The sequence below is a fragment of the Lissotriton helveticus genome, chromosome 11 (assembly GCF_964261635.1).
Source record: "Lissotriton helveticus chromosome 11, aLisHel1.1, whole genome shotgun sequence".
Taxonomy (NCBI): domain Eukaryota; kingdom Metazoa; phylum Chordata; class Amphibia; order Caudata; family Salamandridae; genus Lissotriton; species Lissotriton helveticus.
In genome coordinates, this window is record NC_136072.1 from 457,179,358 (window position 1) to 457,251,446 (window position 72,089).

A 72,089-nucleotide genomic window follows, 5' to 3' on the forward strand; every position below is an offset into this window, starting at 1 on the left:
ACTCTCTACACAACCCTAGCACCTATATTAGAATGTAGATAAAAAGATCTCATTGCTATCCAAGTGACAGCATACCCTGCTCACTGCAATTCTTTTAGGTGATGGTACACCAATGACCATTAAGTGATCTGATAAGTTTAAGGAGGAAGGTTTATGCTACAGTTAGTGGGAATGAGAAAAGCTATAAACAACAGATTCTGACATCTTCATTCTTGCAAATCCCTATCAGTTCACCTATAGAGAACCTGAGAATATCATGATCACCGACACCATAAAACGAATGAATAAGTCTCAAATAATGCCCTTGTTTATTTCATCTCACAATCTTTTCATCATCTGGGAGTCCTGTCTATCCAGCTACCTATTTCAATACCATGTTAAATGTATCCTATTGCTTGCCCTCATGTCAGATGACATCCTGCAGTAGCATTATGATGTCAGGGCACCATTTGACCAATCGCCATGGGTGACAATTACACATAACAATGAGGCATTAGGAATTCCGCACTAGGTAACGATCTGTAATTATGACTGCAAGCCAAGTGGGAGGTGTAATGGGAAAGGACTCTGCAATATTGAAATCATTGGGCTCCCCTTTTGAAAGGGGGGCAGGAGGTACAAGAACACAGAGTATCCTAAAGAGTAAACCTTCTTGAGTATAAGAGTCCCACATGCAGTGTGAAGGGAAGAAGGTTACATTAGCTTTCCTCCATGCGAGAGTAAGCCAATTGCTCCAATACAAGACACCTCCTTTCAGCCTCAAAGACACTAATTTACTCTGTTGACATATTGTTAGCACAAGTATTTAAAGTAGGATTGTCAGCCTTGTAGACAGTCAACGTCATTGAAAGGCTATCTTGATAGCCATAGCGCCATCCATATCGCTTCAGACTTGACAAATACTATTCATGCGTAATACCCGACTAAAAGGAGCTGAGAGCCATCAGATGCGTTGAACTTCTTTTAAGGACAAGGAAAATGATAAATTGAAAGTTTGACTCACCATGTAAGTTGGTAAATATAGCCGAAAGCTGGTGAACTTTTTTTTTGTGTTCAGCAACTCCGAGAAATCATCTTCTGCAACACTGCCTCTGCTGGTCATTCAATATATTCTGCAAATAGAAAAGTCCACTGTTAGTCTATTAACAGAACCTGAATATTCCCAAACTAATGCAACACAACAACAAACAGATTTTGATAAAGGGTTATTAATCAGTACTATGACTTCTATAATATTTGAAAATCCACAGCTCAAAAAGATTTAAATCGCAATATTGTTTTCAACCTAGCATACCTGTCAATCTTAATCCTCATTTCCTACCACTCTCTACACAACCCTAGCACCTATATTAGAATGTAGATAAAAAGATCTCATTGCTATCCAAGTGACAGCATACCCTGCTCACTGCAATTCTTTTAGGTGATGGTACACCAATGACCATTAAGTGATCTGATAAGTTTAAGGAGGAAGGTTTATGCTACAGTTAGTGGGAATGAGAAAAGCTATAAACAACAGATTCTGACATCTTCATTCTTGCAAATCCCTATCAGTTCACCTATAGAGAACCTGAGAATAATCATGATCACCGACACCATAAAACTAATGAATAAGTCTCAAATAATGCCCTTGTTTATTTCATCTCACAATCTTTTCATCATCTGGGAGTCCTGTCTATCCTGCTACCTATTTCAATACCATGATAAATGTATCCTATTGCTTGCCCTCATGTCAGATGACATCCTGCAGTAGCATTATGATGTCAGGGCACCATTTGACCAATCGCCATGGGTGACAATTACACATAACAATGAGGCATTAGGAATTCCGCACTAGGTAACGATCTGTAATTATGACTGCAAGCCAAGTGGGAGGTGTAATGGGAAAGGACTCTGCAATATTGAAATCATTGGGCTCCCCTTTTGAAAGGGGGGCAGGAGGTACAAGAACACAGAGTATCCGAAAGAGTAAACCTTCTTGAGTATAAGAGTCCCACTTGCAGTGTGAAGGGAAGAAGGTTACATTAGCTTTCCTCCATGCGAGAGTAAGCCAATTGCTCCAATATAAGACACCTCCTTTCAGCCTCAAAGACACTAATTTCCTCTGTTGACATATTGTTAGCACAAGTATTTAAAGTAGGATTGTCAGCCTTGTAGACAGTCAACGTCATTGAAAGGCTATCCTGATAGCCGTAGCGCCATCCATATCGCTTTAGACTTGACAAAAACTATTCATGCGTAATACCCGACTAAAAGGAGCTGAGAGCCATCAGATGCGTTGAACTTCTTTTAAGGACAAGGAAAATGATAAATTGAAAGATTGACTCACCATGTAAGTTGGTAAATATAGCAGAAAGCTGGTGAACTTTTTTTTTGTGTTCAGCAACTCCGAGAAATCATCTTCTGCAACACTGCCTCTGCTGGTCATTCAATATATTCTGCAAATGGAAAGGTCCACTGTTAGTCTATTAACAGAACCTGAAAATTCCCAAACTAATGCAACACAACAACAAACAGATTTTGATAAAGGGTTATTAATCAGTACTATGACGTCTATAATATTTGAAAATCCACAGCTCAAAAAGAATTCAAATCTCAATATTGTTTTCAACCTAGCATACCTGTCAATCTTAATCCTCCTTTCCTACCACTCTCTACACAACCATAGCACCTATATTAGAATGTAGATAAAAAGATCTCATTGCTATCCAAGTGACAGCGTACCCTGCTCACTGCAATTCTTTTAGGTTATGGTACACCAATGACCATTAAGTGATCTGATAAGTTTACGGAGGAAGGTTTATGCTACAGTTAGTGGGAATGAGAAAAGCTATAAACAACAGATTCTGACATCTTCATTCTTGCAAATCCCTATCAGTACACCTATAGAGAACCTGAGAATATCATGATCACCGACAACATAAAACTAATTAATAAGTCTCAAATATTGTCCTTGTTTGTTTCATCTCACGATCTTTGCCTTCATCTGGGAGTCCGGTCTATCCTGCTACCCATTTCAATACCATGATAAATGTATCCTATTCCTTGCCTTTATGTCAGATGACATACTGCAGTAACATTATGATGTCAGGGCACCATTTGACCAATCGCCATGGGTGACAATTACACAGAACAATGAGGCATTAGGAATTCCGCACTAGGTAACGATCTGTAATTATGACTGCAAGCCAAGTGGGGGGTGTAATGGGAAAGGACTCTGCAATATTGAAAGTATTGGGCTCCCCTTTTGAAAGGGGTTTGGAGGTACAAAAACACAGAGTATCCTAAAGAGCAAACCTTCTTGAGTATAAGAGTCCCACATGCAGTGTCAAGGGAGGAAGGTTAAATTAGCTTCCCTCCATGCGAGAGTAAGACAATTGCTCCGATATAAGACACCTCATTTCAGCCTCAAAGACACTAATTTCCTCTGTTGACATATTGTTAGCACAAGTGTTCAAAGTAGAATTGTCAGCCTTGTAGACAGTCAACGTCTTTGAAAAGCTATCCTGATGCCCATAGCGCCATCCATAGCGCTTCAGTCTTGACAAATAATATTCAAGCGTAATACCCCACTAAAAGGAGCTGAGAGCCATCAGATGCGTTGAACTTCTTTTAAGGACAAGCAAAATGATAAATTGAGAGTTTGACTCACCATGTAAATTGGTAAATCGAGCCGAAAGCTGCTGAACTTTTTTTTGGGGGGTTCAGCAACTCCGAGAAATCATCTTCTGCAACACTGCCTCTGCTGGTCATTCAATATATTCTGCAAATAGAAAAGTCCACTGTTAGTCTATTAACAGAACCTGAATATTCCCAAACTAATGCAACACAACAACAAACAGATTTTGATAAAGGGTTATTAATCAGTACTATGACGTCTATAATATTTGAAAATCCACAGCTCAAAAAGAATTCAAATCTCAATATTGTTTTCAACCTAGCATACCTGTCAATCTTAATCCTCCTTTCCTACCACTCTCTACACAACCATAGCACCTATATTAGAATGTAGATAAAAAGATCTCATTGCTATCCAAGTGACAGCGTACCCTGCTCACTGCAATTCTTTTAGGTTATGGTACACCAATGACCATTAAGTGATCTGATAAGTTTACGGAGGAAGGTTTATGCTACAGTTAGTGGGAATGAGAAAAGCTATAAACAACAGATTCTCACATCTTCATTCTTGCAAATCCCTTTCAGTTCACCTATAGAGAACCTGAGAATATCATGATCACCGACACCATAAAACTAATTAAAAAGTCTCAAATAATGCCCTTGTTTATTTCATCTCACAATCTTTTCTTCATCTGGGAGTCCTGTCTATCCTGCTACCTATTTCAATACCATGATAAATGTATCCTATTGCTTGCCCTCATGTCAGATGACATCCTGCAGTAGCATTATGATGTCAGGGCACCATTTGACCAATCGCCATGGGTGACAATTACACATAACAATGAGGCATTAGGAATTCCGCACTAGGTAACGATCTGTAATTATGACTGCAAGCCAAGTGCGAGGTGTAATGGGAAAGGACTCTGCAATATTGAAATCATTGGGCTCCCCTTTTGAAAGGGGGGCAGGAGGTACAAGAACACAGAGTATCCTAAAGAGTAAACCTTCTTGAGTATAAGAGTCCCACATGCAGTGTGAAGGGAAGAAGGTTACATTAGCTTTCCTCCATGCGAGAGTAAGCCAATTGCTCCAATATAAGACACCTCCTTTCAGCCTCAAAGACACTAATTTACTCTGTTGACATATTGTTAGCACAAGTATTTAAAGTAGGATTGTCAGCCTTGTAGACAGTCAACGTCATTGAAAGGCTATCCTGATAGCCATAGCGCCATCCATATCGCTTCAGACTTGACAAATACTATTCATGCGTAATACCCGACTAAAAGGAGCTGAGAGCCATCAGATGCGTTGAACTTCTTTTAAGGACAAGGAAAATGATAAATTGAAAGTTTGACTCACCATGTAAGTTGGTAAATATAGCCGAAAGCTGGTGAACTTTTTTTTTGTGTTCAGCAACTCCGAGAAATCATCTTCTGCAACACTGCCTCTGCTGGTCATTCAATATATTCTGCAAATAGAAAAGTCCACTGTTAGTCTATTAACAGAACCTGAATATTCCCAAACTAATGCAACACAACAACAAACAGATTTTGATAAAGGGTTATTAATCAGTACTATGACTTCTATAATATTTGAAAATCCACAGCTCAAAAAGATTTAAATCGCAATATTGTTTTCAACCTAGCATACCTGTCAATCTTAATCCTCATTTCCTACCACTCTCTACACAACCCTAGCACCTATATTAGAATGTAGATAAAAAGATCTCATTGCTATCCAAGTGACAGCATACCCTGCTCACTGCAATTCTTTTAGGTGATGGTACACCAATGCCCATTAAGTGATCTGATAAGTTTACGGAGGAAGGTTTATGCTACAGTTAGTGGGAATGAGAAAAGCTATAAACAACAGATTCTGACATCTTCATTCTTGCAAATCCCTATCAGTACACCTATAGAGAACCTGAGAATATCATGATCACCGACAACATAAAACTAATTAATAAGTCTCAAATATTGTCCTTGTTTATTTCATCTCACAATCTTTGCCTTCATCTGGGAGTCCGGTCTATCCTGCTACCCATTTTAATACCATGATAAATGTATCCTATTGCTTGCCTTTATGTCAGATGACATCCTGCAGTAACATTATGATGTCAGGGCACCATTTGACCAATCGCCATGGGTGACAATTACACAGAACAATGAGGCATTAGGAATTCCGCACTAGGGAACGATCTGTAATTATGACTGCAAGCCAAGTGGGGGGTGTAATGGGAAAGGACTCTGCAATATTGAAAGTATTGGGCTCCCATTTTGAAAGGGGTTTGGAGGTACAAAAACACAGAGTATCCTAAAGAGCAAACCCTTTTGAGTATAAGAGTCCCACATGCAGTGTGAAGGGAGGAAGGTTAAATTAGCTTCCCTCCATGCGAGAGTAAGACAATTGCTCCGATATAAGACACCTCATTTCAGCCTCAAAGACACTAATTTCCTCTGTTGACATATTGTTAGTACAAGTGTTCAAAGTAGAATTGTCAGCCTTGTAGACAGTCAACGTCTTTGAAAAGCTATCCTGATGCCCATAGCGCCATCCATAGCGCTTCAGTCTTGACAAATAATATTCAAGCGTAATACCCCACTCAAAGGAGCTGAGAGCCATCAGATGCGTTGAACTTCTTTTAAGGACAAGCAAAATGATAAATTGAGAGTTTGACTCACCATGTAAATTGGTAAATCGAGCCGAAAGCTGCTGAACTTTTTTTTTTGGGTTCAGCAACTCCGAGAAATCATCTTCTGCAACACTGCCTCTGCTGGTCATTCAATATATTCTGCAAATGGAAAAGTCCACTGTTAGTCTATTAACAGAACCTGAATATTCCCAAACTAATGCAACACAACAACAAACAGATTTTGATAAAGGGTTATTAATCAGTACTATGACTTCTATAATATTTGAAAATCCACAGCTCAAAAAGATTTAAATCTCAATATTGTATTCAACCTAGCATACCTGTCAATCTTAATCCTCATTTCCTACCACTCTCTACACAACCCTAGCACCTATATTAGAATGTAGATAAAAAGATCTCATTGCTATCCAAGTGACAGCATACCCTGCTCACTGCAATTCTTTTATGTGATGGTACACCAATGACCATTAAGTGATCTGATAAGTTTAAGGAGGAAGGTTTATGCTACAGTTAGTGGGAATGAGAAAAGCTATAAACAACAGATTCTGACATCTTCATTCTTGCAAATCCCTATCAGTTCACCTATAGAGAACCTGAGAATATCATGATCACCGACACCATAAAACTAATGAATAAGTCTCAAATAATGCCCTTGTTTATTTCATCTCACAATCTTTTCATCATCTGGGAGTCCTGTCTATCCTGCTACCTATTTCAATACCATGTTAAATGTATCCTATTGCTTGCCCTCAAGTCAGATGACATCCTGCAGTAGCATTATGATGTCAGGGCACCATTTGACCAATCGCCATGGGTGACAATTACACATAACAATGAGGCATTAGGAATTCCGCACTAGGTAACGATCTGTAATTATGACTGCAAGCCAAGTGGGAGGTGTAATGGGAAAGGACTCTGCAATATTGAAATCATTGGGCTCCCCTTTTGAAAGGGGGGCAGGAGGTACAAGAACACAGAGTATCCGAAAGAGTAAACCTTCTTGAGTATAAGAGTCCCACTTGCAGTGTGAAGGGAAGAAGGTTACATTAGCTTTCCTCCATGCGAGAGTAAGCCAATTGCTCCAATATAAGACACCTCCTTTCAGCCTCAAAGACACTAATTTACTCTGTTGACATATTGTTAGCACAAGTATTTAAAGTAGGATTGTCAGCCTTGTAGACAGTCCACGTCATTGAAAGGCTATCCTGATAGCCATAGCGCCATCCATATCGCTTTAGACTTGACAAATACTATTCATGCGTAATTCCCAACTAAAAGGAGCTGAGAGCCATCAGATGCATTGAACTTCTTTTAAGGACAAGGAAAATGATAAATTGAAAGATTGACTCACCATGTAAGTTGGTAAATATAGCCGAAAGCTGGTGAACTTTTCTTTTTGTGTTCTGCAACTCCGAGAAATCATCTTCTGCAACACTGCCTCTGCTGGTCATTCAATATATTCTGCAAATGGAAAAGTCCACTGTTAGTCTATTAACAGAACCTGAAAATTCCCAAACTAATGCAACACAACAACAAACAGATTTTGATAAAGGGTTATTAATCAGTACTATGACGTCTATAATATTTGAAAATCCACAGCTCAAAAAGAATTCAAATCTCAATATTGTTTTCAACCTAGCATACCTGTCAATCTTAATCCTCATTTCCTACCACTCTCTACACAACCATAGCACCTATATTAGAATGTAGATAAAAAGATCTCATTGCTATCCAAGTGACAGCGTACCCTGCTCACTGCAATTCTTTTAGGTTATGGTACACCAATGACCATTAAGTGATTTGATAAGTTTACGGAGGAAGGTTTATGCTACAGTTAATGGGAATGAGAAAAGCTATAAACAACAGATTCTGACATCTTCATTCTTGCAAATCCCTATCAGTTCACCTATAGAGAACCTGAGAATATCATGATCACCGACACCATAAAACTAATGAATAAGTCTCAAATAATGCCCTTGTTTATTTCATCTCACAATCTTTTCATCATCTGGGAGTCCTGTCTATCCTGCTACCTATTTCAATACCATGTTAAATGTATCCTATTGCTTGCCCTCATGTCAGATGACATCCTGCAGTAGCATTATGATGTCAGGGCACCATTTGACCAATCGCCATGGGTGACAATTACACATAACAATGAGGCATTAGGAATTCCGCACTAGGTAACGATCTGTAATTATGACTGCAAGCCAAGTGGGAGGTGTAATGGGAAAGGACTCTGCAATATTGAAATCATTGGGCTCCCCTTTTGAAAGGGGGGCAGGAGGTACAAGAACACAGAGTATCCTAAAGAGTAAACCTTCTTGAGTATAAGAGTCCCACATGCAGTGTGAAGGGAAGAAGGTTACATTAGCTTTCCTCCATGCGAGAGTAAGCCAATTGCTCCAATATAAGACACCTCCTTTCAGCCTCAAAGACACTAATTTACTCTGTTGACATATTGTTAGCACAAGTATTTAAAGTAGGATTGTCAGCCTTGTAGACAGTCAACGTCATTGAAAGGCTATCCTGATAGCCATAGCGCCATCCATATCGCTTCAGACTTGACAAATACTATTCATGCGTAATACCCGACTAAAAGGAGCTGAGAGCCATCAGATGCGTTGATTTTCTTTTAAGGACAAGGAAAATGATAAATTGAAAGTTTGACTCACCATGTAAGTTGGTAAATATAGCCGAAAGCTGGTGAACTTTTTTTTGTGTTCAGCAACTCCGAGAAATCATCTTCTGCAACACTGCCTTTGCTGGTCATTCAATATATTCTGCAAATGGAAAAGTCCACTGTTAGTCTATTAACAGAACCTGAATATTCCCAAACTAATGCAACACAACAACAAACAGATTTTGATAAAGGGTTATTAATCAGTACTATGACTTCTATAATATTTGAAAATCCACAGCTCAAAAAGATTTAAATCGCAATATTGTTTTCAACCTAGCATACCTGTCAATCTTAATCCTCATTTCCTACCACTCTCTACACAACCCTAGCACCTATATTAGAATGTAGATAAAAAGATCTCATTGCTATCCAAGTGACAGCATACCCTGCTCACTGCAATTCTTTTAGGTGATGGTACACCAATGACCATTAAGTGATCTGATAAGTTTAAGGAGGAAGGTTTATGCTACAGTTAGTGGGAATGAGAAAAGCTATAAACAACAGATTCTGACATCTTCATTCTTGCAAATCCCTATCAGTTCACCTATAGAGAACCTGAGAATATCATGATCACCGACACCATAAAACTAATGAATAAGTCTCAAATAATGCCCTTGTTTATTTCATCTCACAATCTTTTCATCATCTGGGAGTCCTGTCTATCCTGCTACCTATTTGAATACCATGATAAATGTATCCTATTGCTTGCCCTCATGTCAGATGACATCCTGCAGTAGCATTATGATGTCAGGGCACCATTTGACCAATCGCCATGGGTGACAATTACACATAACAATGAGGTTTTAGGAATTCCGCACTAGGTAACGATCTGTAATTATGACTGCAAGCCAAGTGGGAGGGGTAATGGGAAAGGACTCTGCAATATTGAAATCATTGGGCTCCCCTTTTGAAAGGGGGGCAGGAGGTACAAGAACACAGAGTATCCGAAAGAGTAAACCTTCTTGAGTATAAGAGTCCCACTTGCAGTGTGAAGGGAAGAAGGTTACATTAGCTTTCCTCCATGCGAGAGTAAGCCAATTGCTCCAATATAAGACACCTCCTTTCAGCCTCAAAGACACTAATTTCCTCTGTTGACATATTGTTAGCACAAGTATTTAAAGTAGGATTGTCAACCTTGTAGACAGTCAACGTCATTGAAAGGCTATCCTGATAGCCGTAGCGCCATCCATATCGCTTTAGACTTGACAAATACTATTCATGCGTAATACCCGACTAAAAGGAGCTGAGAGCCATCAGATGCGTTGAACTTCTTTTAAGGACAAGGAAAATGATAAATTGAAAGATTGACTCACCATGTAAGTTGGTAAATATAGCCGAAAGCTGGTGAACTTTTTTTTTTGTGTTCAGCAACTCCGAGAAATCATCTTCTGCAACACTGCCTCTGCTGGTCATTCAATATATTCTGCAAATGGAAAGGTCCACTGTTAGTCTATTAACAGAACCTGAAAATTCCCAAACTAATGCAACACAACAACAAACAGATTTTGATAAAGGGTTATTAATCAGTACTATGACGTCTATAATATTTGAAAATCCACAGCTCAAAAAGAATTCAAATCTCAATATTGTTTTCAACCTAGCATACCTGTCAATCTTAATCCTCCTTTCCTACCACTCTCTACACAACCATAGCACCTATATTAGAATGTAGATAAAAAGATCTTATTGCTATCCAAGTGACAGCGTACCCTGCTCACTGCAATTCTTTTAGGTTATGGTACACCAATGACCATTAAGTGATCTGATAAGTTTACGGAGGAAGGTTTATGCTACAGTTAGTGGGAATGAGAAAAGCTATAAACAACAGATTCTGACATCTTCATTCTGGCAAATCCCTATCAGTACACCTATAGAGAACCTGAGAATATCATGATCACCGACAACATAAAACTAATTAATAAGTCTCAAATATTGTCCTTGTTTGTTTCATCTCACGATCTTTGCCTTCATCTGGGAGTCCGGTCTATCCTGCTACCCATTTCAATACCATGATAAATGTATCCTATTGCTTGCCTTTATGTCAGATGACATCCTGCAGTAACATTATGATGTCAGGGCACCATTTGACCAATCGCCATGGGTGACAATTACACAGAACAATGAGGCATTAGGAATTCCGCACTAGGTAACGATCTGTAATTATGACTGCAAGCCAAGTGGGGGTTGTAATGGGAAAGGACTCTGCAATATTGAAAGTATTGGGCTCCCCTTTTGAAAGGGGTTTGGAGGTACAAAAACACAGAGTATCCTAAAGAGCAAACCTTCTTGAGTATAAGAGTCCCACATGCAGTGTGAAGGGAAGAAGGTTACATTAGCTTTCCTCCATGCGAGAGTAAGCCAATTGCTCCAATATAAGACACCTCCTTTCAGCCTCAAAGACACTAATTTACTCTGTTGACATATTGTTAGCACAAGTATTTAAAGTAGGATTGTCAGCCTTGTAGACAGTCAACGTCATTGAAAGGCTATCCTGATAGCCATAGCGCCATCCATATCGCTTCAGACTTGACAAATACTATTCATGCGTAATACCCGACTAAAAGGAGCTGAGAGCCATCAGATGCGTTGATTTTCTTTTAATGACAAGGAAAATGATAAATTGAAAGTTTGACTCACCATGTAAGTTGGTAAATATAGCAGAAAGCTGGTGAACTTTTTTTTTGTGTTCAGCAACTCCGAGAAATCATCTTCTGCAACACTGCCTCTGCTGGTCATTCAATATATTCTGCAAATGGAAAAGTCCACTGTTAGTCTATTAACAGAACCTGAATATTCCCAAACTAATGCAACACAACAACAAACAGATTTTGATAAAGGGTTATTAATCAGTACTATGACTTCTATAATATTTGAAAATCCACAGCTCAAAAAGATTTAAATCGCAATATTGTTTTCAACCTAGCATACCTGTCAATCTTAATCCTCATTTCCTACCACTCTCTACACAACCCTAGCACCTATATTAGAATGTAGATAAAAAGATCTCATTGCTATCCAAGTGACAGCATACCCTGCTCACTGCAATTCTTTTAGGTGATGGTACACCAATGACCATTAAGTGATCTGATAAGTTTAAGGAGGAAGGTTTATGCTACAGTTAGTGGGAATGAGAAAAGCTATAAACAACAGATTCTGACATCTTCATGCTTGCAAATCCCTATCAGTTCACCTATAGAGAACCTGAGAATAATCATGATCACCGACACCATAAAACTAATGAATAAGTCTCAAATAATGCCCTTGTTTATTTCATCTCACAATCTTTTCATCATCTGGGAGTCCTGTCTATCCTGCTACCTATTTCAATACCATGATAAATGTATCCTATTGCTTGCCCTCATGTCAGATGACATCCTGCAGTAGCATTATGATGTCAGGGCACCATTTGACCAATCGCCATGGGTGACAATTACACATAACAATGAGGCATTAGGAATTCCGCACTAGGTAACGATCTGTAATTATGACTGCAAGCCAAGTGGGAGGTGTAATGGGAAAGGACTCTGCAATATTGAAATCATTGGGCTCCCCTTTTGAAAGGGGGGCAGGAGGTACAAGAACACAGAGTATCCGAAAGAGTAAACCTTCTTGAGTATAAGAGTCCCACTTGCAGTGTGAAGGGAAGAAGGTTACATTAGCTTTCCTCCATGCGAGAGTAAGCCAATTGCTCCAATATAAGACACCTCCTTTCAGCCTCAAAGACACTAATTTCCTCTGTTGACATATTGTTAGCACAAGTATTTAAAGTAGGATTGTCAGCCTTGTAGACAGTCAACGTCATTGAAAGGCTATCCTGATAGCCGTAGCGCCATCCATATCGCTTTAGACTTGACAAATACTATTCATGCGTAATACCCGACTAAAAGGAGCTGAGAGCCATCAGATGCGTTGAACTTCTTTTAAGGACAAGGAAAATGATAAATTGAAAGATTGACTCACCATGTAAGTTGGTAAATATAGCAGAAAGCTGGTGAACTTTTTTTTTGTGTTCAGCAACTCCGAGAAATCATCTTCTGCAACACTGCCTCTGCTGGTCATTCAATATATTCTGCAAATGGAAAGGTCCACTGTTAGTCTATTAACAGAACCTGAAAATTCCCAAACTAATGCAACACAACAACAAACAGATTTTGATAAAGGGTTATTAATCAGTACTATGACGTCTATAATATTTGAAAATCCACAGCTCAAAAAGAATTCAAATCTCAATATTGTTTTCAACCTAGCATACCTGTCAATCTTAATCCTCCTTTCCTACCACTCTCTACACAACCATAGCACCTATATTAGAATGTAGATAAAAAGATCTCATTGCTATCCAAGTGACAGCGTACCCTGCTCACTGCAATTCTTTTAGGTTATGGTACACCAATGACCATTAAGTGATCTGATAAGTTTACGGAGGAAGGTTTATGCTACAGTTAGTGGGAATGAGAAAAGCTATAAACAACAGATTCTGACATCTTCATTCTTGCAAATCCCTATCAGTACACCTATAGAGAACCTGAGAATATCATGATCACCGACAACATAAAACTAATTAATAAGTCTCAAATATTGTCCTTGTTTGTTTCATCTCACGATCTTTGCCTTCATCTGGGAGTCCGGTCTATCCTGCTACCCATTTCAATACCATGATAAATGTATCCTATTGCTTGCCTTTATGTCAGATGACATCCTGCAGTAACATTATGATGTCAGGGCACCATTTGACCAATCGCCATGGGTGACAATTACACAGAACAATGAGGCATTAGGAATTCCGCACTAGGTAACCATCTGTAATTATGACTGCAAGCCAAGTGGGGGGTGTAATGGGAAAGGACTCTGCAATATTGAAAGTATTGGGCTCCCCTTTTGAAAGGGGTTTGGAGGTACAAAAACACAGAGTATCCTAAAGAGCAAACCTTCTTGAGTATAAGAGTCCCACATGCAGTGTCAAGGGAGGAAGGTTAAATTAGCTTCCCTCCATGCGAGAGTAAGACAATTGCTCCGATATAAGACACCTCATTTCAGCCTCAAAGACACTAATTTCCTCTGTTGACATATTGTTAGCACAAGTGTTCAAAGTAGAATTGTTAGCGTTGTAGACAGTCAACGTCTTTGAAAAGCTATCCTGATGCCCATAGCGCCATCCATAGCGCTTCAGTCTTGACAAATACTATTCATGCGTAATACCCGACTAAAAGGAGCTGAGAGCCATCAGATGCGTTGAACTTCTTTTAAGGACAAGGAAAATGATAAATTGAAAGATTGACTCACCATGTAAGTTGGTAAATATAGCCGAAAGCTGGTGAACTTTTTTTTTTGTGTTCAGCAACTCCGAGAAATCATCTTCTGCAACACTGCCTCTGCTGGTCATTCAATATATTCTGCAAATGGAAAGGTCCACTGTTAGTCTATTAACAGAACCTGAAAATTCCCAAACTAATGCAACACAACAACAAACAGATTTTGATAAAGGGTTATTAATCAGTACTATGACGTCTATAATATTTGAAAATCCACAGCTCAAAAAGAATTCAAATCTCAATATTGTTTTCAACCTAGCATACCTGTCAATCTTAATCCTCCTTTCCTACCACTCTCTACACAACCATAGCACCTATATTAGAATGTAGATAAAAAGATCTTATTGCTATCCAAGTGACAGCGTACCCTGCTCACTGCAATTCTTTTAGGTTATGGTACACCAATGACCATTAAGTGATCTGATAAGTTTACGGAGGAAGGTTTATGCTACAGTTAGTGGGAATGAGAAAAGCTATAAACAACAGATTCTGACATCTTCATTCTTGCAAATCCCTATCAGTACACCTATAGAGAACCTGAGAATATCATGATCACCGACAACATAAAACTAATTAATAAGTCTCAAATATTGTCCTTGTTTGTTTCATCTCACGATCTTTGCCTTCATCTGGGAGTCCGGTCTATCCTGCTACCCATTTCAATACCATGATAAATGTATCCTATTGCTTGCCTTTATGTCAGATGACATCCTGCAGTAACATTATGATGTCAGGGCACCATTTGACCAATCGCCATGGGTGACAATTACACAGAACAATGAGGCATTAGGAATTCCGCACTAGGTAACGATCTGTAATTATGACTGCAAGCCAAGTGGGGGTTGTAATGGGAAAGGACTCTGCAATATTGAAAGTATTGGGCTCCCCTTTTGAAAGGGGTTTGGAGGTACAAAAACACAGAGTATCCTAAAGAGCAAACCTTCTTGAGTATAAGAGTCCCACATGCAGTGTCAAGGGAGGAAGGTTAAATTAGCTTCCCTCCATGCGAGAGTAAGACAATTGCTCCGATATAAGACACCTCATTTCAGCCTCAAAGACACTAATTTCCTCTGTTGACATATTGTTAGCACAAGTGTTCAAAGTAGAATTGTCAGCCTTGTAGACAGTCAACGTCTTTGAAAAGCTATCCTGATGCCCATAGCGCCATCCATAGCGCTTCAGTCTTGACAAATAATATTCAAGCGTAATACCCCACTAAAAGGAGCTGAGAGCCATCAGATGCGTTGAACTTCTTTTAAGGACAAGCAAAATGATAAATTGAGAGTTTGACTCACCATGTAAATTGGTAAATCGAGCCGAAAGCTGCTGAACTTTTTTTTTGGGGGTTCAGCAACTCCGAGAAATCATCTTCTGCAACACTGCCTCTGCTGGTCATTCAATATATTCTGCAAATGGAAAAGTCCACTGTTAGTCTATTAACAGAACCTGAATATTCCCAAACTAATGCAACACAACAACAAACAGATTTTGATAAAGGGTTATTAATCAGTACTATGACTTCTATAATATTTGAAAATCCACAGCTCAAAAAGATTTAAATCGCAATATTGTTTTCAACCTAGCATACCTGTCAATCTTAATCCTCATTTCCTACCACTCTCTACACAACCCTAGCACCTATATTAGAATGTAGAGAAAAAGATCTCATTGCTATACAAGTGACAGCATACCCTGCTCACTGCAATTCTTTTAGGTGATGGTACACCAATGACCATTAAGTGATCTGATAAGTTTAAGGAGGAAGGTTTATGCTACAGTTAGTGGGAATGAGAAAAGCTATAAACAACAGATTCTGACATCTTCATTCTTGCAAATCCCTATCAGTTCACCTATAGAGAACCTGAGAATATCATGATCACCGACACCATAAAACGAATGAATAAGTCTCAAATAATGCCCTTGTTTATTTCATCTCACAATCTTTTCATCATCTGGGAGTCCTGTCTATCCAGCTACCTATTTCAATACCATGTTAAATGTATCCTATTGCTTGCCCTCATGTCAGATGACATCCTGCAGTAGCATTATGATGTCAGGGCACCATTTGACCAATCGCCATGGGTGACAATTACACATAACAATGAGGCATTAGGAATTCCGCACTAGGTAACGATCTGTAATTATGACTGCAAGCCAAGTGGGAGGTGTAATGGGAAAGGACTCTGCAATATTGAAATCATTGGACTCCCCTTTTGAAAGGGGGGCAGGAGGTACAAGAACACAGAGTATCCGAAAGAGTAAACCTTCTTGAGTATAAGAGTCCCACTTGCAGTGTGAAGGGAAGAAGGTTACATTAGCTTTCCTCCATGCGAGAGTAAGCCAATTGCTCCAATATAAGACACCTCCTTTCAGCCTCAAAGACACTAATTTCCTCTGTTGACATATTGTTAGCACAAGTATTTAAAGTAGGATTGTCAGCCTTGTAGACAGTCCACGTCATTGAAAGGCTATCCTGATAGCCATAGCGCCATCCATATCGCTTTAGACTTGACAAATACTATTCATGCGTAATTCCCAACTAAAAGGAGCTGAGAGCCATCAGATGCATTGAACTTCTTTTAAGGACAAGGAAAATGATAAATTGAAAGATTGACTCACCATGTAAGTTGGTAAATATAGCCGAAAGCTGGTGAACTTTTCTTTTTGTGTTCTGCAACTCCGAGAAATCATCTTCTGCAACACTGCCTCTGCTGGTCATTCAATATATTCTGCAAATGGAAAAGTCCACTGTTAGTCTATTAACAGAACCTGAAAATTCCCAAACTAATGCAACACAACAACAAACAGATTTTGATAAAGGGTTATTAATCAGTACTATGACGTCTATAATATTTGAAAATCCACAGCTCAAAAAGAATTCAAATCTCAATATTGTTTTCAACCTAGCATACCTGTCAATCTTAATCCTCCTTTCCTACCACTCTCTACACAACCATAGCACCTATATTAGAATGTAGATAAAAAGATCTCATTGCTATCCAAGTGACAGCGTACCCTGCTCACTGCAATTCTTTTAGGTTATGGTACACCAATGACCATTAAGTGATCTGATAAGTTTACGGAGGAAGGTTTATGCTACAGTTAGTGGGAATGAGAAAAGCTATAAACAACAGATTCTCACATCTTCATTCTTGCAAATCCCTTTCAGTTCAGCTATAGAGAACCTGAGAATATCATGATCACCGACACCATAAAACTAATTAATAAGTCTCAAATAATGCCCTTGTTTATTTCATCTCACAATCTTTTCTTCATCTGGGAGTCCTGTCTATCCTGCTACCTATTTCAATACCATGATAAATGTATCCTATTGCTTGCCCTCATGTCAGATGACATCCTGCAGTAGCATTATGATGTCAGGGCACCATTTGACCAATCGCCATGGGTGACAATTACACATAACAATGAGGCATTAGGAATTCCGCACTAGGTAACGATCTGTAATTATGACTGCAAGCCAAGTGCGAGGTGTAATGGGAAAGGACTCTGCAATATTGAAATCATTGGGCTCCCCTTTTGAAAGGGGGGCAGGAGGTACAAGAACACAGAGTATCCTAAAGAGTAAACCTTCTTGAGTATAAGAGTCCCACATGCAGTGTGAAGGGAAGAAGGTTACATTAGCTTTCCTCCATGCGAGAGTAAGCCAATTGCTCCAATATAAGACACCTCCTTTCAGCCTCAAAGACACTAATTTACTCTGTTGACATATTGTTAGCACAAGTATTTAAAGTAGGATTGTCAGCCTTGTAGACAGTCAACGTCATTGAAAGGCTATCCTGATAGCCATAGCGCCATCCATATCGCTTCAGACTTGACAAATACTATTCATGCGTAATACCCGACTAAAAGGAGCTGAGAGCCATCAGATGCGTTGAACTTCTTTTAAGGACAAGGAAAATGATCAATTGAAAGTTTGACTCACCATGTAAGTTGGTAAATATAGCCGAAAGCTGGTGAACTTTTTTTTTGTGTTCAGCAACTCCGAGAAATCATCTTCTGCAACACTGCCTCTGCTGGTCATTCAATATATTCTGCAAATAGAAAAGTCCACTGTTAGTCTATTAACAGAACCTGAATATTCCCAAACTAATGCAACACAACAACAAACAGATTTTGATAAAGGGTTATTAATCAGTACTATGACTTCTATAATATTTGAAAATCCACAGCTCAAAAAGATTTAAATCGCAATATTGTTTTCAACCTAGCATACCTGTCAATCTTAATCCTCATTTCCTACCACTCTCTACACAACCCTAGCACCTATATTAGAATGTAGATAAAAAGATCTCATTGCTATCCAAGTGACAGCATACCCTGCTCACTGCAATTCTTTTAGGTGATGGTACACCAATGCCCATTAAGTGATCTGATAAGTTTACGGAGGAAGGTTTATGCTACAGTTAGTGGGAATGAGAAAAGCTATAAACAACAGATTCTGACATCTTCATTCTTGCAAATCCCTATCAGTACACCTATAGAGAACCTGAGAATATCATGATCACCGACAACATAAAACTAATTAATAAGTCTCAAATATTGTCCTTGTTTATTTCATCTCACAATCTTTGCCTTCATCTGGGAGTCCGGTCTATCCTGCTACCCATTTTAATACCATGATAAATGTATCCTATTGCTTGCCTTTATGTCAGATGACATCCTGCAGTAACATTATGATGTCAGGGCACCATTTGACCAATCGCCATGGGTGACAATTACACAGAACAATGAGGCATTAGGAATTCCGCACTAGGGAACGATCTGTAATTATGACTGCAAGCCAAGTGGGGGGTGTAATGGGAAAGGACTCTGCAATATTGAAAGTATTGGGCTCCCCTTTTGAAAGGGGTTTGGAGGTACAAAAACACAGAGTATCCTAAAGAGCAAACCCTTTTGAGTATAAGAGTCCCACATGCAGTGTGAAGGGAGGAAGGTTAAATTAGCTTCCCTCCATGCGAGAGTAAGACAATTGCTCCGATATAAGACACCTCATTTCAGCCTCAAAGACACTAATTTCCTCTGTTGACATATTGTTAGTACAAGTGTTCAAAGTAGAATTGTCAGCCTTGTAGACAGTCAACGTCTTTGAAAAGCTATCCTGATGCCCATAGCGCCATCCATAGCGCTTCAGTCTTGACAAATAATATTCAAGCGTAATACCCCACTCAAAGGAGCTGAGAGCCATCAGATGCGTTGAACTTCTTTTAAGGACAAGCAAAATGATAAATTGAGAGTTTGACTCACCATGTAAATTGGTAAATCGAGCCGAAAGCTGCTGAACTTTTTTTTTTTGGGTTCAGCAACTCCGAGAAATCATCTTCTGCAACACTGCCTCTGCTGGTCATTCAATATATTCTGCAAATGGAAAAGTCCACTGTTAGTCTATTAACAGAACCTGAATATTCCCAAACTAATGCAACACAACAACAAACAGATTTTGATAAAGGGTTATTAATCAGTACTATGACTTCTATAATATTTGAAAATCCACAGCTCAAAAAGATTTAAATCTCAATATTGTATTCAACCTAGCATACCTGTCAATCTTAATCCTCATTTCCTACCACTCTCTACACAACCCTAGCACCTATATTAGAATGTAGATAAAAAGATCTCATTGCTATCCAAGTGACAGCGTACCCTGCTCACTGCAATTCTTTTAGGTTATGGTACACCAATGACCATTAAGTGATCTGATAAGTTTACGGAGGAAGGTTTATGCTACAGTTAGTGGGAATGAGAAAAGCTATAAACAACAGATTCTCACATCTTCATTCTTGCAAATCCCTTTCAGTTCAGCTATAGAGAACCTGAGAATATCATGATCACCGACACCATAAAACTAATTAATAAGTCTCAAATAATGCCCTTGTTTATTTCATCTCACAATCTTTTCTTCATCTGGGAGTCCTGTCTATCCTGCTACCTATTTCAATACCATGATAAATGTATCCTATTGCTTGCCCTCATGTCAGATGACATCCTGCAGTAGCATTATGATGTCAGGGCACCATTTGACCAATCGCCATGGGTGACAATTACACATAACAATGAGGCATTAGGAATTCCGCACTAGGTAACGATCTGTAATTATGACTGCAAGCCAAGTGCGAGGTGTAATGGGAAAGGACTCTGCAATATTGAAATCATTGGGCTCCCCTTTTGAAAGGGGGGCAGGAGGTACAAGAACACAGAGTATCCTAAAGAGTAAACCTTCTTGAGTATAAGAGTCCCACATGCAGTGTGAAGGGAAGAAGGTTACATTAGCTTTCCTCCATGCGAGAGTAAGCCAATTGCTCCAATATAAGACACCTCCTTTCAGCCTCAAAGACACTAATTTACTCTGTTGACATATTGTTAGCACAAGTATTTAAAGTAGGATTGTCAGCCTTGTAGACAGTCAACGTCATTGAAAGGCTATCCTGATAGCCATAGCGCCATCCATATCGCTTCAGACTTGACAAATACTATTCATGCGTAATACCCGACTAAAAGGAGCTGAGAGCCATCAGATGCGTTGAACTTCTTTTAAGGACAAGGAAAATGATCAATTGAAAGTTTGACTCACCATGTAAGTTGGTAAATATAGCCGAAAGCTGGTGAACTTTTTTTTTGTGTTCAGCAACTCCGAGAAATCATCTTCTGCAACACTGCCTCTGCTGGTCATTCAATATATTCTGCAAATAGAAAAGTCCACTGTTAGTCTATTAACAGAACCTGAATATTCCCAAACTAATGCAACACAACAACAAACAGATTTTGATAAAGGGTTATTAATCAGTACTATGACTTCTATAATATTTGAAAATCCACAGCTCAAAAAGATTTAAATCGCAATATTGTTTTCAACCTAGCATACCTGTCAATCTTAATCCTCATTTCCTACCACTCTCTACACAACCCTAGCACCTATATTAGAATGTAGATAAAAAGATCTCATTGCTATCCAAGTGACAGCATACCCTGCTCACTGCAATTCTTTTAGGTGATGGTACACCAATGCCCATTAAGTGATCTGATAAGTTTACGGAGGAAGGTTTATGCTACAGTTAGTGGGAATGAGAAAAGCTATAAACAACAGATTCTGACATCTTCATTCTTGCAAATCCCTATCAGTACACCTATAGAGAACCTGAGAATATCATGATCACCGACAACATAAAACTAATTAATAAGTCTCAAATATTGTCCTTGTTTATTTCATCTCACAATCTTTGCCTTCATCTGGGAGTCCGGTCTATCCTGCTACCCATTTTAATACCATGATAAATGTATCCTATTGCTTGCCTTTATGTCAGATGACATCCTGCAGTAACATTATGATGTCAGGGCACCATTTGACCAATCGCCATGGGTGACAATTACACAGAACAATGAGGCATTAGGAATTCCGCACTAGGGAACGATCTGTAATTATGACTGCAAGCCAAGTGGGGGGTGTAATGGGAAAGGACTCTGCAATATTGAAAGTATTGGGCTCCCCTTTTGAAAGGGGTTTGGAGGTACAAAAACACAGAGTATCCTAAAGAGCAAACCCTTTTGAGTATAAGAGTCCCACATGCAGTGTGAAGGGAGGAAGGTTAAATTAGCTTCCCTCCATGCGAGAGTAAGACAATTGCTCCGATATAAGACACCTCATTTCAGCCTCAAAGACACTAATTTCCTCTGTTGACATATTGTTAGTACAAGTGTTCAAAGTAGAATTGTCAGCCTTGTAGACAGTCAACGTCTTTGAAAAGCTATCCTGATGCCCATAGCGCCATCCATAGCGCTTCAGTCTTGACAAATAATATTCAAGCGTAATACCCCACTCAAAGGAGCTGAGAGCCATCAGATGCGTTGAACTTCTTTTAAGGACAAGCAAAATGATAAATTGAGAGTTTGACTCACCATGTAAATTGGTAAATCGAGCCGAAAGCTGCTGAACTTTTTTTTTTTGGGTTCAGCAACTCCGAGAAATCATCTTCTGCAACACTGCCTCTGCTGGTCATTCAATATATTCTGCAAATGGAAAAGTCCACTGTTAGTCTATTAACAGAACCTGAATATTCCCAAACTAATGCAACACAACAACAAACAGATTTTGATAAAGGGTTATTAATCAGTACTATGACTTCTATAATATTTGAAAATCCACAGCTCAAAAAGATTTAAATCTCAATATTGTATTCAACCTAGCATACCTGTCAATCTTAATCCTCATTTCCTACCACTCTCTACACAACCCTAGCACCTATATTAGAATGTAGATAAAAAGATCTCATTGCTATCCAAGTGACAGCATACCCTGCTCACTGCAATTCTTTTAGGTGATGGTACACCAATGACCATTAAGTGATCTGATAAGTTTAAGGAGGAAGGTTTATGCTACAGTTAGTGGGAATGAGAAAAGCTATAAACAACAGATTCTGACATCTTCATTCTTGCAAATCCCTATCAGTTCACCTATAGAGAACCTGAGAATATCATGATCACCGACACCATAAAACTAATGAATAAGTCTCAAATAATGCCCTTGTTTATTTCATCTCACAATCTTTTCATCATCTGGGAGTCCTGTCTATCCTGCTACCTATTTCAATACCATGTTAAATGTATCCTATTGCTTGCCCTCATGTCAGATGACATCCTGCAGTAGCATTATGATGTCAGGGCACCATTTGACCAATCGCCATGGGTGACAATTACACATAACAATGAGGCATTAGGAATTCCGCACTAGGTAACGATCTGTAATTAGGACTGCAAGCCAAGTGGGAGGTGTAATGGGAAAGGACTCTGCAATATTGAAATCATTGGGCTCCCCTTTTGAAAGGGGGGCAGGAGGTACAAGAACACAGAGTATCCGAAAGAGTAAACCTTCTTGAGTATAAGAGTCCCACTTGCAGTGTGAAGGGAAGAAGGTTACATTAGCTTTCCTCCATGCGAGAGTAAGCCAATTGCTCCAATATAAGACACCTCCTTTCAGCCTCAAAGACACTAATTTACTCTGTTGACATATTGTTAGCACAAGTATTTAAAGTAGGATTGTCAGCCTTGTAGACAGTCCACGTCATTGAAAGGCTATCCTGATAGCCATAGCGCCATCCATATCGCTTTAGACTTGACAAATACTATTCATGCGTAATTCCCAACTAAAAGGAGCTGAGAGCCATCAGATGCATTGAACTTCTTTTAAGGACAAGGAAAATGATAAATTGAAAGATTGACTCACCATGTAAGTTGGTAAATATAGCCGAAAGCTGGTGAACTTTTCTTTTTGTGTTCTGCAACTCCGAGAAATCATCTTCTGCAACACTGCCTCTGCTGGTCATTCAATATATTCTGCAAATGGAAAAGTCCACTGTTAGTCTATTAACAGAACCTGAAAATTCCCAAACTAATGCAACAAAACAACAAACAGATTTTGATAAAGGGTTATTAATCAGTACTATGACGTCTATAATATTTGAAAATCCACAGCTCAAAAAGAATTCAAATCTCAATATTGTTTTCAACCTAGCATACCTGTCAATCTTAATCCTCCTTTCCTACCACTCTCTACACAACCATAGCACCTATATTAGAATGTAGATAAAAAGATCTCATTGCTATCCAAGTGACAGCGTACCCTGCTCACTGCAATTCTTTTAGGTTATGGTACACCAATGACCATTAAGTGATCTGATAAGTTTACGGAGGAAGGTTTATGCTACAGTTAGTGGGAATGAGAAAAGCTATAAACAACAGATTCTCACATCTTCATTCTTGCAAATCCCTTTCAGTTCAGCTATAGAGAACCTGAGAATATCATGATCACCGACACCATAAAACTAATTAATAAGTCTCAAATAATGCCCTTGTTTATTTCATCTCACAATCTTTTCTTCATCTGGGAGTCCTGTCTATCCTGCTACCTATTTCAATACCATGATAAATGTATCCTATTGCTTGCCCTCATGTCAGATGACATCCTGCAGTAGCATTATGATGTCAGGGCACCATTTGACCAATCGCCATGGGTGACAATTACACATAACAATGAGGCATTAGGAATTCCGCACTAGGTAACGATCTGTAATTATGACTGCAAGCCAAGTGCGAGGTGTAATGGGAAAGGACTCTGCAATATTGAAATCATTGGGCTCCCCTTTTGAAAGGGGGGCAGGAGGTACAAGAACACAGAGTATCCTAAAGAGTAAACCTTCTTGAGTATAAGAGTCCCACATGCAGTGTGAAGGGAAGAAGGTTACATTAGCTTTCCTCCATGCGAGAGTAAGCCAATTGCTCCAATATAAGACACCTCCTTTCAGCCTCAAAGACACTAATTTACTCTGTTGACATATTGTTAGCACAAGTATTTAAAGTAGGATTGTCAGCCTTGTAGACAGTCAACGTCATTGAAAGGCTATCCTGATAGCCATAGCGCCATCCATATCGCTTCAGACTTGACAAATACTATTCATGCGTAATACCCGACTAAAAGGAGCTGAGAGCCATCAGATGCGTTGAACTTCTTTTAAGGACAAGGAAAATGATCAATTGAAAGTTTGACTCACCATGTAAGTTGGTAAATATAGCCGAAAGCTGGTGAACTTTTTTTTTGTGTTCAGCAACTCCGAGAAATCATCTTCTGCAACACTGCCTCTGCTGGTCATTCAATATATTCTGCAAATAGAAAAGTCCACTGTTAGTCTATTAACAGAACCTGAATATTCCCAAACTAATGCAACACAACAACAAACAGATTTTGATAAAGGGTTATTAATCAGTACTATGACTTCTATAATATTTGAAAATCCACAGCTCAAAAAGATTTAAATCGCAATATTGTTTTCAACCTAGCATACCTGTCAATCTTAATCCTCATTTCCTACCACTCTCTACACAACCCTAGCACCTATATTAGAATGTAGATAAAAAGATCTCATTGCTATCCAAGTGACAGCATACCCTGCTCACTGCAATTCTTTTAGGTGATGGTACACCAATGCCCATTAAGTGATCTGATAAGTTTACGGAGGAAGGTTTATGCTACAGTTAGTGGGAATGAGAAAAGCTATAAACAACAGATTCTGACATCTTCATTCTTGCAAATCCCTATCAGTACACCTATAGAGAACCTGAGAATATCATGATCACCGACAACATAAAACTAATTAATAAGTCTCAAATATTGTCCTTGTTTATTTCATCTCACAATCTTTGCCTTCATCTGGGAGTCCGGTCTATCCTGCTACCCATTTTAATACCATGATAAATGTATCCTATTGCTTGCCTTTATGTCAGATGACATCCTGCAGTAACATTATGATGTCAGGGCACCATTTGACCAATCGCCATGGGTGACAATTACACAGAACAATGAGGCATTAGGAATTCCGCACTAGGGAACGATCTGTAATTATGACTGCAAGCCAAGTGGGGGGTGTAATGGGAAAGGACTCTGCAATATTGAAAGTATTGGGCTCCCCTTTTGAAAGGGGTTTGGAGGTACAAAAACACAGAGTATCCTAAAGAGCAAACCCTTTTGAGTATAAGAGTCCCACATGCAGTGTGAAGGGAGGAAGGTTAAATTAGCTTCCCTCCATGCGAGAGTAAGACAATTGCTCCGATATAAGACACCTCATTTCAGCCTCAAAGACACTAATTTCCTCTGTTGACATATTGTTAGTACAAGTGTTCAAAGTAGAATTGTCAGCCTTGTAGACAGTCAACGTCTTTGAAAAGCTATCCTGATGCCCATAGCGCCATCCATAGCGCTTCAGTCTTGACAAATAATATTCAAGCGTAATACCCCACTCAAAGGAGCTGAGAGCCATCAGATGCGTTGAACTTCTTTTAAGGACAAGCAAAATGATAAATTGAGAGTTTGACTCACCATGTAAATTGGTAAATCGAGCCGAAAGCTGCTGAACTTTTTTTTTTTGGGTTCAGCAACTCCGAGAAATCATCTTCTGCAACACTGCCTCTGCTGGTCATTCAATATATTCTGCAAATGGAAAAGTCCACTGTTAGTCTATTAACAGAACCTGAATATTCCCAAACTAATGCAACACAACAACAAACAGATTTTGATAAAGGGTTATTAATCAGTACTATGACTTCTATAATATTTGAAAATCCACAGCTCAAAAAGATTTAAATCTCAATATTGTATTCAACCTAGCATACCTGTCAATCTTAATCCTCATTTCCTACCACTCTCTACACAACCCTAGCACCTATATTAGAATGTAGATAAAAAGATCTCATTGCTATCCAAGTGACAGCATACCCTGCTCACTGCAATTCTTTTAGGTGATGGTACACCAATGACCATTAAGTGATCTGATAAGTTTAAGGAGGAAGGTTTATGCTACAGTTAGTGGGAATGAGAAAAGCTATAAACAACAGATTCTGACATCTTCATTCTTGCAAATCCCTATCAGTTCACCTATAGAGAACCTGAGAATATCATGATCACCGACACCATAAAACTAATGAATAAGTCTCAAATAATGCCCTTGTTTATTTCATCTCACAATCTTTTCATCATCTGGGAGTCCTGTCTATCCTGCTACCTATTTCAATACCATGTTAAATGTATCCTATTGCTTGCCCTCATGTCAGATGACATCCTGCAGTAGCATTATGATGTCAGGGCACCATTTGACCAATCGCCATGGGTGACAATTACACATAACAATGAGGCATTAGGAATTCCGCACTAGGTAACGATCTGTAATTAGGACTGCAAGCCAAGTGGGAGGTGTAATGGGAAAGGACTCTGCAATATTGAAATCATTGGGCTCCCCTTTTGAAAGGGGGGCAGGAGGTACAAGAACACAGAGTATCCGAAAGAGTAAACCTTCTTGAGTATAAGAGTCCCACTTGCAGTGTGAAGGGAAGAAGGTTACATTAGCTTTCCTCCATGCGAGAGTAAGCCAATTGCTCCAATATAAGACACCTCCTTTCAGCCTCAAAGACACTAATTTACTCTGTTGACATATTGTTAGCACAAGTATTTAAAGTAGGATTGTCAGCCTTGTAGACAGTCCACGTCATTGAAAGGCTATCCTGATAGCCATAGCGCCATCCATATCGCTTTAGACTTGACAAATACTATTCATGCGTAATTCCCAACTAAAAGGAGCTGAGAGCCATCAGATGCATTGAACTTCTTTTAAGGACAAGGAAAATGATAAATTGAAAGATTGACTCACCATGTAAGTTGGTAAATATAGCCGAAAGCTGGTGAACTTTTCTTTTTGTGTTCTGCAACTCCGAGAAATCATCTTCTGCAACACTGCCTCTGCTGGTCATTCAATATATTCTGCAAATGGAAAAGTCCACTGTTAGTCTATTAACAGAACCTGAAAATTCCCAAACTAATGCAACAAAACAACAAACAGATTTTGATAAAGGGTTATTAATCAGTACTATGACGTCTATAATATTTGAAAATCCACAGCTCAAAAAGAATTCAAATCTCAATATTGTTTTCAACCTAGCATACCTGTCAATCTTAATCCTCCTTTCCTACCACTCTCTACACAACCATAGCACCTATATTAGAATGTAGATAAAAAGATCTCATTGCTATCCAAGTGACAGCGTACCCTGCTCACTGCAATTCTTTTAGGTTATGGTACACCAATGACCATTAAGTGATCTGATAAGTTTACGGAGGAAGGTTTATGCTACAGTTAGTGGGAATGAGAAAAGCTATAAACAACAGATTCTGACATCTTCATTCTTGCAAATCCCTATCAGTTCACCTATAGAGAACCTGAGAATATCATGATCACCGACACCATAAAACTAATGAATAAGTCTCAAATAATGCCCTTGTTTATTTCATCTCACAATCTTTTCATCATCTGGGAGTCCTGTCTATCCTGCTACCTATTTCAATACCATGTTAAATGTATCCTATTGCTTGCCCTCATGTCAGATGACATCCTGCAGTAGCATTATGATGTCAGGGCACCATTTGACCAATCGCCATGGGTGACAATTACACATAACAATGAGGCATTAGGAATTCCGCACTAGGTAACGATCTGTAATTATGACTGCAAGCCAAGTGGGAGGTGTAATGGGAAAGGACTCTGCAATATTGAAATCATTGGGCTCCCCTTTTGAAAGGGGGGCAGGAGGTACAAGAACACAGAGTATCCTAAAGAGTAAACCTTCTTGAGTATAAGAGTCCCACATGCAGTGTGAAGGGAAGAAGGTTACATTAGCTTTCCTCCATGCGAGAGTAAGCCAATTGCTCCAATATAAGACACCTCCTTTCAGCCTCAAAGACACTAATTTACTCTGTTGACATATTGTTAGCACAAGTATTTAAAGTAGGATTGTCAGCCTTGTAGACAGTCAACGTCATTGAAAGGCTATCCTGATAGCCATAGCGCCATCCATATCGCTTCAGACTTGACAAATACTATTCATGCGTAATACCCGACTAAAAGGAGCTGAGAGCCATCAGATGCGTTGATTTTCTTTTAAGGACAAGGAAAATGATAAATTGAAAGTTTGACTCACCATGTAAGTTGGTAAATATAGCCGAAAGCTGGTGAACTTTTTTTTTGTGTTCAGCAACTCCGAGAAATCATCTTCTGCAACACTGCCTCTGCTGGTCATTCAATATATTCTGCAAATGGAAAAGTCCACTGTTAGTCTATTAACAGAACCTGAATATTCCCAAACTAATGCAACACAACAACAAACAGATTTTGATAAAGGGTTATTAATCAGTACTATGACTTCTATAATATTTGAAAATCCACAGCTCAAAAAGATTTAAATCGCAATATTGTTTTCAACCTAGCATACCTGTCAATCTTAATCCTCATTTCCTACCACTCTCTACACAACCCTAGCACCTATATTAGAATGTAGATAAAAAGATCTCATTGCTATCCAAGTGACAGCATACCCTGCTCACTGCAATTCTTTTAGGTGATGGTACACCAATGACCATTAAGTGATCTGATAAGTTTAAGGAGGAAGGTTTATGCTACAGTTAGTGGGAATGAGAAAAGCTATAAACAACAGATTCTGACATCTTTATTCTTGCAAATCCCTATCAGTTCACCTATAGAGAACCTGAGAATATCATGATCACCGACACCATAAAACTAATGAATAAGTCTCAAATAATGCCCTTGTTTATTTCATCTCACAATCTTTTCATCATCTGGGAGTCCTGTCTATCCTGCTACCTATTTGAATACCATGATAAATGTATCCTATTGCTTGCCCTCATGTCAGATGACATCCTGCAGTAGCATTATGATGTCAGGGCACCATTTGACCAATCGCCATGGGTGACAATTACACATAACAATGAGGCATTAGGAATTCCGCACTAGGTAACGATCTGTAATTATGACTGCAAGCCAAGTGGGAGGGGTAATGGGAAAGGACTCTGCAATATTGAAATCATTGGGCTCCCCTTTTGAAAGGGGGGCAGGAGGTACAAGAACACAGAGTATCCGAAAGAGTAAACCTTCTTGAGTATAAGAGTCCCACTTGCAGTGTGAAGGGAAGAAGGTTACATTAGCTTTCCTCCATGCGAGAGTAAGCCAATTGCTCCAATATAAGACACCTCCTTTCAGCCTCAAAGACACTAATTTCCTCTGTTGACATATTGTTAGCACAAGTATTTAAAGTAGGATTGTCAACCTTGTAGACAGTCAACGTCATTGAAAGGCTATCCTGATAGCCGTAGCGCCATCCATATCGCTTTAGACTTGACAAATACTATTCATGCGTAATACCCGACTAAAAGGAGCTGAGAGCCATCAGATGCGTTGAACTTCTTTTAAGGACAAGGAAAATGATAAATTGAAAGATTGACTCACCATGTAAGTTGGTAAATATAGCCGAAAGCTGGTGAACTTTTTTTTTTGTGTTCAACAACTCCGAGAAATCATCTTCTGCAACACTGCCTCTGCTGGTCATTCAATATATTCTGCAAATGGAAAGGTCTACTGTTAGTCTATTAACAGAACCTGAAAATTCCCAAACTAATGCAACACAACAACAAACAGATTTTGATAAAGGGTTATTAATCAGTACTATGACTGATGGAGCAGATTTCATCTGCAGTCATGCATTGTTTTATTTTTTGTGCTTCAGACAGGCTGCATTTAAATTGCCACGCACATTTTGGTGCAGGTTAAAAACATGGCACATGAAAAACATGAAAAGTGAGGCCTATTCACTTCAGACTGAAAATGCTTTTGCTGAATTAAATTAACATGTGTTTTTTTTGCAATGTAGAGAAAAAGTGGTTTTTTTACCTTTGAAGATTTTTAATAGAATGTGTTTCTCTCTTCCCAGCACATCCATGTAAACTAAATGTATTATTCCTGTCTTAATAGACTTTGACTTGTTGCATATTTTGATAAACATTTTCAGTTAATAACACCTCTTTTTATAATGTGTGTGAATTAATAATGCACTTGGGACACATAATGGACTGATTTACATGAAATTAATATTATCTTTGTGTTTGTTTTATTTTTGGGGCCTACACAAAACATGGCTGCCTGTGAATCCATCAAGGCTTTGACTTTCAATTTAATGAGAAGGGAGCATGCGCAGACTGTGGCAGCTTTCCTCATGACAAGAACAGCGTGAACTGCACATTCTTGTCATTCTGCCAATGTACCAGTTAGTTAAAAGTATCCATCTACTGCGCTGAGAAGGAAGAAGGATGAATTAGATTGAAACATTTTTCCTAGTAAATGTTGCAAATGTTTATAAATGTATTTATTCATGTATGCTTCTTTTGTTAGGACTAGTGAAGTCAGGTTTTTAGAATGAGTCAGGGAAGTGTGACCTCATGCCTTTATGACTGACCAATCACGTAAGGTTCTCCTGAAAAATGTTACATCTTTGTGTACTCTGCCAATAATTATGGTATAAATACTGTCCTCTCTGGATGGGAGCCACCACTTCTTCTTCTTTTTTCTCAGCTCAGCTGGCTTCTATGGGTTAGGTACGAGAAACGTCCCGGGAGATTGCTGAAGGGCGGGCTTGCGTCCGAGGAGTGTCAGGGGGAGGTTTCTTGCTTCCACGTCATATCTTGGCACTTTATGCCACATTCCTTTGAGGCCTGTGAAGGGCGGGCTGCTTTCCTCTTTAGACACAGACAGACAGAGAGTGCAGTGGATCAGGATAGGATTAGATGCTAATATGTTTTGACTAATTAATTAGGTCTAAAAGATTTATTTGTCTTATGCATTTATTTCTCTTAATGGGAGATTTTTTGCCAACTATTTAATTATTGATTAGCTTTGCAAGACTATTTTTCTTAGAAACTCTTTAAGAATTGTGACAGAAATTTTGCGCCACATTTTCATAACTACATGTAATGCTTATATGCAGACTGTAATGTGTTCTGTATTATTGATATTTTTCCTGTTTTCCAAAATTCTGTAACCTAATTGATATTTTACTAATGAATAAAGGGTCAGAGAAAAATGAACTTTTTGACTAGAAAAGAAAACCCTTTAAAATAATCAACAACTCTCTTTATTGGCTTACAATAATAATTGCATTTTGACTGTTCATCTTTATTTAAATTTCTCCTGATGGTAATACATGGTGTGAAGGGCCCAACACCTTTTGAGCGGTAAAATAGAGGTAGCATGAGGGTTTTGCATTGAGAAACTACCAGAAGAAATTACCGCTCTCTATCAGTTTTTGGTAAGCAGAGGATGGTCATTATTGATTAGTTTGGTGATTAGTAATTATTGATTTCACCATCAACTACTCAACTAATGGATCATTGACCTTAAGAGGGAAATAAAATAATTGCCCAAGTTAGATAAATGTCCAAGTCCTGATTCCTGACTCCAATGCTCAGAACCTGAAGACTGGCAAAGCAGTACTGGCAGGTGATGCAAGAAGAGGTGTGAGTATCAATAGGGTTGTGAAATGTTGTTAATATGCTAGCATGTTTTTTGAAGTGTTGAAAATAGTAAGGATTTTTTACTGTTGGTGAAATTTTGCTCATTTTGAATTGATGGTGTTATTGATTATATTGGTAATTTCATAGGACATAATTTTTTGGGTATTGATTACATGTTTTAACTCTTCATGTTAAGTTAGTGTCTTGTTCTTTGTTGTCTGGAACACGCAGGTATGCACACCTGTGGAATCCCGGGAAGGAATAGCGGGTGGTAAATGGAAGCCACACTGCACTGAGGTTACTCGTCTGTTGGAATAACACTGAGAAGCTAAGGAGGGCTGGCAGTGTTAAATTAGGGACTATTTTCTGTGTGAGTGATTAATAGCAAAGAGTTCGCTGGTGAAACTTTGGTCTGATATCACCTAGAAAGGGTCACACCAAAGGAGTAGCAGGTTCTTCTGAGCTTGATTGACAGCAAAAGGGTTCGCTGGTGAAACTTTGGACTAAGATATATCCTGAAGGATAAGTCCAAAGGAGTAGCAGGTTCTTCTGAGCTTGATTGACAGCAAAAGTGTTCGCTGGTGAAACTTTGGACTAAGATATATCCTGAAGGATAAGTCCAAAGGAGTAGCAGGTTCTTCTGAGCTTGAGTGAAAGGTAAGCGGAAGGGATTTACCTGTAGTGTTTGAAGAGTAAACGGAAAGTCTTACTTTGTGAAGGGTAAGCGGAATGTGTTACTCGCAGTGAATATAATCTATCCTTTATTTAGCACAACAGACAGAGTAGCGAATGTATTTATGTTGTTACTAACAGAGTTATTGATTAAGAGAAATATTGCAGTAAGATTTGTGGAGGGTCAGTGGTAGGAGTAAAACTGACTAAAATTGAGACTGACAGCTTTGGAGAAAAGAAATTGCATTGAACTATTGCAAAAATGAAACTGTTTGAAGGTTTAAAGAAGCTGTTAGGAGGTAAAGTGAAAAAATCGTTTTTTATTGGTGATGCTCCTGAAGGAACACCTGTGTATTTTATGTCTACCAATTTGGGACAAAACACATGTATGTGGGTTCACCAATGGTGCAAGATTACTGAAAAAGAGGGTGCTTTGAGGTTTCCAAAAGATGGTACTTTTGAATTGCAAATTATTGACAAATTAAGGGAAGTGTTATGTGAAATAAAGACACCATCTAAAGCTGCACAATTTGAGGCCTTAAGCCTGTGGGAAAAAGCAGCAAGAGAGAAAGCAAGTGAAGATGAAAAGGTAAAGCACCATATACAGGAGAAGGGAATTAATGCTGAAAAAGAGCTTCAAATAAATAATAATTCAGGGGATGAAATAATGGATGCATTGTTAACTGAGTGTCCACCACTTTATGTGGTTCCCATGAAAAATACTGAAAATAGTGCACCAGTAAATACTACAGGGGCTACTGCTTCTGTTGAACAGAGAGAAATACAGACTGAGAGAACTGTGCAGACATTTTATATTGAACCATTACCTGTTGATTCAGTACTGACAGTGATACCTCCAGGTGTTACTGCTTTAAATGTGCCTGATTTAGTCCAAGAATTGCAAACTGCAGATGCACAGATAATGCCTAGAAAAATTATGACTGTCCCAATTAATATGGTCCCTACTGAAAAGGTTCAAAGAGCTGCAGAATCAGTGATTTTGCCAGGGTTTATTTCAGAAACTAAGAACACACCGATTATTGACCAGAAAGTACACCAAGCACTGAAAGGTGAGAGAAAAATGGTATTTACAACATCTGCAGCCCAGGATAAAATAAATATATTTGAAAATGGGATTTTTCAAACCTGCTCTGAGGAAGCAGCAGTGATTAAAAATATAGAAAACATGGGGGAACATATTAACACAGGCCCTGAAAAAGAGAAACAGCTTAGTGTTTTAAATTCAACATGTGAACATGAAGAAATTAACTGTCCCTGCTGTTTAAATAATGAAAATGTGAACCAGTGTCAAGAAAAAGAATTAATTTCCCTGAGTAAGGAAACAGCTACATGTTCATTAATTACTCATAATGGACTGACAGATTTGGCTCAAAAATATGAAACTGATGTTTCAGGAAGTTTTCCATTTCAGAAAAGTTTTAGGGTACACATGGATGATGAAGCAAATGAGAAAATGTGTTCTTCAGGAATGCAATTGCACATTACAGAAATAAAATATATTTTCAAATGCAATGGGTTTGAGCAATTAGGAGACAAGTGGGCACGAAAACATGAGAAGAAAAAGAAACAACCAGACCTAGAAAGGAAACTGGCTAAGGAAAAGAAGCCACCAGATATAATTGAGAAAAATAATAAGCAGAATGAGGGAGAAGCTTTTGCTTACTCATTGAGAGAAATGGTGGGAGAAGTGCATGTTCATATGCCACAGAATAAAAGTGAACTTGCAGCATTTCTGAACACAATCCCACAATTGAGAGACACATTTATGCTGTGGTACCCACAAGTTGATGGATTTGATGAATTTTTAAAAGAGTTTTGCATTCATTTGGAAATGTTCTTTTACATTGCCATGCAAAAGGAATTGTGGTTTGAATCTAAAGTTGTGGAAAGGCCAAGTGAAGAGACAATGAAAAGGGTTTGCATGAATGCACCATCATTTTCTGTTGTTATGGAGGAAAATATAGCAGTGATTTATTTCCTAAAGGGCAGAGTGCTAGCAAAGGATGTTGATTGGGTACAGATTAAAAGAACACAGGATGGAAGTAAAGGTGTTTTGGTTTGTGCAAATTCAGGTATGGATGTTGTACTGCTGGAAAATGTGTCCTTTTGCCATCTTTATAACAGATTTGAGCATTGGAAGAAGAAAACTAAATTTAAACATGATGCACAAAAACATGGAGAAATGCAGGTGCAAAATATGCCAGTTAAGCAAATGCAAATGTCAGTTCAGAAACAGTTACCAATGGCAGAAATTTTTCAAGCACAGATGGTCCCACAAAATATGGAAAATGCTCAAATTAATTTAAATGAGTTGCCCAGAGTAAATGTGAATTGTTTCCAGAGACAAAAACAGAACCCAGTCCAACAGGTTGCTCTTTTTCCAAATGAGAGTTTTAACACTCACAATTCTGAATTTACCAATTCCATTGTGAGGGCAGTGGAAAGTCCAGATTTAGTTTCAGGAGTTTTAAAGAAAGAAATTACAAACCAAGTATTAGAAAATTGTGCACCAAAATTAGGCCCATTTGAGGAAGATTGCAAAACTGTTGTCTGTGACTCAGGCCTAGCAGGAAAACAATTATTTTGCAAATTAAGCAGCACAGATTACTGTACACCAGATAATGCTATTTTTCAGATTCCTGATGAGGATGTACATTTTAAAATGGCCCATCAAGAGACAGTTGTAGCATTGTTTTCAGAAAAGACAGTTGAAAAATTACCTTCTGCTTTGGAAAAAATATTAAACACAGAAATAAGAGAGTTCACAGAGAAGGATGCCAGGCTAATAAAATGTGCTGAACATGTCTTATTAAAATTTGAACCAGATGACATGTATTCAGGAACACAATCAGTTGCAGGAATTTTACCAATAAAAGGATTTTTGATGGAACTGATTGGAAGTTTGTGTAACTTTCTGATCATAGGTTCACAGAAAATAAATGAAAAGAACAGAATAGTGCAGGAGATTAAAAGCATATTTTTTCCATGTTGTCCTGTGGTACCGAATCCAGCCAATATATTTTTTCACATTCCATGTGGTGAAGAATGGCTTACTTTTATTGATTTTTGCCAAGTTCATGTCACAGTGCCATTGCATGAGAATAGTCAGGAGTACTGTCAAAAAGAAGATGAATATCTGGGACACAAAATTGGAAAGGGAGGTAGAAAGGTGTCACCAGAGAAGGTGGAAATAATTTCCAAGATGAATCCACCTCAAATTCAGAAAGAAGTCAGGACATTTTTGGGAATGGTTAGCTGCTGTAGAGAGTGGTTAATAAACAGTTCCCTAGTGGCTAAGCCTTTACTGAGGCTGACACACTCAGGTGTGTCTGATCCGCTTCCATTGGACAACAATTGCACAAAAGCATTCCTAGAGTTGAAAGAGAAAAAATGGCGCGCCCCAGCACTAGGAATGAAAGTTTATTTGAAAGAAAATACACTAATTTGCAGTGAGAGGGAGGGCTGCGCTCTCTCATTGCTTATTCAAAAAGATGAATGTTTTCAAAGGTCTGTGATGTATTGCTCAATGGCCTTTGACCCTAACTTCACAGAAATGTCAGCAAATGGATTGGATTGTGATGAAACTGAAAATGAGTGTCTAAATATCATGAAAATATGCATAAAGCCAAATTCAGACTTGAAGGATGAACATCTGAGTCAGCCCAACAATGTCCATTTTGTAGATGGCCCATGTTTGAAAGGTGACACATTAAAAGCAGCACATGCTGTGCTCCTTATGCATGATGTTGTCAAAGCTTCATGGCTTTCAGTAGTTACCCCAGCCCAAAATTCGAAATTGATTGCCCTTACCCTAACATGCAGTATATCTGCTCAAATGAGAGTCACTGTTGTCATGGGAGAGAGAAATGCTAATTCAGTTGCACAAAATTGTGTTCTGTTAGCATAAAAATTCAATGGAATCTTCACAGTTGAATTAAAAGAGGCTCAAGAAAATATTTTTGAAGCAGCACAACAGGGTTGTATCAGAACTGTTTTTGAGAAAAATGACAACTGCAAAGTGGCAAATGTGTTATTGCAAAGACTGATGCCCAGGTATAGATTGCCAGTTTCTCTGAAATCAGATCATAATGTGGTCTCAAAGATAATGAGTGCAGAACAACAGATTGGACAAGAAATGGATTGTAGCTATCTGCCTGAAGTGTCACGCATAATAAAGCAAAACAATGGCAGCACAGAGTTACCTTATGCAAAAGACTGTTTTTCAGCATTACCAAAGTGGCTTGAAAATGCATATGCAAATGCACTTGTGGAAAACACTGAGGAGAACACTAGCCATTGCTGTGTAGGTCTGGTTGATGTACAGTGTGCAGTTTCTCACCAGATTGCAGCTGCTACACAAGATCTGCATAATGGATGGTGCAACGGTTTTGATCTGAGAGATGTTGTGGTGAAACATCTGAATCTGATCAAAGTGAAAATAAGAGTGAAAGGCCTTGGTTGAAAAAGTGCAAAGGATTGATGGTGCTCTGTCAGAGTTTCTCAGCACCTAAGTAGTCCAATTTGCATGGAAAGTATGAGCCATACTGATGACAAGCTGATGACAATGAGTAAAGAAATGCTGAAACTGTCCTGTTGAATTCCTTTTTTATTATTTTAGTTACTTATTTTAAAGAAGACTAACTGTTCCAAGAAGCTACTTACAGATCTCTGCACTAAAACATTTGAGCTTGGCTATATATGATCTGATTACAGACCAAACTTATGTTTTGCCTTAGAAATAGAAGTAACATTCTTTATGCTCAGCTTTGCAATTTAAAAAAAAAAAACAAAAAAAAAAACAATATATACTGTCACTTGTGAAATGAAATATGTGTGATTAATTATAAATCATTTTATTATGATTTGAATTATCAAGAGGGTGGATTGATGGAGCAGATTTCATCTGCAGTCATGCATTGTTTTATTTTTTGTGCTTCAGACAGGCTGCATTTAAATTGCCACGCACATTTTGGTGCAGGTTAAAAACATGGCACATGAAAAACATGAAAAGTGAGGCCTATTCACTTCAGACTGAAAATGCTTTTGCTGAATTAAATTAACATGTGTTTTTTTTGCAATGTAGAGAAAAAGTGGTTTTTTTACCTTTGAAGATTTTTAATAGAATGTGTTTCTCTCTTCCCAGCACATCCATGTAAACTAAATGTATTATTCCTGTCTTAATAGACTTTGACTTGTTGCATATTTTGATAAACATTTTCAGTTAATAACACCTCTTTTTATAATGTGTGTGAATTAATAATGCACTTGGGACACATAATGGACTGATTGACATGAAATTAATATTATCTTTGTGTTTGTTTTATTTTTGGGGCCTACACAAAACATGGCTGCCTGTGAATCCATCAAGGCTTTGACTTTCAATTTAATGAGAAGGGAGCATGCGCAGACTGTGGCAGCTTTCCTCATGACAAGAACAGCGTGAACTGCACATTCTTGTCATTCTGCCAATGTACCAGTTAGTTAAAAGTATCCATCTACTGCGCTGAGAAGGAAGAAGGATGAATTAGATTGAAACATTTTTCCTAGTAAATGTTGCAAATGTTTATAAATGTATTTATTCATGTATGCTTCTTTTGTTAGGACTAGTGAAGTCAGGTTTTTAGAATGAGTCAGGGAAGTGTGACCTCATGCCTTTATGACTGACCAATCACGTAAGGTTCTCCTGAAAAATGTTACATCTTTGTGTACTCTGCCAATAATTATGGTATAAATACTGTCCTCTCTGGATGGGAGCCACCACTTCTTCTTCTTTTTTCTCAGCTCAGCTGGCTTCTATGGGTTAGGTACGAGAAACGTCCCGGGAGATTGCTGAAGGGCGGGCTTGCGTCCGAGGAGTGTCAGGGGGAGGTTTCTTGCTTCCACGTCATATCTTGGCACTTTATGCCACATTCCTTTGAGGCCTGTGAAGGGCGGGCTGCTTTCCTCTTTAGACACAGACAGACAGAGAGTGCAGTGGATCAGGATAGGATTAGATGCTAATATGTTTTGACTAATTAATTAGGTCTAAAAGATTTATTTGTCTTATGCATTTATTTCTCTTAATGGGAGATTTTTTGCCAACTATTTAATTATTGATTAGCTTTGCAAGACTATTTTTCTTAGAAACTCTTTAAGAATTGTGACAGAAATTTTGCGCCACATTTTCATAACTACATGTAATGCTTATATGCAGACTGTAATGTGTTCTGTATTATTGATATTTTTCCTGTTTTCCAAAATTCTGTAACCTAATTGATATTTTACTAATGAATAAAGGGTCAGAGAAAAATGAACTTTTTGACTAGAAAATAAAACCCTTTAAAATAATCAACAACTCTCTTTATTGGCTTACAATAATAATTGCATTTTGACTGTTCATCTTTATTTAAATTTCTCCTGATGGTAATACATGGTGTGAAGGGCCCAACACCTTTTGAGCGGTAAAATAGAGGTAGCATGAGGGTTTTGCATTGAGAAACTACCAGAAGAAATTACCGCTCTCTATCATGACGTCTATAATATTTGAAAATCCACAGCTCAAAAAGAATTCAAATCTCAATATTGTTTTCAACCTAGCATACCTGTCAATCTTAATCCTCCTTTCCTACCACTCTCTACACAACCATAGCACCTATATTAGAATGTAGATAAAAAGATCTCATTGCTATCCAAGTGACAGCGTACCCTGCTCACTGCAATTCTTTTAGGTTATGGTACACCAATGACCATTAAGTGATCTGATAAGTTTACGGAGGAAGGTTTATGCTACAGTTAGTGGGAATGAGAAAAGCTATAAACAACAGATTCTGACATCTTCATTCTTGCAAATCCCTATCAGTACACCTATAGAGAACCTGAGAATATCATGATCACCGACAACATAAAACTAATTAATAAGTCTCAAATATTGTCCTTGTTTGTTTCATCTCACGATCTTTGCCTTCATCTGGGAGTCCGGTCTATCCTGCTACCCATTTCAATACCATGATAAATGTATCCTATTGCTTGCCTTTATGTCAGATGACATCCTGCAGTAACATTATGATGTCAGGGCACCATTTGACCAATCGCCATGGGTGACAATTACACAGAACAATGAGGCATTAGGAATTCCGCACTAGGTAACGATCTGTAATTATGACTGCAAGCCAAGTGGGGGTGTAATGGGAAAGGACTCTGCAATATTGACAGTATTGGGCTCCCCTTTTGAAAGGGGTTTGGAGGTACAAAAACACAGAGTATCCTAAAGAGCAAACCTTCTTGAGTATAAGAGTCCCACATGCAGTGTCAAGGGAGGAAGGTTAAATTAGCTTCCCTCCATGCGAGAGTAAGACAATTGCTCCGATATAAGACACCTCATTTCAGCCACAAAGACACTAATTTCCTCTGTTGACATATTGTTAGCACAAGTGTTCAAAGTAGAATTGTCAGCCTTGTAGACAGTCAACGTCTTTGAAAAGCTATCCTGATGCCCATAGCGCCATCCATAGCGCTTCAGTCTTGACAAATAATATTCAAGCGTAATACACCACTAAAAGGAGCTGAGAGCCATCAGATGCGTTGAACTTCTTTTAAGGACAAGCAAAATGATAAATTGAGAGTTTGACTCACCATGTAAATTGGTAAATCGAGCCGAAAGCTGCTGAACTTTTTTTTGGGGGGTTCAGCAACTCCGAGAAATCATCTTCTGCAACACTGCCTCTGCTGGTCATTCAATATATTCTGCAAATGGAAAAGTCCACTGTTAGTCTATTAACAGAACCTGAATATTCCCAAACTAATGCAACACAACAACAAACAGATTTTGATAAAGGGTTATTAATCAGTACTATGACTTCTATAATATTTGAAAATCCACAGCTCAAAAAGATTTAAATCGCAATATTGTTTTCAACCTAGCATACCTGTCAATCTTAATCCTCATTTCCTACCACTCTCTACACAACCCTAGCACCTATATTAGAATGTAGATAAAAAGATCTCATTGCTATCCAAGTGACAGCATACCCTGCTCACTGCAATTCTTTTAGGTGATGGTACACCAATGACCATTAAGTGATCTGATAAGTTTAAGGAGGAAGGTTTATGCTACAGTTAGTGGGAATGAGAAAAGCTATAAACAACAGATTCTGACATCTTCATTCTTGCAAATCCCTATCAGTTCACCTATAGAGAACCTGAGAATATCATGATCACCGACACCATAAAACTAATGAATAAGTCTCAAATAATGCCCTTGTTTATTTCATCTCACAATCTTTTCATCATCTGGGAGTCCTGTCTATCCTGCTACCTATTTCAATACCATGATAAATGTATCCTATTGCTTGCCCTCATGTCAGATGACATCCTGCAGTAGCATTATGATGTCAGGGCACCATTTGACCAATCGCCATGGGTGACAATTACACATAACAATGAGGCATTAGGAATTCCGCACTAGGTAACGATCTGTAATTATGACTGCAAGCCAAGTGGGAGGGGTAATGGGAAAGGACTCTGCAATATTGAAATCATTGGGCTCCCCTTTTGAAAGGGGGGCAGGAGGTACAAGAACACAGAGTATCCGAAAGAGTAAACCTTCTTGAGTATAAGAGTCCCACTTGCAGTGTGAAGGGAAGAAGGTTACATTAGCTTTCCTCCATGCGAGAGTAAGCCAATTGCTCCAATATAAGACACCTCCTTTCAGCCTCAAAGACACTAATTTCCTCTGTTGACATATTGTTAGCACAAGTATTTAAAGTAGGATTGTCAACCTTGTAGACAGTCAACGTCATTGAAAGGCTATCCTGATAGCCGTAGCGCCATCCATATCGCTTTAGACTTGACAAATACTATTCATGCGTAATACCCGACTAAAAGGAGCTGAGAGCCATCAGATGCGTTGAACTTCTTTTAAGGACAAGGAAAATGATAAATTGAAAGATTGACTCACCATGTAAGTTGGTAAATATAGCCGAAAGCTGGTGAACTTTTTTTTTTGTGTTCAACAACTCCGAGAAATCATCTTCTGCAACACTGCCTCTGCTGGTCATTCAATATATTCTGCAAATGGAAAGGTCCACTGTTAGTCTATTAACAGAACCTGAAAATTCCCAAACTAATGCAACACAACAACAAACAGATTTTGATAAAGGGTTATTAATCAGTACTATGACGTCTATAATATTTGAAAATCCACAGCTCAAAAAGAATTCAAATCTCAATATTGTTTTCAACCTAGCATACCTGTCAATCTTAATCCTCCTTTCCTACCACTCTCTACACAACCATAGCACCTATATTAGAATGTAGATAAAAAGATCTTATTGCTATCCAAGTGACAGCGTACCCTGCTCACTGCAATTCTTTTAGGTTATGGTACACCAATGACCATTAAGTGATCTGATAAGTTTACGGAGGAAGGTTTATGCTACAGTTAGTGGGAATGAGAAAAGCTATAAACAACAGATTCTGACATCTTCATTCTTGCAAATCCCTATCAGTACACCTATAGAGAACCTGAGAATATCATGATCACCGACAACATAAAACTAATTAATAAGTCTCAAATAATGCCCTTGTTTATTTCATCTCACAATCTTTTCATCATCTGGGAGTCCTGTCTATCCTGCTACCTATTTCAATACCATGTTAAATGTATCCTATTGCTTGCCCTCATGTCAGATGACATCCTGCAGTAGCATTATGATGTCAGGGCACCATTTGACCAATCGCCATGGGTGACAATTACACATAACAATGAGGCATTAGGAATTCCGTACTAGGTAACGATCTGTAATTATGACTGCAAGCCAAGTGGGGGTTGTAATGGGAAAGGACTCTGCAATATTGAAAGTATTGGGCTCCCCTTTTGAAAGGGGTTTGGAGGTACAAAAACACAGAGTATCCTAAAGAGCAAACCTTCTTGAGTATAAGAGTCCCACATGCAGTGTCAAGGGAGGAAGGTTAAATTAGCTTCCCTCCATGCGAGAGTAAGACAATTGCTCCGATATAAGACACCTCATTTCAGCCTCAAAGACACTAATTTCCTCTGTTGACATATTGTTAGCACAAGTGTTCAAAGTAGAATTGTCAGCCTTGTAGACAGTCAACGTCTTTGAAAAGCTATCCTGATGCCCATAGCGCCATCCATAGCGCTTCAGTCTTGACAAATAATATTCAAGCGTAATACCCCACTAAAAGGAGCTGAGAGCCATCAGATGCGTTGAACTTCTTTTAAGGACAAGCAAAATGATAAATTGAGAGTTTGACTCACCATGTAAATTGGTAAATCGAGCCGAAAGCTGCTGAACTTTTTTTTGGGGGGTTCAGCAACTCCGAGAAATCATCTTCTGCAACACTGCCTCTGCTGGTCATTCAATATATTCTGCAAATGGAAAAGTCCACTGTTAGTCTATTAACAGAACCTGAATATTCCCAAACTAATGCAACACAACAACAAACAGATTTTGATAAAGGGTTATTAATCAGTACTATGACTTCTATAATATTTGAAAATCCACAGCTCAAAAAGATTTAAATCGCAATATTGTTTTCAACCTAGCATACCTGTCAATCTTAATCCTCATTTCCTACCACTCTCTACACAACCCTAGCACCTATATTAGAATGTAGAGAAAAAGATCTCATTGCTATCCAAGTGACAGCATACCCTGCTCACTGCAATTCTTTTAGGTGATGGTACACCAATGACCATTAAGTGATCTGATAAGTTTAAGGAGGAAGGTTTATGCTACAGTTAGTGGGAATGAGAAAAGCTATAAACAACAGATTCTGACATCTTCATTCTTGCAAATCCCTATCAGTTCACCTATAGAGAACCTGAGAATATCATGATCACCGACACCATAAAACTAATGAATAAGTCTCAAATAATGCCCTTGTTTATTTCATCTCACAATCTTTTCATCATCTGGGAGTCCTGTCTATCCTGCTACCTATTTGAATACCATGATAAATGTATCCTATTGCTTGCCCTCATGTCAGATGACATCCTGCAGTAGCATTATGATGTCAGGGCACCATTTGACCAATCGCCATGGGTGACAATTACACATAACAATGAGGCATTAGGAATTCCGCACTAGGTAACGATCTGTAATTATGACTGCAAGCCAAGTGGGAGGTGTAATGGGAAAGGACTCTGCAATATTGAAATCATTGGGCTCCCCTTTTGAAAGGGGGGCAGGAGGTACAAGAACACAGAGTATCCAAAAGAGTAAACCTTCTTGAGTATAAGAGTCCCACTTGCAGTGTAAAGGGAAGAAGGTTACATTAGCTTTCCTCCATGCGAGAGTAAGCCAATTGCTCCAATATAAGACACCTCTTTTCAGCCTCAAAGACACTAATTTCCTCTGTTGACATATTGTTAGCACAAGTATTTAAAGTAGGATTGTCAGCCTTGTAGACAGTCAACGTCATTGAAAGGCTATCCTGATAGCCGTAGCGCCATCCATATCGCTTTAGACTTGACAAATACTATTCATGCGTAATACCCGACTAAAAGGAGCTGAGAGCCATCAGATGCGTTGAACTTCTTTTAAGGACAAGGAAAATGATAAATTGAAAGATTGACTCACCATGTAAGTTGGTAAATATAGCCGAAAGCTGGTGAACTTTTTTTTTTGTGTTCAGCAACTCCGAGAAATCATCTTCTGCAACACTGCCTCTGCTGGTCATTCAATATATTCTGCAAATGGTAAGGTCCACTGTTAGTCTATTAACAGAACCTGAAAATTCCCAAACTAATGCAACACAACAACAAACAGATTTTGATAAAGGGTTATTAATCAGTACTATGACGTCTATAATATTTGAAAATCCACAGCTCAAAAAGAATTCAAATCTCAATATTGTTTTCAACCTAGCATACCTGTCAATCTTAATCCTCCTTTCCTACCACTCTCTACACAACCATAGCACCTATATTAGAATGTAGATAAAAAGATCTCATTGCTATCCAAGTGACAGCGTACCCTGCTCACTGCAATTCTTTTAGGTTATGGTACACCAATGACCATTAAGTGATCTGATAAGTTTACGGAGGAAGGTTTATGCTACAGTTAGTGGGAATGAGAAAAGCTATAAACAACAGATTCTGACATCTTCATTCTTGCAAATCCCTATCAGTACACCTATAGAGAACCTGAGAATATCATGATCACCGACAACATAAAACTAATTAATAAGTCTCAAATATTGTCCTTGTTTGTTTCATCTCACGATCTTTGCCTTCATCTGGGAGTCCGGTCTATCCTGCTACCCATTTCAATACCATGATAAATGTATCCTATTGCTTGCCTTTATGTCAGATGACATCCTGCAGTAACATTATGATGTCAGGGCACCATTTGACCAATCGCCATGGGTGACAATTACACAGAACAATGAGGCATTAGGAATTCCGCACTAGGTAACGATCTGTAATTATGACTGCAAGCCAAGTGGGGGTGTAATGGGAAAGGACTCTGCAATATTGACAGTATTGGGCTCCCCTTTTGAAAGGGGTTTGGAGGTACAAAAACACAGAGTATCCTAAAGAGCAAACCTTCTTGAGTATAAGAGTCCCACATGCAGTGTCAAGGGAGGAAGGTTAAATTAGCTTCCCTCCATGCGAGAGTAAGACAATTGCTCCGATATAAGACACCTCATTTCAGCCACAAAGACACTAATTTCCTCTGTTGACATATTGTTAGCACAAGTGTTCAAAGTAGAATTGTCAGCCTTGTAGACAGTCAACGTCTTTGAAAAGCTATCCTGATGCCCATAGCGCCATCCATAGCGCTTCAGTCTTGACAAATAATATTCAAGCGTAATACACCACTAAAAGGAGCTGAGAGCCATCAGATGCGTTGAACTTCTTTTAAGGACAAGCAAAATGATAAATTGAGAGTTTGACTCACCATGTAAATTGGTAAATCGAGCCGAAAGCTGCTGAACTTTTTTTTTGGGGGTTCAGCAACTCCGAGAAATCATCTTCTGCAACACTGCCTCTGCTGGTCATTCAATATATTCTGCAAATGGAAAAGTCCACTGTTAGTCTATTAACAGAACCTGAATATTCCCAAACTAATGCAACACAACAACAAACAGATTTTGATAAAGGGTTATTAATCAGTACTATGACTTCTATAATATTTGAAAATCCACAGCTCAAAAAGATTTAAATCGCAATATTGTTTTCAACCTAGCATACCTGTCAATCTTAATCCTCATTTCCTACCACTCTCTACACAACCCTAGCACCTATATTAGAATGTAGATAAAAAGATCTCATTGCTATCCAAGTGACAGCATACCCTGCTCACTGCAATTCTTTTAGGTGATGGTACACCAATGACCATTAAGTGATCTGATAAGTTTAAGGAGGAAGGTTTATGCTACAGTTAGTGGGAATGAGAAAAGCTATAAACAACAGATTCTGACATCTTCATTCTTGCAAATCCCTATCAGTTCACCTATAGAGAACCTGAGAATATCATGATCACCGACACCATAAAACTAATGAATAAGTCTCAAATAATGCCCTTGTTTATTTCATCTCACAATCTTTTCATCATCTGGGAGTCCTGTCTATCCTGCTACCTATTTCAATACCATGATAAATGTATCCTATTGCTTGCCCTCATGTCAGATGACATCCTGCAGTAGCATTATGATGTCAGGGCACCATTTGACCAATCGCCATGGGTGACAATTACACATAACAATGAGGCATTAGGAATTCCGCACTAGGTAACGATCTGTAATTATGACTGCAAGCCAAGTGGGAGGGGTAATGGGAAAGGACTCTGCAATATTGAAATCATTGGGCTCCCCTTTTGAAAGGGGGGCAGGAGGTACAAGAACACAGAGTATCCGAAAGAGTAAACCTTCTTGAGTATAAGAGTCCCACTTGCAGTGTGAAGGGAAGAAGGTTACATTAGCTTTCCTCCATGCGAGAGTAAGCCAATTGCTCCAATATAAGACACCTCCTTTCAGCCTCAAAGACACTAATTTCCTCTGTTGACATATTGTTAGCACAAGTATTTAAAGTAGGATTGTCAACCTTGTAGACAGTCAACGTCATTGAAAGGCTATCCTGATAGCCGTAGCGCCATCCATATCGCTTTAGACTTGACAAATACTATTCATGCGTAATACCCGACTAAAAGGAGCTGAGAGCCATCAGATGCGTTGAACTTCTTTTAAGGACAAGGAAAATGATAAATTGAAAGATTGACTCACCATGTAAGTTGGTAAATATAGCCGAAAGCTGGTGAACTTTTTTTTTTGTGTTCAACAACTCCGAGAAATCATCTTCTGCAACACTGCCTCTGCTGGTCATTCAATATATTCTGCAAATGGAAAGGTCCACTGTTAGTCTATTAACAGAACCTGAAAATTCCCAAACTAATGCAACACAACAACAAACAGATTTTGATAAAGGGTTATTAATCAGTACTATGACGTCTATAATATTTGAAAATCCACAGCTCAAAAAGAATTCAAATCTCAATATTGTTTTCAACCTAGCATACCTGTCAATCTTAATCCTCCTTTCCTACCACTCTCTACACAACCATAGCACCTATATTAGAATGTAGATAAAAAGATCTTATTGCTATCCAAGTGACAGCGTACCCTGCTCACTGCAATTCTTTTAGGTTATGGTACACCAATGACCATTAAGTGATCTGATAAGTTTACGGAGGAAGGTTTATGCTACAGTTAGTGGGAATGAGAAAAGCTATAAACAACAGATTCTGACATCTTCATTCTTGCAAATCCCTATCAGTACACCTATAGAGAACCTGAGAATATCATGATCACCGACAACATAAAACTAATTAATAAGTCTCAAATAATGCCCTTGTTTATTTCATCTCACAATCTTTTCATCATCTGGGAGTCCTGTCTATCCTGCTACCTATTTCAATACCATGTTAAATGTATCCTATTGCTTGCCCTCATGTCAGATGACATCCTGCAGTAGCATTATGATGTCAGGGCACCATTTGACCAATCGCCATGGGTGACAATTACACATAACAATGAGGCATTAGGAATTCCGTACTAGGTAACGATCTGTAATTATGACTGCAAGCCAAGTGGGAGGTGTAATGGGAAAGGACTCTGCAATATTGAAATCATTGGGCTCCCCTTTTGAAAGGGGGGCAGGAGGTACAAGAACACAGAGTATCCTAAAGAGTAAACCTTCTTGAGTATAAGAGTCCCACATGCAGTGTGAAGGGAAGAAGGTTACATTAGCTTTCCTCCATGCGAGAGTAAGCCAATTGCTCCAATATAAGACACCTCCTTTCAGCCTCAAAGACACTAATTTACTCTGTTGACATATTGTTAGCACAAGTATTTAAAGTAGGATTGTCAGCCTTGTAGACAGTCAACGTCATTGAAAGGCTATCCTGATAGCCATAGCGCCATCCATATCGCTTCAGACTTGACAAATACTATTCATGCGTAATACCCGACTAAAAGGAGCTGAGAGCCATCAGATGCGTTGAACTTCTTTTAAGGACAAGGAAAATGATAAATTGAAAGATTGACTCACCATGTAAGTTGGTAAATATAGCCGAAAGCTGGTGAACTTTTTTTTTTGTGTTCAGCAACTCCGAGAAATCATCTTCTGCAACACTGCCTCTGCTGGTCATTCAATATATTCTGCAAATGGAAAGGTCCACTGTTAGTCTATTAACAGAACCTGAAAATTCCCAAACTAATGCAACACAACAACAAACAGATTTTGATAAAGGGTTATTAATCAGTACTATGACGTCTATAATATTTGAAAATCCACAGCTCAAAAAGAATTCAAATCTCAATATTGTTTTCAACCTAGCATACCTGTCAATCTTAATCCTCCTTTCCTACCACTCTCTACACAACCATAGCACCTATATTAGAATGTAGATAAAAAGATCTTATTGCTATCCAAGTGACAGCGTACCCTGCTCACTGCAATTCTTTTAGGTTATGGTACACCAATGACCATTAAGTGATCTGATAAGTTTACGGAGGAAGGTTTATGCTACAGTTAGTGGGAATGAGAAAAGCTATAAACAACAGATTCTGACATCTTCATTCTTGCAAATCCCTATCAGTACACCTATAGAGAACCTGAGAATATCATGATCACCGACAACATAAAACTAATTAATAAGTCTCAAATATTGTCCTTGTTGGTTTCATCTCACGATCTTTGCCTTCATCTGGGAGTCCGGTCTATCCTGCTACCCATTTCAATACCATGATAAATGTATCCTATTGCTTGCCTTTATGTCAGATGACATCCTGCAGTAACATTATGATGTCAGGGCACCATTTGACCAATCGCCATGGGTGACAATTACACAGAACAATGAGGCATTAGGAATTCCGCACTAGGTAACGATCTGTAATTATGACTGCAAGCCAAGTGGGGGTTGTAATGGGAAAGGACTCTGCAATATTGAAAGTATTGGGCTCCCCTTTTGAAAGGGGTTTGGAGGTACAAAAACACAGAGTATCCTAAAGAGCAAACCTTCTTGAGTATAAGAGTCCCACATGCAGTGTCAAGGGAGGAAGGTTAAATTAGCTTCCCTCCATGCGAGAGTAAGACAATTGCTCCGATATAAGACACCTCATTTCAGCCTCAAAGACACTAATTTCCTCTGTTGACATATTGTTAGCACAAGTGTTCAAAGTAGAATTGTCAGCCTTGTAGACAGTCAACGTCTTTGAAAAGCTATCCTGATGCCCATAGCGCCATCCATAGCGCTTCAGTCTTGACAAATAATATTCAAGCGTAATACCCCACTAAAAGGAGCTGAGAGCCATCAGATGCGTTGAACTTCTTTTAAGGACAAGCAAAATGATAAATTGAGAGTTTGACTCACCATGTAAATTGGTAAATCGAGCCGAAAGCTGCTGAACTTTTTTTTTGGGGGTTCAGCAACTCCGAGAAATCATCTTCTGCAACACTGCCTCTGCTGGTCATTCAATATATTCTGCAAATGGAAAAGTCCACTGTTAGTCTATTAACAGAACCTGAATATTCCCAAACTAATGCAACACAACAACAAACAGATTTTGATAAAGGGTTATTAATCAGTACTATGACTTCTATAATATTTGAAAATCCACAGCTCAAAAAGATTTAAATCGCAATATTGTTTTCAACCTAGCATACCTGTCAATCTTAATCCTCATTTCCTACCACTCTCTACACAACCCTAGCACCTATATTAGAATGTAGAGAAAAAGATCTCATTGCTATCCAAGTGACAGCATACCCTGCTCACTGCAATTCTTTTAGGTGATGGTACACCAATGACCATTAAGTGATCTGATAAGTTTAAGGAGGAAGGTTTATGCTACAGTTAGTGGGAATGAGAAAAGCTATAAACAACAGATTCTGACATCTTCATTCTTGCAAATCCCTATCAGTTCACCTATAGAGAACCTGAGAATATCATGATCACCGACACCATAAAACTAATGAATAAGTCTCAAATAATGCCCTTGTTTATTTCATCTCACAATCTTTTCATCATCTGGGAGTCCTGTCTATCCTGCTACCTATTTGAATACCATGATAAATGTATCCTATTGCTTGCCCTCATGTCAGATGACATCCTGCAGTAGCATTATGATGTCAGGGCACCATTTGACCAATCGCCATGGGTGACAATTACACATAACAATGAGGCATTAGGAATTCCGCACTAGGTAACGATCTGTAATTATGACTGCAAGCCAAGTGGGAGGTGTAATGGGAAAGGACTCTGCAATATTGAAATCATTGGGCTCCCCTTTTGAAAGGGGGGCAGGAGGTACAAGAACACAGAGTATCCAAAAGAGTAAACCTTCTTGAGTATAAGAGTCCCACTTGCAGTGTAAAGGGAAGAAGGTTACATTAGCTTTCCTCCATGCGAGAGTAAGCCAATTGCTCCAATATAAGACACCTCTTTTCAGCCTCAAAGACACTAATTTCCTCTGTTGACATATTGTTAGCACAAGTATTTAAAGTAGGATTGTCAGCCTTGTAGACAGTCAACGTCATTGAAAGGCTATCCTGATAGCCGTAGCGCCATCCATATCGCTTTAGACTTGACAAATACTATTCATGCGTAATACCCGACTAAAAGGAGCTGAGAGCCATCAGATGCGTTGAACTTCTTTTAAGGACAAGGAAAATGATAAATTGAAAGATTGACTCACCATGTAAGTTGGTAAATATAGCCGAAAGCTGGTGAACTTTTTTTTTTGTGTTCAGCAACTCCGAGAAATCATCTTCTGCAACACTGCCTCTGCTGGTCATTCAATATATTCTGCAAATGGAAAGGTCCACTGTTAGTCTATTAACAGAACCTGAAAATTCCCAAACTAATGCAACACAACAACAAACAGATTTTGATAAAGGGTTATTAATCAGTACTATGACGTCTATAATATTTGAAAATCCACAGCTCAAAAAGAATTCAAATCTCAATATTGTTTTCAACCTAGCATACCTGTCAATCTTAATCCTCCTTTCCTACCACTCTCTACACAACCATAGCACCTATATTAGAATGTAGATAAAAAGATCTCATTGCTATCCAAGTGACAGCGTACCCTGCTCACTGCAATTCTTTTAGGTTATGGTACACCAATGACCATTAAGTGATCTGATAAGTTTACGGAGGAAGGTTTATGCTACAGTTAGTGGGAATGAGAAAAGCTATAAACAACAGATTCTGACATCTTCATTCTTGCAAATCCCTATCAGTACACCTATAGAGAACCTGAGAATATCATGATCACCGACAACATAAAACTAATTAATAAGTCTCAAATATTGTCCTTGTTTGTTTCATCTCACGATCTTTGCCTTCATCTGGGAGTCCGGTCTATCCTGCTACCCATTTCAATACCATGATAAATGTATCCTATTGCTTGCCTTTATGTCAGATGACATCCTGCAGTAACATTATGATGTCAGGGCACCATTTGACCAATCGCCATGGGTGACAATTACACAGAACAATGAGGCATTAGGAATTCCGCACTAGGTAACGATCTGTAATTATGACTGCAAGCCAAGTGGGGGTGTAATGGGAAAGGACTCTGCAATATTGACAGTATTGGGCTCCCCTTTTGAAAGGGGTTTGGAGGTACAAAAACACAGAGTATCCTAAAGAGCAAACCTTCTTGAGTATAAGAGTCCCACATGCAGTGTCAAGGGAGGAAGGTTAAATTAGCTTCCCTCCATGCGAGAGTAAGACAATTGCTCCGATATAAGACACCTCATTTCAGCCACAAAGACACTAATTTCCTCTGTTGACATATTGTTAGCACAAGTGTTCAAAGTAGAATTGTCAGCCTTGTAGACAGTCAACGTCTTTGAAAAGCTATCCTGATGCCCATAGCGCCATCCATAGCGCTTCAGTCTTGACAAATAATATTCAAGCGTAATACACCACTAAAAGGAGCTGAGAGCCATCAGATGCGTTGAACTTCTTTTAAGGACAAGCAAAATGATAAATTGAGAGTTTGACTCACCATGTAAATTGGTAAATCGAGCCGAAAGCTGCTGAACTTTTTTTTTGGGGGTTCAGCAACTCCGAGAAATCATCTTCTGCAACACTGCCTCTGCTGGTCATTCAATATATTCTGCAAATGGAAAAGTCCACTGTTAGTCTATTAACAGAACCTGAATATTCCCAAACTAATGCAACACAACAACAAACAGATTTTGATAAAGGGTTATTAATCAGTACTATGACTTCTATAATATTTGAAAATCCACAGCTCAAAAAGATTTAAATCGCAATATTGTTTTCAACCTAGCATACCTGTCAATCTTAATCCTCATTTCCTACCACTCTCTACACAACCCTAGCACCTATATTAGAATGTAGATAAAAAGATCTCATTGCTATCCAAGTGACAGCATACCCTGCTCACTGCAATTCTTTTAGGTGATGGTACACCAATGACCATTAAGTGATCTGATAAGTTTAAGGAGGAAGGTTTATGCTACAGTTAGTGGGAATGAGAAAAGCTATAAACAACAGATTCTGACATCTTCATTCTTGCAAATCCCTATCAGTTCACCTATAGAGAACCTGAGAATATCATGATCACCGACACCATAAAACTAATGAATAAGTCTCAAATAATGCCCTTGTTTATTTCATCTCACAATCTTTTCATCATCTGGGAGTCCTGTCTATCCTGCTACCTATTTCAATACCATGATAAATGTATCCTATTGCTTGCCCTCATGTCAGATGACATCCTGCAGTAGCATTATGATGTCAGGGCACCATTTGACCAATCGCCATGGGTGACAATTACACATAACAATGAGGCATTAGGAATTCCGCACTAGGTAACGATCTGTAATTATGACTGCAAGCCAAGTGGGAGGTGTAATGGGAAAGGACTCTGCAATATTGAAATCATTGGGCTCCCCTTTTGAAAGGGGGGCAGGAGGTACAAGAACACAGAGTATCCGAAAGAGTAAACCTTCTTGAGTATAAGAGTCCCACTTGCAGTGTAAAGGGAAGAAGGTTACATTAGCTTTCCTCCATGCGAGAGTAAGCCAATTGCTCCAATATAAGACACCTCTTTTCAGCCTCAAAGACACTAATTTCCTCTGTTGACATATTGTTAGCACAAGTATTTAAAGTAGGATTGTCAGCCTTGTAGACAGTCAACGTCATTGAAAGGCTATCCTGATAGCCGTAGCGCCATCCATATCGCTTTAGACTTGACAAATACTATTCATGCGTAATACCCGACTAAAAGGAGCTGAGAGCCATCAGATGCGTTGAACTTCTTTTAAGGACAAGGAAAATGATAAATTGAAAGATTGACTCACCATGTAAGTTGGTAAATATAGCCGAAAGCTGGTGAACTTTTTTTTTTGTGTTCAACAACTCCGAGAAATCATCTTCTGCAACACTGCCTCTGCTGGTCATTCAATATATTCTGCAAATGGAAAGGTCCACTGTTAGTCTATTAACAGAACCTGAAAATTCCCAAACTAATGCAACACAACAACAAACAGATTTTGATAAAGGGTTATTAATCAGTACTATGACGTCTATAATATTTGAAAATCCACAGCTCAAAAAGAATTCAAATCTCAATATTGTTTTCAACCTAGCATACCTGTCAATCTTAATCCTCCTTTCCTACCACTCTCTACACAACCATAGCACCTATATTAGAATGTAGATAAAAAGATCTTATTGCTATCCAAGTGACAGCGTACCCTGCTCACTGCAATTCTTTTAGGTTATGGTACACCAATGACCATTAAGTGATCTGATAAGTTTACGGAGGAAGGTTTATGCTACAGTTAGTGGGAATGAGAAAAGCTATAAACAACAGATTCTGACATCTTCATTCTTGCAAATCCCTATCAGTACACCTATAGAGAACCTGAGAATATCATGATCACCGACAACATAAAACTAATTAATAAGTCTCAAATATTGTCCTTGTTTGTTTCATCTCACGATCTTTGCCTTCATCTGGGAGTCCGGTCTATCCTGCTACCCATTTCAATACCATGATAAATGTATCCTATTGCTTGCCTTTATGTCAGATGACATCCTGCAGTAACATTATGATGTCAGGGCACCATTTGACCAATCGCCATGGGTGACAATTACACAGAACAATGAGGCATTAGGAATTCCGCACTAGGTAACGATCTGTAATTATGACTGCAAGCCAAGTGGGGGTTGTAATGGGAAAGGACTCTGCAATATTGAAAGTATTGGGCTCCCCTTTTGAAAGGGGTTTGGAGGTACAAAAACACAGAGTATCCTAAAGAGCAAACCTTCTTGAGTATAAGAGTCCCACATGCAGTGTCAAGGGAGGAAGGTTAAATTAGCTTCCCTCCATGCGAGAGTAAGACAATTGCTCCGATATAAGACACCTCATTTCAGCCTCAAAGACACTAATTTCCTCTGTTGACATATTGTTAGCACAAGTGTTCAAAGTAGAATTGTCAGCCTTGTAGACAGTCAACGTCTTTGAAAAGCTATCCTGATGCCCATAGCGCCATCCATAGCGCTTCAGTCTTGACAAATAATATTCAAGCGTAATACCCCACTAAAAGGAGCTGAGAGCCATCAGATGCGTTGAACTTCTTTTAAGGACAAGCAAAATGATAAATTGAGAGTTTGACTCACCATGTAAATTGGTAAATCGAGCCGAAAGCTGCTGAACTTTTTTTTGGGGGGTTCAGCAACTCCGAGAAATCATCTTCTGCAACACTGCCTCTGCTGGTCATTCAATATATTCTGCAAATGGAAAAGTCCACTGTTAGTCTATTAACAGAACCTGAATATTCCCAAACTAATGCAACACAACAACAAACAGATTTTGATAAAGGGTTATTAATCAGTACTATGCCTTCTATAATATTTGAAAATCCACAGCTCAAAAAGATTTAAATCGCAATATTGTTTTCAACCTAGCATACCTGTCAATCTTAATCCTCATTTCCTACCACTCTCTACACAACCCTAGCACCTATATTAGAATGTAGATAAAAAGATCTCATTGCTATCCAAGTGACAGCGTACCCTGCTCACTGCAATTCTTTTAGGTTATGGTACACCAATGACCATTAAGTGATCTGATAAGTTTACGGAGGAAGGTTTATGCTACAGTTAGTGGGAATGAGAAAAGCTATAAACAACAGATTCTGACATCTTCATTCTTGCAAATCCCTATCAGTTCACCTATAGAGAACCTGAGAATATCATGATCACCGACACCATAAAACTAATGAATAAGTCTCAAATATTGTCCTTGTTTGTTTCATCTCACGATCTTTGCCTTCATCTGGGAGTCCGGTCTATCCTGCTACCCATTTCAATACCATGATAAATGTATCCTATTGCTTGCCTTTATGTCAGATGACATCCTGCAGTAGCATTATGATGTCAGGGCACCATTTGACCAATCGCCATGGGTGACAATTACACATAACAATGAGGCATTAGGAATTCCGTACTAGGTAACGATCTGTAATTATGACTGCAAGCCAAGTGGGAGGTGTAATGGGAAAGGACTCTGCAATATTGAAATCATTGGGCTCCCCTTTTGAAAGGGGGGCAGGAGGTACAAGAACACAGAGTATCCTAAAGAGTAAACCTTCTTGAGTATAAGAGTCCCACATGCAGTGTGAAGGGAAGAAGGTTACATTAGCTTTCCTCCATGCGAGAGTAAGCCAATTGCTCCAATATAAGACACCTCCTTTCAGCCTCAAAGACACTAATTTACTCTGTTGACATATTGTTAGCACAAGTATTTAAAGTAGGATTGTCAGCCTTGTAGACAGTCAACGTCATTGAAAGGCTATCCTGATAGCCATAGCGCCATCCATATCGCTTCAGACTTGACAAATACTATTCATGCGTAATACCCGACTAAAAGGAGCTGAGAGCCATCAGATGCGTTGAACTTCTTTTAAGGACAAGGAAAATGATAAATTGAAAGATTGACTCACCATGTAAGTTGGTAAATATAGCCGAAAGCTGGTGAACTTTTTTTTTTGTGTTCAGCAACTCCGAGAAATCATCTTCTGCAACACTGCCTCTGCTGGTCATTCAATATATTCTGCAAATGGAAAGGTCCACTGTTAGTCTATTAACAGAACCTGAAAATTCCCAAACTAATGCAACACAACAACAAACAGATTTTGATAAAGGGTTATTAATCAGTACTATGACGTCTATAATATTTGAAAATCCACAGCTCAAAAAGAATTCAAATCTCAATATTGTTTTCAACCTAGCATACCTGTCAATCTTAATCCTCCTTTCCTACCACTCTCTACACAACCATAGCACCTATATTAGAATGTAGATAAAAAGATCTCATTGCTATCCAAGTGACAGCGTACCCTGCTCACTGCAATTCTTTTAGGTTATGGTACACCAATGACCATTAAGTGATCTGATAAGTTTACGGAGGAAGGTTTATGCTACAGTTAGTGGGAATGAGAAAAGCTATAAACAACAGATTCTGACATCTTCATTCTTGCAAATCCCTATCAGTACACCTATAGAGAACCTGAGAATATCATGATCACCGACAACATAAAACTAATTAATAAGTCTCAAATATTGTCCTTGTTTGTTTCATCTCACGATCTTTGCCTTCATCTGGGAGTCCGGTCTATCCTGCTACCCATTTCAATACCATGATAAATGTATCCTATTGCTTGCCTTTATGTCAGATGACATCCTGCAGTAACATTATGATGTCAGGGCACCATTTGACCAATCGCCATGGGTGACAATTACACAGAACAATGAGGCATTAGGAATTCCGCACTAGGTAACGATCTGTAATTATGACTGCAAGCCAAGTGGGGGTGTAATGGGAAAGGACTCTGCAATATTGACAGTATTGGGCTCCCCTTTTGAAAGGGGTTTGGAGGTACAAAAACACAGAGTATCCTAAAGAGCAAACCTTCTTGAGTATAAGAGTCCCACATGCAGTGTCAAGGGAGGAAGGTTAAATTAGCTTCCCTCCATGCGAGAGTAAGACAATTGCTCCGATATAAGACACCTCATTTCAGCCACAAAGACACTAATTTCCTCTGTTGACATATTGTTAGCACAAGTGTTCAAAGTAGAATTGTCAGCCTTGTAGACAGTCAACGTCTTTGAAAAGCTATCCTGATGCCCATAGCGCCATCCATAGCGCTTCAGTCTTGACAAATAATATTCAAGCGTAATACACCACTAAAAGGAGCTGAGAGCCATCAGATGCGTTGAACTTCTTTTAAGGACAAGCAAAATGATAAATTGAGAGTTTGACTCACCATGTAAATTGGTAAATCGAGCCGAAAGCTGCTGAACTTTTTTTTGGGGGGTTCAGCAACTCCGAGAAATCATCTTCTGCAACACTGCCTCTGCTGGTCATTCAATATATTCTGCAAATGGAAAAGTCCACTGTTAGTCTATTAACAGAACCTGAATATTCCCAAACTAATGCAACACAACAACAAACAGATTTTGATAAAGGGTTATTAATCAGTACTATGACTTCTATAATATTTGAAAATCCACAGCTCAAAAAGATTTAAATCGCAATATTGTTTTCAACCTAGCATACCTGTCAATCTTAATCCTCATTTCCTACCACTCTCTACACAACCCTAGCACCTATATTAGAATGTAGATAAAAAGATCTCATTGCTATCCAAGTGACAGCATACCCTGCTCACTGCAATTCTTTTAGGTGATGGTACACCAATGACCATTAAGTGATCTGATAAGTTTAAGGAGGAAGGTTTATGCTACAGTTAGTGGGAATGAGAAAAGCTATAAACAACAGATTCTGACATCTTCATTCTTGCAAATCCCTATCAGTTCACCTATAGAGAACCTGAGAATATCATGATCACCGACACCATAAAACTAATGAATAAGTCTCAAATAATGCCCTTGTTTATTTCATCTCACAATCTTTTCATCATCTGGGAGTCCTGTCTATCCTGCTACCTATTTCAATACCATGATAAATGTATCCTATTGCTTGCCCTCATGTCAGATGACATCCTGCAGTAGCATTATGATGTCAGGGCACCATTTGACCAATCGCCATGGGTGACAATTACACATAACAATGAGGCATTAGGAATTCCGCACTAGGTAACGATCTGTAATTATGACTGCAAGCCAAGTGGGAGGTGTAATGGGAAAGGACTCTGCAATATTGAAATCATTGGGCTCCCCTTTTGAAAGGGGGGCAGGAGGTACAAGAACACAGAGTATCCGAAAGAGTAAACCTTCTTGAGTATAAGAGTCCCACTTGCAGTGTAAAGGGAAGAAGGTTACATTAGCTTTCCTCCATGCGAGAGTAAGCCAATTGCTCCAATATAAGACACCTCCTTTCAGCCTCAAAGACACTAATTTCCTCTGTTGACATATTGTTAGCACAAGTATTTAAAGTAGGATTGTCAACCTTGTAGACAGTCAACGTCATTGAAAGGCTATCCTGATAGCCGTAGCGCCATCCATATCGCTTTAGACTTGACAAATACTATTCATGCGTAATACCCGACTAAAAGGAGCTGAGAGCCATCAGATGCGTTGAACTTCTTTTAAGGACAAGGAAAATGATAAATTGAAAGATTGACTCACCATGTAAGTTGGTAAATATAGCCGAAAGCTGGTGAACTTTTTTTTTTGTGTTCAGCAACTCCGAGAAATCATCTTCTGCAACACTGCCTCTGCTGGTCATTCAATATATTCTGCAAATGGAAAGGTCCACTGTTAGTCTATTAACAGAACCTGAAAATTCCCAAACTAATGCAACACAACAACAAACAGATTTTGATAAAGGGTTATTAATCAGTACTATGACGTCTATAATATTTGAAAATCCACAGCTCAAAAAGAATTCAAATCTCAATATTGTTTTCAACCTAGCATACCTGTCAATCTTAATCCTCCTTTCCTACCACTCTCTACACAACCATAGCACCTATATTAGAATGTAGATAAAAAGATCTTATTGCTATCCAAGTGACAGCGTACCCTGCTCACTGCAATTCTTTTAGGTTATGGTACACCAATGACCATTAAGTGATCTGATAAGTTTACGGAGGAAGGTTTATGCTACAGTTAGTGGGAATGAGAAAAGCTATAAACAACAGATTCTGACATCTTCATTCTTGCAAATCCCTATCAGTACACCTATAGAGAACCTGAGAATATCATGATCACCGACAACATAAAACTAATTAATAAGTCTCAAATATTGTCCTTGTTTGTTTCATCTCACGATCTTTGCCTTCATCTGGGAGTCCGGTCTATCCTGCTACCCATTTCAATACCATGATAAATGTATCCTATTGCTTGCCTTTATGTCAGATGACATCCTGCAGTAACATTATGATGTCAGGGCACCATTTGACCAATCGCCATGGGTGACAATTACACAGAACAATGAGGCATTAGGAATTCCGCACTAGGTAACGATCTGTAATTATGACTGCAAGCCAAGTGGGGGTTGTAATGGGAAAGGACTCTGCAATATTGAAAGTATTGGGCTCCCCTTTTGAAAGGGGTTTGGAGGTACAAAAACACAGAGTATCCTAAAGAGCAAACCTTCTTGAGTATAAGAGTCCCACATGCAGTGTCAAGGGAGGAAGGTTAAATTAGCTTCCCTCCATGCGAGAGTAAGACAATTGCTCCGATATAAGACACCTCATTTCAGCCTCAAAGACACTAATTTCCTCTGTTGACATATTGTTAGCACAAGTGTTCAAAGTAGAATTGTCAGCCTTGTAGACAGTCAACGTCTTTGAAAAGCTATCCTGATGCCCATAGCGCCATCCATAGCGCTTCAGTCTTGACAAATAATATTCAAGCGTAATACCCCACTAAAAGGAGCTGAGAGCCATCAGATGCGTTGAACTTCTTTTAAGGACAAGCAAAATGATAAATTGAGAGTTTGACTCACCATGTAAATTGGTAAATCGAGCCGAAAGCTGCTGAACTTTTTTTTTGGGGGTTCAGCAACTCCGAGAAATCATCTTCTGCAACACTGCCTCTGCTGGTCATTCAATATATTCTGCAAATGGAAAAGTCCACTGTTAGTCTATTAACAGAACCTGAATATTCCCAAACTAATGCAACACAACAACAAACAGATTTTGATAAAGGGTTATTAATCAGTACTATGACTTCTATAATATTTGAAAATCCACAGCTCAAAAAGATTTAAATCGCAATATTGTTTTCAACCTAGCATACCTGTCAATCTTAATCCTCATTTCCTACCACTCTCTACACAACCCTAGCACCTATATTAGAATGTAGAGAAAAAGATCTCATTGCTATCCAAGTGACAGCATACCCTGCTCACTGCAATTCTTTTAGGTGATGGTACACCAATGACCATTAAGTGATCTGATAAGTTTAAGGAGGAAGGTTTATGCTACAGTTAGTGGGAATGAGAAAAGCTATAAACAACAGATTCTGACATCTTCATTTTTGCAAATCCCTATCAGTTCACCTATAGAGAACCTGAGAATATCATGATCACCGACACCATAAAACTAATGAATAAGTCTCAAATAATGCCCTTGTTTATTTCATCTCACAATCTTTTCATCATCTGGGAGACCTGTCTATCCTGCTACCTATTTGAATACCATGATAAATGTATCCTATTGCTTGCCCTCATGTCAGATGACATCCTGCAGTAGCATTATGATGTCAGGGCACCATTTGACCAATCGCCATGGGTGACAATTACACATAACAATGAGGCATTAGGAATTCCGCACTAGGTAACGATCTGTAATTATGACTGCAAGCCAAGTGGGAGGTGTAATGGGAAAGGACTCTGCAATATTGAAATCATTGGGCTCCCCTTTTGAAAGGGGGGCAGGAGGTACAAGAACACAGAGTATCCAAAAGAGTAAACCTTCTTGAGTATAAGAGTCCCACTTGCAGTGTAAAGGGAAGAAGGTTACATTAGCTTTCCTCCATGCGAGAGTAAGCCAATTGCTCCAATATAAGACACCTCCTTTCAGCCTCAAAGACACTAATTTCCTCTGTTGACATATTGTTAGCACAAGTATTTAAAGTAGGATTGTCAACCTTGTAGACAGTCAACGTCATTGAAAGGCTATCCTGATAGCCGTAGCGCCATCCATATCGCTTTAGACTTGACAAATACTATTCATGCGTAATACCCGACTAAAAGGAGCTGAGAGCCATCAGATGCGTTGAACTTCTTTTAAGGACAAGGAAAATGATAAATTGAAAGATTGACTCACCATGTAAGTTGGTAAATATAGCCGAAAGCTGGTGAACTTTTTTTTTTGTGTTCAGCAACTCCGAGAAATCATCTTCTGCAACACTGCCTCTGCTGGTCATTCAATATATTCTGCAAATGGAAAGGTCCACTGTTAGTCTATTAACAGAACCTGAAAATTCCCAAACTAATGCAACACAACAACAAACAGATTTTGATAAAGGGTTATTAATCAGTACTATGACGTCTATAATATTTGAAAATCCACAGCTCAAAAAGAATTCAAATCTCAATATTGTTTTCAACCTAGCATACCTGTCAATCTTAATCCTCCTTTCCTACCACTCTCTACACAACCATAGCACCTATATTAGAATGTAGATAAAAAGATCTCATTGCTATCCAAGTGACAGCGTACCCTGCTCACTGCAATTCTTTTAGGTTATGGTACACCAATGACCATTAAGTGATCTGATAAGTTTACGGAGGAAGGTTTATGCTACAGTTAGTGGGAATGAGAAAAGCTATAAACAACAGATTCTGACATCTTCATTCTTGCAAATCCCTATCAGTACACCTATAGAGAACCTGAGAATATCATGATCACCGACAACATAAAACTAATTAATAAGTCTCAAATATTGTCCTTGTTTGTTTCATCTCACGATCTTTGCCTTCATCTGGGAGTCCGGTCTATCCTGCTACCCATTTCAATACCATGCTAAATGTATCCTATTGCTTGCCTTTATGTCAGATGACATCCTGCAGTAACATTATGATGTCAGGGCACCATTTGACCAATCGCCATGGGTGACAATTACACAGAACAATGAGGCATTAGGAATTCCGCACTAGGTAACGATCTGTAATTATGACTGCAAGCCAAGTGGGGGTGTAATGGGAAAGGACTCTGCAATATTGACAGTATTGGGCTCCCCTTTTGAAAGGGGTTTGGAGGTACAAAAACACAGAGTATCCTAAAGAGCAAACCTTCTTGAGTATAAGAGTCCCACATGCAGTGTCAAGGGAGGAAGGTTAAATTAGCTTCCCTCCATGCGAGAGTAAGACAATTGCTCCGATATAAGACACCTCATTTCAGCCACAAAGACACTAATTTCCTCTGTTGACATATTGTTAGCACAAGTGTTCAAAGTAGAATTGTCAGCCTTGTAGACAGTCAACGTCTTTGAAAAGCTATCCTGATGCCCATAGCGCCATCCATAGCGCTTCAGTCTTGACAAATAATATTCAAGCGTAATACACCACTAAAAGGAGCTGAGAGCCATCAGATGCGTTGAACTTCTTTTAAGGACAAGCAAAATGATAAATTGAGAGTTTGACTCACCATGTAAATTGGTAAATCGAGCCGAAAGCTGCTGAACTTTTTTTTTGGGGGTTCAGCAACTCCGAGAAATCATCTTCTGCAACACTGCCTCTGCTGGTCATTCAATATATTCTGCAAATGGAAAAGTCCACTGTTAGTCTATTAACAGAACCTGAATATTCCCAAACTAATGCAACACAACAACAAACAGATTTTGATAAAGGGTTATTAATCAGTACTATGACTTCTATAATATTTGAAAATCCACAGCTCAAAAAGATTTAAATCGCAATATTGTTTTCAACCTAGCATACCTGTCAATCTTAATCCTCATTTCCTACCACTCTCTACACAACCCTAGCACCTATATTAGAATGTAGAGAAAAAGATCTCATTGCTATCCAAGTGACAGCATACCCTGCTCACTGCAATTCTTTTAGGTGATGGTACACCAATGACCATTAAGTGATCTGATAAGTTTAAGGAGGAAGGTTTATGCTACAGTTAGTGGGAATGAGAAAAGCTATAAACAACAGATTCTGACATCTTCATTTTTGCAAATCCCTATCAGTTCACCTATAGAGAACCTGAGAATATCATGATCACCGACACCATAAAACTAATGAATAAGTCTCAAATAATGCCCTTGTTTATTTCATCTCACAATCTTTTCATCATCTGGGAGACCTGTCTATCCTGCTACCTATTTGAATACCATGATAAATGTATCCTATTGCTTGCCCTCATGTCAGATGACATCCTGCAGTAGCATTATGATGTCAGGGCACCATTTGACCAATCGCCATGGGTGACAATTACACATAACAATGAGGCATTAGGAATTCCGCACTAGGTAACGATCTGTAATTATGACTGCAAGCCAAGTGGGAGGTGTAATGGGAAAGGACTCTGCAATATTGAAATCATTGGGCTCCCCTTTTGAAAGGGGGGCAGGAGGTACAAGAACACAGAGTATCCAAAAGAGTAAACCTTCTTGAGTATAAGAGTCCCACTTGCAGTGTAAAGGGAAGAAGGTTACATTAGCTTTCCTCCATGCGAGAGTAAGCCAATTGCTCCAATATAAGACACCTCCTTTCAGCCTCAAAGACACTAATTTCCTCTGTTGACATATTGTTAGCACAAGTATTTAAAGTAGGATTGTCAACCTTGTAGACAGTCAACGTCATTGAAAGGCTATCCTGATAGCCGTAGCGCCATCCATATCGCTTTAGACTTGACAAATACTATTCATGCGTAATACCCGACTAAAAGGAGCTGAGAGCCATCAGATGCGTTGAACTTCTTTTAAGGACAAGGAAAATGATAAATTGAAAGATTGACTCACCATGTAAGTTGGTAAATATAGCCGAAAGCTGGTGAACTTTTTTTTTTGTGTTCAGCAACTCCGAGAAATCATCTTCTGCAACACTGCCTCTGCTGGTCATTCAATATATTCTGCAAATGGAAAGGTCCACTGTTAGTCTATTAACAGAACCTGAAAATTCCCAAACTAATGCAACACAACAACAAACAGATTTTGATAAAGGGTTATTAATCAGTACTATGACGTCTATAATATTTGAAAATCCACAGCTCAAAAAGAATTCAAATCTCAATATTGTTTTCAACCTAGCATACCTGTCAATCTTAATCCTCCTTTCCTACCACTCTCTACACAACCATAGCACCTATATTAGAATGTAGATAAAAAGATCTTATTGCTATCCAAGTGACAGCGTACCCTGCTCACTGCAATTCTTTTAGGTTATGGTACACCAATGACCATTAAGTGATCTGATAAGTTTACGGAGGAAGGTTTATGCTACAGTTAGTGGGAATGAGAAAAGCTATAAACAACAGATTCTGACATCTTCATTCTTGCAAATCCCTATCAGTACACCTATAGAGAACCTGAGAATATCATGATCACCGACAACATAAAACTAATTAATAAGTCTCAAATATTGTCCTTGTTTGTTTCATCTCACGATCTTTGCCTTCATCTGGGAGTCCGGTCTATCCTGCTACCCATTTCAATACCATGATAAATGTATCCTATTGCTTGCCTTTATGTCAGATGACATCCTGCAGTAACATTATGATGTCAGGGCACCATTTGACCAATCGCCATGGGTGACAATTACACAGAACAATGAGGCATTAGGAATTCCGCACTAGGTAACGATCTGTAATTATGACTGCAAGCCAAGTGGGGGTTGTAATGGGAAAGGACTCTGCAATATTGAAAGTATTGGGCTCCCCTTTTGAAAGGGGTTTGGAGGTACAAAAACACAGAGTATCCTAAAGAGCAAACCTTCTTGAGTATAAGAGTCCCACATGCAGTGTCAAGGGAGGAAGGTTAAATTAGCTTCCCTCCATGCGAGAGTAAGACAATTGCTCCGATATAAGACACCTCATTTCAGCCTCAAAGACACTAATTTCCTCTGTTGACATATTGTTAGCACAAGTGTTCAAAGTAGAATTGTCAGCCTTGTAGACAGTCAACGTCTTTGAAAAGCTATCCTGATGCCCATAGCGCCATCCATAGCGCTTCAGTCTTGACAAATAATATTCAAGCGTAATACCCCACTAAAAGGAGCTGAGAGCCATCAGATGCGTTGAACTTCTTTTAAGGACAAGCAAAATGATAAATTGAGAGTTTGACTCACCATGTAAATTGGTAAATCGAGCCGAAAGCTGCTGAACTTTTTTTTTGGGGGTTCAGCAACTCCGAGAAATCATCTTCTGCAACACTGCCTCTGCTGGTCATTCAATATATTCTGCAAATGGAAAAGTCCACTGTTAGTCTATTAACAGAACCTGAATATTCCCAAACTAATGCAACACAACAACAAACAGATTTTGATAAAGGGTTATTAATCAGTACTATGACTTCTATAATATTTGAAAATCCACAGCTCAAAAAGATTTAAATCGCAATATTGTTTTCAACCTAGCATACCTGTCAATCTTAATCCTCATTTCCTACCACTCTCTACACAACCCTAGCACCTATATTAGAATGTAGAGAAAAAGATCTCATTGCTATCCAAGTGACAGCATACCCTGCTCACTGCAATTCTTTTAGGTGATGGTACACCAATGACCATTAAGTGATCTGATAAGTTTAAGGAGGAAGGTTTATGCTACAGTTAGTGGGAATGAGAAAAGCTATAAACAACAGATTCTGACATCTTCATTCTTGCAAATCCCTATCAGTTCACCTATAGAGAACCTGAGAATATCATGATCACCGACACCATAAAACTAATGAATAAGTCTCAAATAATGCCCTTGTTTATTTCATCTCACAATCTTTTCATCATCTGGGAGTCCTGTCTATCCTGCTACCTATTTGAATACCATGATAAATGTATCCTATTGCTTGCCCTCATGTCAGATGACATCCTGCAGTAGCATTATGATGTCAGGGCACCATTTGACCAATCGCCATGGGTGACAATTACACATAACAATGAGGCATTAGGAATTCCGCACTAGGTAACGATCTGTAATTATGACTGCAAGCCAAGTGGGAGGTGTAATGGGAAAGGACTCTGCAATATTGAAATCATTGGGCTCCCCTTTTGAAAGGGGGGCAGGAGGTACAAGAACACAGAGTATCCAAAAGAGTAAACCTTCTTGAGTATAAGAGTCCCACTTGCAGTGTAAAGGGAAGAAGGTTACATTAGCTTTCCTCCATGCGAGAGTAAGCCAATTGCTCCAATATAAGACACCTCTTTTCAGCCTCAAAGACACTAATTTCCTCTGTTGACATATTGTTAGCACAAGTATTTAAAGTAGGATTGTCAGCCTTGTAGACAGTCAACGTCATTGAAAGGCTATCCTGATAGCCGTAGCGCCATCCATATCGCTTTAGACTTGACAAATACTATTCATGCGTAATACCCGACTAAAAGGAGCTGAGAGCCATCAGATGCGTTGAACTTCTTTTAAGGACAAGGAAAATGATAAATTGAAAGATTGACTCACCATGTAAGTTGGTAAATATAGCCGAAAGCTGGTGAACTTTTTTTTTTGTGTTCAGCAACTCCGAGAAATCATCTTCTGCAACACTGCCTCTGCTGGTCATTCAATATATTCTGCAAATGGAAAGGTCCACTGTTAGTCTATTAACAGAACCTGAAAATTCCCAAACTAATGCAACACAACAACAAACAGATTTTGATAAAGGGTTATTAATCAGTACTATGACGTCTATAATATTTGAAAATCCACAGCTCAAAAAGAATTCAAATCTCAATATTGTTTTCAACCTAGCATACCTGTCAATCTTAATCCTCCTTTCCTACCACTCTCTACACAACCATAGCACCTATATTAGAATGTAGATAAAAAGATCTCATTGCTATCCAAGTGACAGCGTACCCTGCTCACTGCAATTCTTTTAGGTTATGGTACACCAATGACCATTAAGTGATCTGATAAGTTTACGGAGGAAGGTTTATGCTACAGTTAGTGGGAATGAGAAAAGCTATAAACAACAGATTCTGACATCTTCATTCTTGCAAATCCCTATCAGTACACCTATAGAGAACCTGAGAATATCATGATCACCGACAACATAAAACTAATTAATAAGTCTCAAATATTGTCCTTGTTTGTTTCATCTCACGATCTTTGCCTTCATCTGGGAGTCCGGTCTATCCTGCTACCCATTTCAATACCATGATAAATGTATCCTATTGCTTGCCTTTATGTCAGATGACATCCTGCAGTAACATTATGATGTCAGGGCACCATTTGACCAATCGCCATGGGTGACAATTACACAGAACAATGAGGCATTAGGAATTCCGCACTAGGTAACGATCTGTAATTATGACTGCAAGCCAAGTGGGGGTGTAATGGGAAAGGACTCTGCAATATTGACAGTATTGGGCTCCCCTTTTGAAAGGGGTTTGGAGGTACAAAAACACAGAGTATCCTAAAGAGCAAACCTTCTTGAGTATAAGAGTCCCACATGCAGTGTCAAGGGAGGAAGGTTAAATTAGCTTCCCTCCATGCGAGAGTAAGACAATTGCTCCGATATAAGACACCTCATTTCAGCCACAAAGACACTAATTTCCTCTGTTGACATATTGTTAGCACAAGTGTTCAAAGTAGAATTGTCAGCCTTGTAGACAGTCAACGTCTTTGAAAAGCTATCCTGATGCCCATAGCGCCATCCATAGCGCTTCAGTCTTGACAAATAATATTCAAGCGTAATACACCACTAAAAGGAGCTGAGAGCCATCAGATGCGTTGAACTTCTTTTAAGGACAAGCAAAATGATAAATTGAGAGTTTGACTCACCATGTAAATTGGTAAATCGAGCCGAAAGCTGCTGAACTTTTTTTTTGGGGGTTCAGCAACTCCGAGAAATCATCTTCTGCAACACTGCCTCTGCTGGTCATTCAATATATTCTGCAAATGGAAAAGTCCACTGTTAGTCTATTAACAGAACCTGAATATTCCCAAACTAATGCAACACAACAACAAACAGATTTTGATAAAGGGTTATTAATCAGTACTATGACTTCTATAATATTTGAAAATCCACAGCTCAAAAAGATTTAAATCGCAATATTGTTTTCAACCTAGCATACCTGTCAATCTTAATCCTCATTTCCTACCACTCTCTACACAACCCTAGCACCTATATTAGAATGTAGATAAAAAGATCTCATTGCTATCCAAGTGACAGCATACCCTGCTCACTGCAATTCTTTTAGGTGATGGTACACCAATGACCATTAAGTGATCTGATAAGTTTAAGGAGGAAGGTTTATGCTACAGTTAGTGGGAATGAGAAAAGCTATAAACAACAGATTCTGACATCTTCATTCTTGCAAATCCCTATCAGTTCACCTATAGAGAACCTGAGAATATCATGATCACCGACACCATAAAACTAATGAATAAGTCTCAAATAATGCCCTTGTTTATTTCATCTCACAATCTTTTCATCATCTGGGAGTCCTGTCTATCCTGCTACCTATTTCAATACCATGATAAATGTATCCTATTGCTTGCCCTCATGTCAGATGACATCCTGCAGTAGCATTATGATGTCAGGGCACCATTTGACCAATCGCCATGGGTGACAATTACACATAACAATGAGGCATTAGGAATTCCGCACTAGGTAACGATCTGTAATTATGACTGCAAGCCAAGTGGGAGGTGTAATGGGAAAGGACTCTGCAATATTGAAATCATTGGGCTCCCCTTTTGAAAGGGGGGCAGGAGGTACAAGAACACAGAGTATCCGAAAGAGTAAACCTTCTTGAGTATAAGAGTCCCACTTGCAGTGTAAAGGGAAGAAGGTTACATTAGCTTTCCTCCATGCGAGAGTAAGCCAATTGCTCCAATATAAGACACCTCTTTTCAGCCTCAAAGACACTAATTTCCTCTGTTGACATATTGTTAGCACAAGTATTTAAAGTAGGATTGTCAGCCTTGTAGACAGTCAACGTCATTGAAAGGCTATCCTGATAGCCGTAGCGCCATCCATATCGCTTTAGACTTGACAAATACTATTCATGCGTAATACCCGACTAAAAGGAGCTGAGAGCCATCAGATGCGTTGAACTTCTTTTAAGGACAAGGAAAATGATAAATTGAAAGATTGACTCACCATGTAAGTTGGTAAATATAGCCGAAAGCTGGTGAACTTTTTTTTTTGTGTTCAGCAACTCCGAGAAATCATCTTCTGCAACACTGCCTCTGCTGGTCATTCAATATATTCTGCAAATGGAAAGGTCCACTGTTAGTCTATTAACAGAACCTGAAAATTCCCAAACTAATGCAACACAACAACAAACAGATTTTGATAAAGGGTTATTAATCAGTACTATGACGTCTATAATATTTGAAAATCCACAGCTCAAAAAGAAATCAAATCTCAATATTGTTTTCAACCTAGCATACCTGTCAATCTTAATCCTCCTTTCCTACCACTCTCTACACAACCATAGCACCTATATTAGAATGTAGATAAAAAGATCTCATTGCTATCCAAGTGACAGCGTACCCTGCTCACTGCAATTCTTTTAGGTTATGGTACACCAATGACCATTAAGTGATCTGATAAGTTTACGGAGGAAGGTTTATGCTACAGTTAGTGGGAATGAGAAAAGCTATAAACAACAGATTCTGACATCTTCATTCTTGCAAATCCCTATCAGTACACCTATAGAGAACCTGAGAATATCATGATCACCGACAACATAAAACTAATTAATAAGTCTCAAATATTGTCCTTGTTTGTTTCATCTCACGATCTTTGCCTTCATCTGGGAGTCCGGTCTATCCTGCTACCCATTTCAATACCATGATAAATGTATCCTATTGCTTGCCTTTATGTCAGATGACATCCTGCAGTAACATTATGATGTCAGGGCACCATTTGACCAATCGCCATGGGTGACAATTACACAGAACAATGAGGCATTAGGAATTCCGCACTAGGTAACGATCTGTAATTATGACTGCAAGCCAAGTGGGGGTGTAATGGGAAAGGACTCTGCAATATTGACAGTATTGGGCTCCCCTTTTGAAAGGGGTTTGGAGGTACAAAAACACAGAGTATCCTAAAGAGCAAACCTTCTTGAGTATAAGAGTCCCACATGCAGTGTCAAGGGAGGAAGGTTAAATTAGCTTCCCTCCATGCGAGAGTAAGACAATTGCTCCGATATAAGACACCTCATTTCAGCCACAAAGACACTAATTTCCTCTGTTGACATATTGTTAGCACAAGTGTTCAAAGTAGAATTGTCAGCCTTGTAGACAGTCAACGTCTTTGAAAAGCTATCCTGATGCCCATAGCGCCATCCATAGCGCTTCAGTCTTGACAAATAATATTCAAGCGTAATACACCACTAAAAGGAGCTGAGAGCCATCAGATGCGTTGAACTTCTTTTAAGGACAAGCAAAATGATAAATTGAGAGTTTGACTCACCATGTAAATTGGTAAATCGAGCCGAAAGCTGCTGAACTTTTTTTTTGGGGGTTCAGCAACTCCGAGAAATCATCTTCTGCAACACTGCCTCTGCTGGTCATTCAATATATTCTGCAAATGGAAAAGTCCACTGTTAGTCTATTAACAGAACCTGAATATTCCCAAACTAATGCAACACAACAACAAACAGATTTTGATAAAGGGTTATTAATCAGTACTATGACTTCTATAATATTTGAAAATCCACAGCTCAAAAAGATTTAAATCGCAATATTGTTTTCAACCTAGCATACCTGTCAATCTTAATCCTCATTTCCTACCACTCTCTACACAACCCTAGCACCTATATTAGAATGTAGATAAAAAGATCTCATTGCTATCCAAGTGACAGCATACCCTGCTCACTGCAATTCTTTTAGGTGATGGTACACCAATGACCATTAAGTGATCTGATAAGTTTAAGGAGGAAGGTTTATGCTACAGTTAGTGGGAATGAGAAAAGCTATAAACAACAGATTCTGACATCTTCATTCTTGCAAATCCCTATCAGTTCACCTATAGAGAACCTGAGAATATCATGATCACCGACACCATAAAACTAATGAATAAGTCTCAAATAATGCCCTTGTTTATTTCATCTCACAATCTTTTCATCATCTGGGAGTCCTGTCTATCCTGCTACCTATTTCAATACCATGATAAATGTATCCTATTGCTTGCCCTCATGTCAGATGACATCCTGCAGTAGCATTATGATGTCAGGGCACCATTTGACCAATCGCCATGGGTGACAATTACACATAACAATGAGGCATTAGGAATTCCGCACTAGGTAACGATCTGTAATTATGACTGCAAGCCAAGTGGGAGGTGTAATGGGAAAGGACTCTGCAATATTGAAATCATTGGGCTCCCCTTTTGAAAGGGGGGCAGGAGGTACAAGAACACAGAGTATCCGAAAGAGTAAACCTTCTTGAGTATAAGAGTCCCACTTGCAGTGTAAAGGGAAGAAGGTTACATTAGCTTTCCTCCATGCGAGAGTAAGCCAATTGCTCCAATATAAGACACCTCTTTTCAGCCTCAAAGACACTAATTTCCTCTGTTGACATATTGTTAGCACAAGTATTTAAAGTAGGATTGTCAGCCTTGTAGACAGTCAACGTCATTG